The sequence below is a fragment of the Lontra canadensis genome, unplaced genomic scaffold, assembly GCF_010015895.1.
Source record: "Lontra canadensis isolate GAN:19392208 unplaced genomic scaffold, GSC_riverotter_1.0 scaffold100, whole genome shotgun sequence".
NCBI classification, from domain to species: domain Eukaryota; kingdom Metazoa; phylum Chordata; class Mammalia; order Carnivora; family Mustelidae; genus Lontra; species Lontra canadensis.
In genome coordinates this window covers 2,989,647-3,056,431 of record NW_022631094.1, presented here as the reverse complement: position 1 = coordinate 3,056,431, position 66,785 = coordinate 2,989,647, and the positions used below count along the sequence as shown (strand labels likewise).

At 37.0% G+C, this 66,785-nt stretch overlaps 1 protein-coding gene across 2 annotated transcripts; it reads left to right on the top strand.

Moving 5' to 3' along the window:
- Positions 1–7,796: 7,796 nt before the first annotated feature.
- Positions 7,797–51,787, top strand: KIF5B (kinesin family member 5B). 2 transcript variants are annotated; one of them, XM_032837906.1, is made up of 26 exons: positions 7,797–8,342; positions 16,481–16,568; positions 25,048–25,121; positions 26,032–26,136; positions 26,801–26,849; positions 27,421–27,476; positions 27,569–27,656; positions 27,821–27,945; positions 29,021–29,125; positions 29,409–29,554; positions 30,302–30,450; positions 30,891–31,084; positions 32,421–32,489; positions 34,187–34,393; positions 36,624–36,767; positions 40,582–40,770; positions 41,553–41,670; positions 42,202–42,263; positions 42,365–42,474; positions 43,362–43,463; positions 44,473–44,533; positions 44,646–44,717; positions 44,890–44,994; positions 45,889–46,105; positions 46,625–46,774; positions 50,733–51,787. In XM_032837906.1, the coding sequence occupies exons 1-25, from the start codon at positions 8,217–8,219 to the stop codon at positions 46,753–46,755; spliced, it is 2,892 nt and encodes a 963-aa protein (XP_032693797.1). In that variant the 5' UTR covers positions 7,797–8,216; the 3' UTR covers positions 46,756–46,774; positions 50,733–51,787. The 2 variants fall into 2 exon arrangements, with proteins under 2 accessions (XP_032693797.1, XP_032693798.1); XM_032837907.1 differs by lacking the exon at positions 50,733–51,787 and having other exon boundaries at positions 46,625–46,778.
- Positions 51,788–66,785: the final 14,998 nt, after the last annotated feature.

The window sequence follows — 66,785 nt, the reverse complement described above, 5'->3', positions numbered from 1 at the left end:
AAGAAGTCTGTAACATACAATGGTAAAAATATTAGATTGGCAGCAGACTTATCCACAGAGACCTGGCAGGCCAGAAAGAGCTGGCATGATATATTCAGAGTACTAAACGAGAAAAACATGCAGCCAAGAATACTATATCCAGCTAGGCTATCATTGAAAATAGAAGGAGAGATTAAAAGCTTCCAGGACAAACAAAAACTGAAAGAATTTGCAAACACCAAGCCAGCTCTACAGGAAATATTGAAAGGGGTCCTCTAAGCAAAGAGAGACCCTAAAAGTAGTAGATCAGAAAGGAACAGAAACAATATACAATAGCAGTCACCTTACAGGCAATACAATGGCACTAAATTCATATCTCTCAATAGTTACCCTGAATGTTAATGGGCTAAATGCCCCAATCAAAAGACACAGGGTATCAGAATGGATAAAAAAACAAAACCCATCTATATGTTGCCTACAAGAAACTCATTTTAAACCCGAAGACACTTTCAGATTTAAAGTGAGGGGGTGGAAAAGAATTTACCATGCTAATGGACATCAGAAGAAAGCAGGAGTGGCAATCCTTATATCAGATCACTTAGATTTTAAACCAAAGACTATAATAAGAGATGAAGATGGACACTATATCATACTCAAAGGATCTGTCCAACAAGAAGATCTAACAATTGTAAATATCTATGCCCCTAACGTGGGAGCAGCCAACTATATAAACCAATTAATAACAAAATCAAAGAAACACATCGACAATCATACAATAATAGTAGGGGACTTTAACACTCCCCTCACTGAAATGGACAGATCATCCAAGCAAAAGATCAACAAGGAAATAAAGGCCTTAAATGACACACTGGACCAGATGGACATCACAGATATATTCAGAACATTTCATCCCAAAGCAACAGAATACACATTCTTCTCTAGTGCACATGGAACATTCTCCAGAATAGATCACATCCTTGGTTCTAAATCAGGTCTTAACTGTTATCAAAAAATTGGGATCATTCCCTGCATATTTTCAGACCACAATGCTCTGAAGCTAGAACTCAATCGCAAGAGGAAATTTGGAAAGAACCCAAATATATGGCGACTAAACAGCATCCTTCTAAAGAATGAATGGGTCAACCAGGAAATTAAAGAAGAATTGAAAAAATTCATGGAAACAAATGATAATGAAAATACAACAGTTCAAAATCTGTGGGACACAACAAAGGCAGTCCTGAGAGGAAAATATATAGCGGTACAAGCCTTTCTCAAGAAACAAGAAAGGTCTCAGGTACACAACCTAACCCTACACCTAAAGGAGCTGGAGAAAGAACAAGAAAGAAACCCTAAACCCAGCAGGAGAAGAGAAATCATAAAGATCAGAGCAGAAATCAATGAAATAGAAACCAAAAAAACAATAGAACAAATCAACGAAACTAGGAGCTGGTTCTTTGAAAGAATTAATAAGATTGATAAGCCCCTGGCCAGACTTATCAAAAAGAGAAGAGAAAGGACCCAAATAAATAAAATCATGAATGAAAGAGGAGAGATCACAACTAACACCAAAGAAATACAGACAATTATAAGAACATATTATGAGCAACTCTATGCCAACAAATTTGACAATCTGGAAGAAATGGATGCATTCCTAGAGACATATAAACTACCACAACTGAACCTGGAAGAAATAGAAAGCCTGAACAGACCCATAACCAGTAAGGAGATTGAAACAGTCATCAAAAATCTCCAAACAAACAAAAGCCCAGGGCCAGACGGCTTCCCGGGGGAATTCTACCAAACATTTAAAGAAGAACTAATTCCTATTCTCCTGAGACTGTTCCAAAAAATAGAAATGGAAGGAAAACTTCCAAACTCATTTTATGAGGCCAGCCTCACCTTGATCCCCAAACCAGACAAGGATCCCATCAAAAAAGAGAACTACAGACCAATATCCTTGATGAACACAGATGCAAAAATTCTCACCAAAATACTAGCCAATAGGATTCAACAGTACATTAAAAGGATTATTCACCACGACCAAGTGGGATTTATTCCAGGGCTGCAAGGTTGGTTCAACATCCGCAAATCAATCAATGTGATACAACACATTAATAAAAGAAAAAACAGGAACCATATGATACTCTCCATAGATGCTGAAAAAGCATTTGACAAAGTACAGCATCCCTTCCTGATCAAAACTCTTCAAAGTGTAGGGATAGAGGGCACATACCTCAATATTATCAAAGCCATCTATGAAAAACCCATCACAAATATCATTCTCAATGGAGAAAAACTGAAAGCTTTTCCGCTAAGGTCAGGAACACGGCAGGGATGTCCGTTATCACCACTGCTATTCAACATAGTACTAGAAGTCCTAGCCTCAGCAATCAGACAACAAAAAGAAATTAAAGGCATCCAAATCGGCAAAGAAGAAGTCAAACTATCACTCTTCGCAGATGATATGATACTATATGTGGAAAACCCAAAAGACTCCACTCCAAAACTGCTAGAACTTGTACAGGAATTCAGTAATGTGTCAGGATATAAAATCAATGCACAGAAATCAGTCGCATTTCTCTACACCAACAATAAGACAGAAGAAAGAGAAATTAAGGAGTCCATCCCATTTACAATTGCACCCAAAACTATAAGATACCTAGGAATAAACCTAACCAAAGAGACTAAGAATCTATACACAGAAAACTATAAAGTACTCATGAAAGAAATTGAGGAAGACACAAAGAAATGGAAAAATGTTCCATGCTCCTGGATTGGAAGAATAAATATTGTGAAAATGTCTATGCTACCTAAAGCAATCTACACATTTAATGCAATTCCTATCAAAGTACCATCCATTTTTTTCAAAGAAATGGAACAAATAATCCTAAAATTTATATGGAACCAGAAAAGACCGCGAATAGCCAAAGGAATATTGAAAAAGAAAGCCAGAGTTGGTGGCATCACAATTCCGGACTTCAAGCTCTACTACAAAGCTGTCATCATCAAGACAGCATGATACTGGCACAAAAACAGACACATAGATCAATGGAACAGAATAGAGAGCCCAGAAATAGACCCTCAACTCTATGGTCAACTAATCTTCGACAAAGCAGGAAAGAATGTCCAATGGAAAAAAGACAGCCTCTTCAATAAATGGTGTTGGGAAAATTGGACAGCCACATGCAGAAAAATGAAATTGGACCATTTCCTTACACCACACACGAAAATAGACTCAAAATGGATGAAGGACCTCAATGTGAGAAAGGAATCCATCAACATCCTTGAGGAGAACACAGGCAGCAACCTCTTCGACCTCAGCCGCAGCAACATCTTCCTAGGAACATCGCCAAAGGCAAGGGAAGCAAGGGCAAAAATGAACTATTGGGATTTTATCAAGATCAAAAGCTTTTGCACAGCAAAGGAAACAGTTAACAAAACCAAAAGACAACTGACAGAATGGGAGAAGATATTTGCAAACGACATATCAGATAAAGGGCTAGTGTCCAGAATCTATAAAGAACTTAGCAAACTCAACACCCAAAGAACAAATAATCCCATCAAGAAATGGGCAGAAGACATGAACAGACATTTCTGCAAAGAAGACATCCAGATGGCCAACAGACACATGAAAAAGTGCTCCATATCACTCGGCATCAGGGAAATACAAATCAAAACCACAATGAGATACCACCTCACATCAGTCAGAATGGCTAAAATTAACAAGTCCAGAAATGACAGATGCTGGCGAGGATGCGGAGAGAGGGGAACCCTCCTACACTGTTGGTGGGAATGCAAGCTGGTGCAACCACTCTGGAAAACAGCATGGAGGTTCCTCAAAATGTTGAAAATAGAACTACCCTATGACCCAGCAATTGCCATTTGCGACAACATGGATGGAACTAGAGGGTATCATGCTTAGCGAAATAAGTCAATCGGAGAAAGACAACTATCATATGATCTCCCTGATATGAGGGAGAGGAGATGCAACATGGGGGGTTAACGTGGTAGGAGAAGAGTAAATGAAACAAGTTGGGATTGGGAGGGAGACAAACCATAAGTGACTCTTAATCTCACAAAACAAACTGAGGGTTGCTGGGCAGAGGGGGGTTGGGGGGGGTTATGGACATTGGGTAGGGTATGTGCTATGGTGAGTGCTGTGAAGTTTGTAAACGTGGAGATTCACAGACCTGTACCCCTGGGGGGGGGGGAAAATATATATATATATATATATATGTTTATAAAAAATAAAATTAAAAAAAAAAAAAGATTAGGCTGGATACTTACTTTCACCATATAAAAATAAACTCAAAATGGACTAAGGACCTAAATGTGACACATGTAACCATAAAAATCAGAGAGATTGGCCATACTAAAATTTTTCTAGATATGTCTCCTGAGGCAAAGGAAATAAAAGCAAAAATAAACTATTATCACTACATCAAAATAAAAAGTTTCTGCACAGTGAAGGAACCAATCAACAAAACTAAAAGGCAACCTACTGAATGGGAGAAGATATTTGCAAATGACATGACAAATGCAAATGATTAAGGGTTAGTATCCAAAATATTTAGAGAACTTATACAACTCAACACCCAAAATACAAACAAGCCAATTTAAAAATGGGCCAAAGACAAGAACAGACATTTCTTCAAAGAAGACATACAGATGGCCAACAGACACATAAAATGATGTTCAATATCACTTATCATCAGGGAAATGCAAATCAAAACTATAATGAGATATCATCTCATAACTGTCAGAATGACTAAAATCAAATATTCAAGAAATATTGGTGAGGATGTAGAGAAAAAGGAACACTTGTGCTCTGTTGGTGGAAATGCAAACTGGTACAGCCACTGTGGAAAACAGCATGGAGTTTCCTCAAAAAGCTGGGATCATACAAATGTAGTGATCCGAAGGGGCACGTGCACCTGAATGTTTATAGCAGCAATGTCCACAATAGCCAAACTATGGAAAGAACCTAGATGTCCATCAACAGATGAATGGATAAAGAAGACGTTGTGTGTATACACACACACACACACACACACACACACACACACACACACACAATGGAATACTATGCAGCCATCAAAAGAAATGAAATCTTGCCATTTGCAACTACATGGCTGGAAATAGAGGGTATTATGCTGAGCAAAATAAGTCAATCAGAGAAAGATAATTATATAATCTCCCTGATATGAGGAATTTTAGAGGTAGAGTGTTGGGGTAGAGTGTTGGTAGGGTTTGGGAGATAGGGAAGAAAAAAATGAAATAAGATGGGATTGGGAGGGAGACAAACCGTAAGAGACTCTTAATCTCACGAAACAAACTGAGGGTTGCTGGGGGAGGGAGGTGTGGAGAGGGTGGTTGGGTTATGGACATTGGGGATAGTATGGGATATGGTGAGTGCTGTGAAATGTGTAAGCCTGACAATTCACAGACCTGTACCCCTGGGGCAAATAATACATTATATGCTGATAAAAATATTTTTTAAAAAGAGAAAAAAAAAAAAGCTTGGGTAATGGCCTGAGCTGATGGCAGCCACTTAACTGACTAAGCCACCCAGGTGACCCCATGAAAATAATTCTTAAAGCCCATTGCTTAAAACCACTATTCCTCACTAATGTGACAGGACAACTTTTAGAAATATTTTGTTTTTCACATAGTATTTTTTTCCTTCTTGGTCCTGTGCAGGGTCAGGCTCTTTATGCTTCCTTGCCCAGAAGAAGTTATGTATGTCATATCTGAAAGCAAAAGGCTCTTGCAAGACACTTCCCTTTCTGGATTTTGTTTTCATAAAGTCTGAGCTTCCATATCTGCTGTGCAGAAGGAAGGAAGAGGCAAGAGTTGCAACTGAAGTGCCTTGAACAGCAGATGTTTCCAGAGCCTAATTCCTTGGCCCTTCCATCAATCTCTTTTCCTTCCCAATATCATGAAATCCCAAGTCACCTTTTTGGAACCCCTACACCATGGAGAATTTGAAAATCACTGCTCTGGACCAATAATTCCCCAGATCTTCTGAGCTGAAGACACATGGACATGCTGGAATAGAAGCTGAAGGACTTTAGAGACAGACTACCATATTTCTATTCTTCATGTATAGAAGATGAAGTAATAGTGGAGTGATAGGTGACTGGAACTGCTTTAACCTGGGAGTGCAGAACAATGCTGAGGCTGGTAATCAAACTGGAAAGTTGAACTGAGTATTGGCAAGAAGAAGAGGATAATTAATTTCGTCTCTGGAATGTCAAATTTGACATAAAGGTAATGCATCCTAAACAAGGTAGCCTGTAAGCAGCTAGAGAGATGGGAATGTCTGGTCTGTAGATAAGAAGATAAGAGAGTCAAGCAATTGTTGAAGAAATGGGCTCAGAGAAAAGAGCAGAAGGAAGAGGAGAGGGTGTTCAAAAAATCCTGCAGCAAAGGTAGAAAACTAGTGGCCCATGTGCCACGACCTCCTTCTTTGAGTGACTGCTATTCTCTTGTTCACTGAAAACTTTGTTCTCTAAAAATATAGACTATTAGAATCACTGTTTGAAACTTTATCAGTATAAACAAAACATCCTACTCTTGCTTGGAGGATCTAAGACCTAGAGAAGCAGCCTCGATTGACTCTCAAGCCAGGTGCAGAGCTTTGGGACAGGGGTTTCTGAAGACATTATTCCACATCTGCCTTAATTTTGTATAGTTCCCAGGGAAACAGGACCTAAGGTCCACTTGTAGTCTAGACGTGATGTCAACGCTCTGCTTTATTTAGAACCTACTGAAACACAACTTCATCAAAATTTTGCCCTAACTCCACACTTCCTCCAGAGCTGTGTAACTCCATCTTTTCCTTTGGTGAGCTGCCCCCCAGTTCCTCAGTTGTGAGCTCTCTATTGCTGTGGATCAACAAACCTCTATCTGTTGAGCTATGGGTTAACTTCTGGAGGTATGTCTTGGGCGAAGACTGAAAGCCCTGAAGGTTTTTATAATGCAATCATTCTTTTTACAAACTATAACTGAGACCCAGACGAAGGGTTCCTGATTGTCTTTGCAGTTCTTTCACAGTACCTCAGAACGACTTCCAGTTGAGAGCCATTATGGTATCCACCTTTCTAAAAAACCATTTCAGCGGCTGAGCGGTTTCCCTTATACATGTAATCCACAAATTTATCCAAGCCTTTTATCCAGGAATGACTCAGGTCAGTCATTCCTCCGGGGTTGAGTTCCATATATTTATTACCAGAGAAGTGGGACCTCTGACTGAGGGCCTTTCCCAGCTCACCCTACTTTTCACCTTTGTTAAGTGATCTTCATTCCTTAGGATAAATTTCCTTTTTCTTTCTTGACTCGCCAGCCCACTCTGTCAGGAAATAGTAACCGCTTCAACTGGAGAGCCATGCGTCACCCTTCATTCATATCTTTTCTCTGGCAAGGCGCTCTAATAAGATGGACTAGGAACCAATTTTATCTCCAGACCAAAAAGAAAGCAAACACTTCCTTATTAGGAATATAGTACTGTATTTAAATAAACTACAACGTAAGTTTTAACAAGTCCCTTGACCCCTGAAGAAAAGAAACCTAAGCGCGTCTGCCTTCGCTCTGGGAAATTCTGCGCTCAGATCAGGCAGCGCGGTAACCGAAGGCACCTCTGCCAGTGAGCGTCCGGTAAAACTTGAATCCGCGACCCCTGGGCGAAGAGTGGCCGCAGGGCGGCGGCGCGGTCGGGCGCGGACGCGGATTGGTTGTCAGGGAGCCGGGACCCGCCGCGCTTGCGCCGTGCTCCTCGCGCACCGCCCATCCCGACGCCCAGTCGCCGGTCTGCGGCCTCGGGAGAGATCGGGTGGCTGCCGGCGAGCCGGCGAGCGGGCAGCCGGGTGGGCAAAAGGTGTGCCCGGCCTGCTGTCTCCGAAGAAGTAGGGGGAGACTTTCCCGGGGTCTGGAATCCTCTCGAGCCCCTGAAGTTTGCCCAGGCCGAGGAGAGAGAAGCTGAGGAGCCGCGGACTCTCCAACCCGTGCCGCCGCCGCCATGGCTGCCATGATGGATCGGAAGTGAGCCTCAGGGCGACGGCTACCGGCGCCGGTGCTTCGAGTCCGGGTTTCCCGGCCACTCCCGCCGGGGGAAGCGCGGCGCTGCAGACTGCTGACTCTCTCGGCCTTCGCGACCCTTACTTTCAACTCGGGCCCGCTTCCTTCCAGACTGAGCGGCGGGGAGTGGCTCCCGGCCTCCGGCCCCGGCAGCGAGGAAGATGGCGGACCCGGCCGAGTGCAACATCAAAGTGATGTGTCGCTTCAGACCTCTCAACGAGTCTGAGGTGAACCGCGGCGATAAGTACATCGCCAAGTTTCAGGGAGAAGACACGGTCATGATTGCGGTGAGTGACCCCGGTCCCCACCCTCTGTCCCGCTTCTTTGCGCCTGGCTGGCCCGGAGTTCTGGGAAGTGGCGGGGTGCAGGATTGAGAACGAGCAGTGGTGTCCCCAACCCCGCCCCCCGGTAGAGTTTGCCGGTTCAGATAACCCTGGGGAGGGAGACTGCGCAGCTCCACGGGTGTTCCTGGATCGCCCTCACCCGGTCTTAAGTGCCGAGAGAAGGGAGGCGCCTGGTCTCGGTCTGGGACACTCCCCCACCTGGGGCGCTGGAGGAACTGTCCGGAGAGAGTTTAGTGCATATTTGCGTATGTTTCTGCTTGTATGTGCGCACTTGCTATTGGTGTTTTGGACTACCCCCCGAGTTTACCATTTGTAACACGTGCAGGATTAAAGTTCAGCTAGGAATGTTGAGGTTCAAGACCAGCCCTACTGTACCTTAAGTAGTAAACATACCTAGTTGTATAGAAACAGAAGACACAGCTACGTGATGAATAATATTTCTCTCTCGGGAGGAGGAAAAATTATCGAACGACTACAAATATACCTGTATCTCTTACGTTCACCCACCCGTCCTTTGAGTGATGAATGAATGTTCATGTTAACTATTAAAAATTGCGAATCGACGACTGTAAAAAGACTGAGTTCTCTTTTGAAATAGGAGTGATCAATTTTCTTCAGTTTTCTAGCTGATCTGGCTAACCCAGACTGGGTCAAATAGGTGCCCAGAATGACCTATATACTCTTACTGGGTTTTATGGGGTAGCAGTATAGCAGAGTGTTAACTTTGTATCAGGGTATTACAGACGCAAGCTTTAAAAAGAAAATAAATTTGATCAGTAAGTTGGATTTCTTGTTAGTACTGGATCCCTACTTCTACCTTGAAGAAAAATTGATTTTGATAAATCTCAAGGATGGAGAAATAGTGTCCTTTGTGGTATAAAACATGACCAGAGTTGGTTGATTATTGTCAGGGAAACCAGAATGTAAGGTTGATTTTTTTTTTTTTAACTTATTTTATTTTAGGTCTGATCTCTGGTATTGAAAGGTGTCTGCAAATGTTTTACAACCCCAGTTCAGGAAGATTAAAATGGGTAGTACGACACTGCTTACAGAACAGTGAATTGTGATTAAAATAATTAAATCTATCTTCTTTGGTAATGCCATTGTGGCAGAATTTTTTCTACGTTGCTATCATGGTACAAAATCTGAATGTTAGGTTTTTTTTTCTCTGATGGCATTCCATATTTAGCATATTGTTTGCACAGTTTAGTTTGGAAAAACGACAAAGGGGGTCATAGGAGATGGGACATTGATGGTGAAGAGCATTGACATACAAGACAGGATTGAAGTTCTTTTAAGAAATTTTATGTGAAAGTTTGCAAAGTTCAGCTTTAGAAATTGAATGTCATAGCTCTTTGTTGCTCTGTAGGCCTTTGGCAAAGAAGTCATTAGATTACCAACAACTGCCAGCTACTACTGTGTGAAGACTGGGCTGGTTTTTTTGTTAACAAGTTCATGAGAAAAACGATAAATGACATTGGTAACACTACAAAGTTAAGCACAGTAGTCATCCTTTTCCTTTAGGATATCTCTGACATGGAATCAGAGGAAGCTTGCAAGGCCTGGGTTAGTTGGCAAACTGGCTACTAATTTCTCATAGTTTTTGTGATTATTCAGCTGCTCAACAGTGATTGATACATCAAAACGATTTTCCTTTTAGACTTGTATAAAGAATATCTTATTTTTGCAGATTTTTGTGTGTGTTTAAGCAAATCTATAAGTACTACCAAGATTCATTTGTTGGAATGATAAGGATTCCCAAAATACATTGAGAAGGCAGCTTTCTGCCCAAATAAGACATAGGAGGAAAGAGTTAAAGAAAACAGTTACCACAGTAAGCACACTTGTATTTTAGGTTGTTTACTTTGAATAAAGTTCTTATAAGTTCTTATTTAAGTTTCCTGAACAATGTAAATAAATGTAAATGGTAATAGAAATAATGGATAAGTGATTGAGTTGTGAATTTGTAATAAACAGTTGGCCTTTAGGTAAACTGGTAAGCATTTTTAGTCTTTTTTTTTTTTTTTTAAGTTTAAGCAGAAATACAGCAGTCACCTAGCCTTAAGAAATGTAAGGCAGCATGTTTACTTCATTATTTTCAAAAGCTAATCTTTTGCACATACTAAGTTATTGGTTACAAGACGTCTCAATTTTTTTAATGAATTTTTTCAAAGTCTGTTGAAAATTTATGAGGGATAGCTGGGAGAGTGAAATTTTAAAATTTTAAAAATCTCTAGATTTGTTTTGTTCATTTTACTGGATCCTGATTCCAAATGAACAGTTTTAAGAAAGAATTGCTGCAGTGTGGCATTTAAAACTAAATTATTTTAAATGTGATCTTAAAACATTTTGTATAAAATCTTCTGGTTAAATCAAAATGTAAAACGGTAAATATTTTAGTTTATATATGTGCTGCCGAAGCGAGCACAATATTTTAGTTTATAATGTGATCGAATTATAGATATAGTCTGTGCTCCTGTAGAAAATAATTTCTAAGGATTCTCATTTTCATCTAAGTTCACTTTTGTCCAAAGTTTTTATTCCTGTTACATCAGTGGCTTTAATATAATATGATCCTGTGGCAGGCAAATCTTGTAATCAGGTATTGTTTCTCCATGTTTTACAGTCTTTATACAGCTTTTTTGGGTAATTAAGTGCTTGTTGAAGAGGTATAAATACCACATCACAAAAATGAAATGTGAATTATTTAAGGAAAACCTTTACTTGATAAAAATAGAATTTGCTTTAAATAAGAGAACTTGTTATCCACAAAAGAGGACAAGGGTAACACCTTATGTAGTTGAAATAAGCCTGCTGAAAACTCCAGGGGAAAAAAAAATCAATAAAAAAATTACTCTTTTATGCATTGTAAAAGTGGAGCGTGCATATTTGTATTGTTAAGTATCTTGACCAATCACGGTTCCTTATATGGTATACCGAAGAGACTGTCAGAACCAACAACAGGCTGTTGCAGTTCATTGAAATTAAAGGAAAGTAAAACCTAATTAGATCATCTTGTCTAGTTCCTTGTCTATAGCTCAACAGGATTTCTCTTTTCAAATGAACGATGTTATGGTATTTGATCCTCATTACCTTAAGAGTGAAAATTAAAAGAGAAGAAGCCACCCTAGCTGGCTCTTGTTTTCAGCTCAGGTCATGATCTCCTGGGTCCCAAGATTGAGCTCTGCCTCAGGCTCCACAAGGTTCTCTGCCCCAGCTCCTCCCCCGGGTTGCCTGAGCATTCGCACATGTGCATGCATGCACAGGCGGGCTCTCTGTCTCTCAAATAAATCTTAGAGAGAGAAGAAGCCCTCATCACATACCTGTACAATTGTGGCATGTTAACTAACAGTCATTGTCAGACTAAGCAAAGTCTGGTAAGATACAATCCCATGTGATCTGAGGGTCATTATTCAGAATTCCAGAGAAAGGTATATTCCTGCTAGAAGGGTGACCTTTATAAACAGATTTGGTGTTCAGCCTGGTCTCTCCAGATATAGACAGGAACCACTTCACTTAAGAAATCTAAGATATAGGGGCGCCTGGGTGGCTCAGTGGGTTAAGCCTCTGCCTTGGGCTCAGGTCATGATCTCAGGGTCCTGGGATCGAGCCCCGCATCCAGCTCTCTGCTCATCGGGGAGCCTGCTTCCCCCTGTCTCTCTCTGCCTGCCTCTCTGCCTATTTGTGATCTCTCTCTGTCAAATAAATAAAAATCTCTTAAAAAAAAAAAATTAAAAAAAGAAAAAAAAGAAATCTAAGATGTAGGGTCCCTGGCCGGCTCAGTTAGTGAATCTTGTGACTCTTAACCTCAAGGTTGTGAGTTCAAGCCCTATGTTGGGCATAGAGACTACTTTAAAATAAAATCTTAAAAAGAAAAGAAAAAAATCTAAGTTATGGTTGCAGTTCAAATAAGCTTATTCCTATTTGGTTTTGTCCCTTTGAAGCCTGTCAGATGTGAATGTATTTTATGAGTTGAAGTATCTTTGAAGGTTCATAGAAATAAGACTATATAATATACATTTCAAGGCCGAGAACCAGGTTTTTAAGATACAGATGTCCAGATCATGAGTTTTCCTTTCTTTAATTTATTTGAAAAGTTTTGGTTAAGAGATGTCCCTTAATTGTAGACTATTAGAAGTAATTTTTATATTTCATAAGTCTTGTTTTTCATTCCAGGAAGCTGTTATCAGTTAGTAATTTCATGACTAGATCTCTAATTAAACATTTACCTTACCTTACATACCAAAATTATAGTTTAGTTTTGGAATTAAAAGATTTTTGTCAACTTAATGCTTAGCACTTAATTTTTGATTCAACAGTGATATAACATAACACTTAATCCCAGCTTAGTTATTTTTTAGTTTGCATATTTGCCATAAGGAATGCCATAGTAAACACCTGCATAAAGTACTTTTTAGGCAAGTTTTACTGTTACCCTCTTTTTTTTCTTTTTTTTTTTTTTAATTTTATTTATTTGTCAGAGAATGTGCACAAGCAGGGAGTGCCTCAGGCTGAGGGAGAAGCAGGCTCCCCGCTGAGCAAGGAGCCAGATGTGGGACTCACTCGATTCCAGGATCCTGGGATCATGACTTCAACTGAAGGCAGATGCTTAATTGACTGAGCTACCTGGGTGTCTCTGTTACCCATTATTTTTGGTATATTTCTTTCTAAATGGTTTATGACCACTCTTTTTACTGATGTAATAATGGGATAACTTCAAGCTCAGTAGTGTTTGTTCTTTATATTTATCAAATGTTTATTTAAGTATGTTATTACTTTTGGAAGGATGCAGTTGTCTTCATGCTATTGCCTATATTGCCTATTTTCTAGTGACTAATTTGGTTCTTGCAAGCACAGTTTGAGTTAATCATTTTTAAATTTTTCATAGTATAGTATATTTTCATAGTATATTTTTATGCATTTTTATTAAATGTGTATTTTGGCTAGTTGCAGTCTGTTCTTGACTCTGCCAGTTCACATAGAAAAAATTAGTGTGGTTTATCTCTGGCTGCTGATTGTTATTTTGAATGTACTTGTGTTTTAAAAATTGTTTATCACAGGGCACCTGGGTGGCTCAGTGGGTTAAGCCGCTGCCTTCGGCTCAGGTCATGATCTCAGGGTCCTGGGATCGAGTCCCGCATCGGGCTCTCTGCTCAGCAGGGAGCCTGCTTCCCTCTCTCTCTCTCTGCCTGCCTCTCTGTCTACTTGTGATCTCTGTCAAATAAATAAATAAAATCTTTAAAAAAAAAAATTGTTTATCACAAATACGTCTTGTATAATCACTAAAAGAATAGATTATCTCTTTTTTAGTTGCACCTGTAAAATTGAAGGTTAATGTCTTTGTAGAATTTTAGCAAAAGGACACTTTTAGGGGTGCCTGAGTGGTTCAGTCGTTAAGTGGCTGCCTTTGGCTCGGGTCATGATCCCAGGGTTCTGGGATCGAGTCTCACATCGGGCTCCCCGCTCAGTGGGGAGTCTGCTTCTCCTCTCTGGCTCCTCCTGCTTGTGTGTCTGTCTGTCTGCCTGTCTGTCTCTCTCTGCCACATAAATCAGTCAATCTATCTTTTTTTTTTAAAGGACACTTTTGTGTTTGTCTTACAGGCAAAGAATAGTCAGACATTAAGATGCCAACTTTTAGTTGATGCCAAAGTTAAGTCATCATAGTATATCCTTTAACAATGCTTTCTGCTGCAGAGGGCAAACAAACAACAAATAGTGGTTTAAATAAGAGATTATTATTCTCACATGTTAAAAGTCTGGAGATAGGCCCCTAGTGCTGCTGCTTACTGACTCTGTTATCTATTGTCATCCTTAAGCTATTGATTTTTCTTCATGTTTTTAAGATGGATGCTACAGCTCCATCATTCCAGAAAGGAGAAAGGGCAGCTACAGCTGAGATGGTCCTTTTTATCAAAAAAACAAAACCCTTTCCCAAGAACCCTCAGCGGACCATCACTTTGTAGTATCCAGAAATGGGTCATATGGCCACTGGTTGCAAGGAGACTAGGCTATTAGGTAGTTAGCTTCCCAGCCTATGTAATGGGAAGCTGCAAAGGGAAGGAGAATTATTAATGATTTTGGATAGCCATTTAGGAGTATCTCTTTCATTGTACTTTTCATTTTAACTGTTATTCCAAGTTTTGGGGAAGGAGATTGTGAAGCATAATTCCTAAAAAGTAAGGTCTTTTTTATCAGAGGCCTAGGAAGTATTCTATAAAGTTAAGGATTTTTTGGATGGTCATGATTGTTTTGTATTTAAGGTCTAGCTTCCTTCCTTTCCTTTAAGAAAGGGTAGAGAGCAAGCATATACTTTTAAATACTAGACCTCCTTGCTCTCCTCTTACATGTATATATGTTTTTTTTTTTCTTTTAGTTTACTAGATTGTTCCGGCCAACATTTAAAGTTGCTCAGATCTTGTCCTTTAAAAAAAAAAAAAAAAAAAAGTCTTTAGACCCACAGCCAGATTTCTCTGCTTACTTACTTCCCATTCTTTTTTTTTTAGGATTTTATTTATTTATTTGTCAGAGAGAGAGACACAGCAAGAGAGGAAACACAAGCAGGGGGACTGGGAGAGGGAGAAGGAGGCTTCCCTCTGAGCAGGGAGCCCAATGGGGCTTGATCCCAGGACTCTGGGAACATGACCTGAGGTGAAGGCAGATGCTTAAGAACTGAGCCACCCACGTGCCCCTACTTCCCATTCTTTTTTAATCTCTTTCCACTCTAACCTTTTTAAATGGATATTTTTCAATTTTCCCTTGACCTCACAGCTGTATTTGACACAATCACTCCCTCAGTAATTTTTCCTTGACTTGCATGGATGCTGTACTCTAATTTTTTTCATTCCATCCCTCTGGCTCAACTTCAGACTGTGTCAGTTCTTTAAATGAGTCCTCAGGATCCTTTCAGGGGACCCACAAGGTCAGAACTTTTCAAAATAATATTAAGATGTTATTTTGCCTTTTCACTGTGTTGTCACATTGGAGCTTTGCTCCATAACTTCCAACTTAACTTTTGGTTTGTTGCATTCTGCAGCCTCATTTCTGCCTTAGGATTTTTTTTTTTTTAAGGTTTTATTTATATTATTTGACAGTGCACAAGTAGGGGGAGCAGCAGGGAGAGGGAGAAGCCGGCTCCCCGCTGAGCAGGGATCCCGATCCTGGGCTCCATCCCTGGACCCTAGGATCATGACCTGAGCAGAAGCAGCCGCTTAACCAACTGAGCCACCCAGGCGCCCTCTGCCTTAGGATTTATGTGTCCAATACCTAGGGTACTTCTGCACTCACCCTCCCATGACTAGTATTGAAGAGGCAAGCAATGAGCTAGGTGCTACTGTTTTTTTCAGTTCTTAAATATCCCTTCTCCAGAGTGGTTTCCTGGCATTCTTCTGCCTTCTCCCAGATTCAGGTTCTTCTCTTATGCTCTCATAGCATTCTGTTGCATGAGTCAGAATTCTAGTCACTTAATTATTTGTCTTAATGTCTGTCCCACTATTACTTAACCTCCACTAAAGCATGTCTCTGTCTTGGTCATCATTCTAACGAGATGTATGTCTAGTATATCAGGCATCCCATAAAAATTTTTAAATGAATGAAATGATTGAAAAGCTATTGCAGTAAAATGAAAAGCCTAATGGGAGTAGTGGAGGGAGCTCTGAATTGGTGGGAGATTTGAATTTAAATTTTAATTTTGTCATTAACACCTTTTTTACATTTCAGGATTCTAGTTTCTTTATCAGCAAAATGATACTATTATTGAAGGTATAGTCTTAGTACTTGCCAGAGTAGACAGTCATTAAATAAAATTCACTCAGCAATATATGAGTGCCTGTTATAGTAGTGGTAAGCCCTGGAAATAGAACAAAGACAAAAATAGACATTTTTGGTTTTGTGGAGTTCATTCTAGTGGATTTGTACTTTGTGATCCTTAAGGTCCTTTCCACAAGATTCGAAGACACGAAGTTATATATATAGTAGGTACCCTATTTAGAAGGTTAAAATATATGATGACATCTTTAAAGGAACTTAGAAGTGTCCATTCACCTTTACTTTGTGTAGTTGAAATCTTTGTTTCTGTTTTTCAGTCCAAGCCGTATGCATTTGACCGAGTGTTTCAGTCAAACACCTCTCAAGAGCAAGTGTATAATGACTGTGCAAAGAAGATTGTTAAAGGTAAATCTATTTAACATGCTGTTGTCTCAACAATAAGTAAAATTTTGTGATCTTGCGCATTATCCAATTTTTTCATTTTTCCTTTTTTTAGTTAATTGTAGAAGACAGTTGTTTAAATAATGAAAAGATCAGATACAATTAGTAAACACATTATTGCTCAAATTCCATGATCTAATTTTTTTTTTTTTTTTTAAGATTTTATTTATTTGACAGAGAGAGCACAAAGTAGGCAGAGCTGCAGACAGAGGGAGAGGGAGAAGCAGGCTCCACTGGGCAGGGAGCCCGATGTGGGGCTTCATCCCAGGACCCTGGGATCATGACCTGAGCTGAAGGCAGCTGATTAACTGACTGAGCCACCCAGGCACCCCTCCACGATATAATTTATATACAATACTTAGTGAAAGGTAGTATAAGAATATTAGCATTACACACTTGTTCTTGGAAGATGCAGTTCTATTAGATATTCCTAAGAGAGTTTTTAAGGTAACAGTTCTGGAAATGCAGCAGTTTGAGAATGATTACAAAATGGTTAAATGGGTTTCTAAAAAGTAGTAGAAAATGGTAGTAGTTGGTCATTCTTCCATTCCATTGTTCTTTCTTCCCCAAAGACTCCTCTTGTGTTCAACAGAAAAACACTTGAAGAATTTAACAGAGGTTACCAAGGGTGAGAAAAGTGCGTACGTTCCAGTTAATACTATTAATTTATACTAAGCTTTTTCAAGTTTATACTTTTTAAAACCATAGAACCCTGGAGCCGAGAGGGTGTGAGTGATTATCTGGACTTCCAATTACTACATAAATCCCTTTTGTCAAAGGGATCTTAGAGTTAAATAGCCATTACTTTGTGATATAACGTATTCTACTTTTTGTTGGCTCTAATTGTTAGAAAGTACTTCTTAGATTGTGGCAAAAACCTGTCTTGTAGCATTCCCTAGAGTGGAGGGGATGGAATTCAGTATAAGGGTGAATAGGTTAGGGTTAAGTAGGAGCACAAACAGTTCATCCAGTAAGAGGAGAAAAGGTAGAGTTTTTGGGTAGAACTAAGTCTGTAGGTATGATGGAAGAAAATACAGATATTCTCTTCATATTCCATTTTGTCTGTGATCATGGGTACAAAGTTAGCCCAGAATGAAGATGGGGTAGGCAGTTCTAGGAGGAGTGAAGTTGTCTGGCAGTAGGAGGGAATGGTTTAAAGAAATGTGGCAGTATTGCCAGGCAGCATTGCCAAGGGCCCACTTGAGGTTAGCTTCCAGAAGAGCTGAATTTACTTAGTTGGGGTTTTGCCAGGCGATTATAAAAGAGGGGGAGAAGGGCAAGAGAATTGAGGATGAATCAAGAGAATGATAATAGTGAACCATGGAATCTAAGGTGAATGAGAGGAAGGAGAATACAGATGGAGGGAATGGGTTTGAGGGACAGTGAGAGGAAGTGGTAAGATTACTTTGTTACAGTCTTTGTGGGCTCGAATGTTTTTTGAAATCAGGGTACTAGAAGGAATAATAGGAGGTAGGTACTTAATTAACATTAGGAAGGCAGTGTAGGTAGTAATGAAAAGGTCTAGAGGTTAGTTGGCATCTGGAGAAAACTAGGTATTTTAGTAGAATCATCTGCTACATGGACACCGGAACCATCAAGAATTAGAACAAGAATGGTATTAGTGAGAGACAGTGGACTGGGTGCTGAAAAACTCATAGAAGCTGTTGGAGAATTAACTTGATTCTATAAATGATTGCAACAAAGAAGAACAGGCAGTGTCATCTTTTGTTTGTAGACATCAAATAGTTTTCCAAGTGGATCTGTTATAGAACATAATTGTATTACATTCTTCGTATTTTGATGTACTTTTTTCATCAGTACAGGCTAAGATTTTACATTACTTTTTAAAAAATACTAAGGTATTTATTCATGAGCTCAGGAGCAATTTAAGTGTTTAAGGTCTTTTTCACATCTGCTGGAGCCAACATTAAACCCCGTTCTATACTTGAATATTGGAGTTTTTTAAATTTGACTGTAAGCTTTTATTTTTTTTTAATTTTATTTATTTATTTGACAGCGAGAGAGGGAAACAGGCAGGGGGAGTGGGAGAGGGAGAAGCAGGCTTCCCACAGAGCAGGGAGCCCAATGTGGGCTCAGTCCCAGGAACCCAGGATCATGATCTGAGCTGAAAGCAGGCGCTTAACAGCTGCCACCCAGGGGCCCTTGACTTTAAGCTTTTAAAGTGTGGATTCCCTTTTGTTCATTTTAGCTCTTGATTATATTTTGAGTTTTGTTTTTATGGTTATCTTATTAGGGATATGTGTTGGCTCTCAGCATATTTGGATTATTGAAATTAATCCAAATCCAGCAGGATTTTGAAATTCTGCTAAACTCCTTATTTACAGACATTGTTGTTTGAAAAATATTACTCTAAATCATTTATAAGATGCTTGATGGGCTGTGGTCCTTAACCTAGTCTTCTAAAAGTTGTACTGGGTAGTCAGCCAATTTCAGATTCTCTTGTACAGTTCGCTGGTTTTTAGTTTTGTCAACATGTCAACAAGAATATGATGAAAAACTTGGGTCCTTTTATGAAGTCATGGTACAGGAAATGAGTTTAGTTCAACTGTAGGTTTTCCTCAGTGAAATTTTGGTGTACCAAAAATAATTACCATTTTTCCTTTTTGAAAATGAGTATAACATTTACAAGTTAGTCATTTTCTGTTGCTTTTGTTCTCCGTGGCTTTTAAAAATCAGCTATGGTAGCTGGGAAATTTTTATCTATGAAATAATCTCTTATAACTAGAAACTTGGGCTCACTTAAAACCGTTCTTTTCATTGTCTTACCCACCTCAGCCTTGAAGTCTCTCTTGACAGTGTTTATTCTGTTGTTTCATTTTCAGGATAATATTGAAGAAGGTGTTAATAAAATGGGAATACCCTCTGTCTTATATTGTCTGTTAACATTTTATTTTCTGGGCAGTAGAGGTCTACTCAGACATTAGTCTTTTTCTGAATATTTTAAAAAGCTCATGCCCCATAGTCTCTTAATAATGGTCTCATATCGGGGCGCCCGGGTGGCTCAGTTGGTTAAGCGGCTGCCTTCAGCTCGGGTCATGATTCCAGGGTCCTGGGATCAAGCTCTGCATCGGGCTCCCTCCTCAGCGAAGAGCCTGCTTCTCTCTCTCCCCCTCTCCCTGCCGCTCTGCTTACTTGTGCTCTCTCTCTAGCTCTCTGTCAAATAAACAAATAAAATATTTAAAAAAATAATAATAATGGTCTCATATCTTACCTTTCTTAGAACTCTTTGAAATCTGTTGTCCTAAAGTCCTAAGGTACATGTTTCTATTACCTTCTGTTCTATTTCTTTACTGTTTACAATTTTTAAGATGACGTCATTCATTTAGTGAAATTTCCCTCCTCAAAATTCAGGTCCTTTTACTTCATAGCAAATTCCTGCTTTACTGTTTGGAACTGAATTCTGAAGAGCAGTTCCCTTTTTAAAAATTTTTTAAATTTATTTATTTGACAGACAGAGATCACAAGTAGGCAGAGAGGCAGGCTGAGCAGAGAGCCTGATGCAGGGCTCCATCCCAGGACCCTGGGATTATGACCTGAGCCGAAGGCAGAGGCTTAACCCACTGAGCCACCCAGGAGCCCCAATGAATAGCAGTTCTTTTATTTGCTGGTGGATAAGAACACAGGCTTTGGATCAGATAAACCTAGATTGGAATTTAGGTTCTGCCACTTCTTAGCTCTGTGACATTTGGGAAGTTACTTAACCTTTCTATGTCTTTGTTCTTGGTTTGCAAAATAAGGGTCTGTGAAGACTTAAAAAGAGGATTCATGAAAAAGAACTTTATCCAGGGCCTGGTATGAAGAAGCAAGCACAACAGATACCAATTGCTGCTTGTTTCTTCTCTTCTGGGAGAAGAAATTACTTTCGTGATTTAATCAACAATAATTGTACTTGGGATAATTCATAGCCTACAGTGTTTTCACTCTACAAAAACTATTGTAGTAGAAAGCTCTGTCACTGTCTCCAGCTTCTGTGGCAGCTTTGCAATTTATATTAGAAAAGTATCACCTGACTTACTCCTTTTGTCTCCATCCAAATGCTCTCTACCACTTTGGAGGAGACTGGATGTAGTAGGTAGTGGGACTTGTCCAGGACAAGATTATGAATGTGGAGGAGTTACCAGTAAATAAACATAGATTTAAGGAAAGAAATGAGGTAAGTGGTGGGTTCCTGGTGAGGTCTGAGGATGGGAAACCAATTAAAAACATGGCAGGGTGGAGTTGGGACAGTCATTGGCAAACAAACCTGTTGGAAGACCGAGGTTAGAAACTTCTGGTAGGCAGCAATCAGCAAAATGATGGGTGAGTAGGTATTTCTTCTGAGATGTAGATTTGATGAGCAAGCTGCCAAGGGTGACCTGAAGCAACTGGTACTATCTGGGCTCCTCTGTCAGTTGGCTGAAGCACTGTTTCATAAATTTCTGTAAAAGTTTGTGTGTGTGTGAATATATATATGTTCACACACGCATATAACTTTATTATGTACAAAGCTATTCCTTTTTCCTTTCTGTAGCTTCATTAGATAAGTTTTCTTTATTTTGAATGAGGCTAACCCACTGGTATTCTCTAGTGAATTCCAAATCTGAGTGATATCTTTTTACTTCCATGTATGAAGTAGTTGTCGCTTATTCAGTACTTGCTGTATGCTACCCATCATACCAGGCCTTCATAGATTCCTCATCATACCAGGTCTTCATAGATTTCCTACCCTAGCTTCCTGACCTGAACTGGCTGCCACAGCATTTACTTTTAATTTTTACAGATGTGGCCTGCCATATATTTATTTTAGTTCCTGTGTTCCTTGATATTACAGTGCAGTGGTTACGAGTATGTCCTTAAAACCAAGATTGTCTAGGTCTGCATCCCACCTCCACCTTGCTAGCTGTGGAAGTAGAGCAAATTAATATCTCTTTTCTCAGTTTCATCATCTATAAAATGGGACTACAAATAATACCTTTCATAGAGTCTGGTGAGGATTTAATACATTAATATATGAAAAATTATAAGAGCCTGGCACATTGTATGCTCTCAAATGTTAGCAGTAATAATTTTATATGAGGACTTCTAATTTTCGTAGCCTTCTCCTAATTAAGCCTTCCCCTTTGCTGATGAGGACTTTTCCTCATGAGGAAGTTCAGAGAGAGAGGTGACTTTTCTAAGGTGTTATGCTTTTGTCTTGCTTACTAAATGTTTTGTTTTTGTTTTTTTTTTTTACAAAGTATGAGAGAAGTTATACATACCCATAGTTGTCCATCTCTGTTTCTCACAAGAACAGCAAAAGTAGATTTTAAAGAGGGAGGGAGGCTTTAGAAAGATGCTCTGTATTAGTAATGGCAATAATCATTCAGCAAACATTTGAGTTCCTGCTAAGTGCCAGGCACTGTACTAGGAGTTAAGCACAGTCCTGGCCTCAAGGAGTTTAAAAGCTGGTGAAGAAGGCAGATAAGTAAATTGAAAGTTGCAGTATGCAGCTATAAGTATAATGTTTAAATGTAGATTCTGTAAGAACACATAGAATGAAATGACTTGTTTGTATAGTTGGGTTGGAGGAAAAAGCCAAGTCTAAGCTAGTCTTAAAGGATGCACAGAGTAGGAAGGAAAGGAGGTTGCCTTCCAGATAGAGATGATACATGGACCAAGGCATACCCATGAGAAGAGTATCACAATGTGGGGAACAGCATACATTATGGTGTAACTGAAGTTGAATGTGAAATCGTCAGATTTGATCATTTTAACCAACACAAAACAGCAGCGTAAGAGGAAGGATGGTGGAGGTGGCAAACAAGAGGCAGGACAAAAAGTGTCTAATTTTACCTGATTACAGATGTATGCTCTAGGATTTTCAAATAGATGAATATAATTTTTTTTAAAGATCCATGCTTAAGATATGTACATTTCATTGTATATAAATTTTACCTCAGGAATAAAACTGGAAAATGAATCCTAGTTAAAGATACTTGCATGGTGAAGTGTTTAGGTGAAAGTGTACTGAAGTCTAGTTTACTTTGAAATACATTAAAACATGAGATGAATGAATAGATACATGATTAAACAGTAAAATTATAAAATGTTACTGGTAGAGTCTTGGTGGAGGTTATAGGAATGTACACTGTAAAATGTATTCCCTTTATCTGTATGTTTAGATTTGTTAGGGATAAGTCAGTGTAGAAAGTAAAGTCAGGGATGGATTTGAAGGTAGGCAAAAATAATTTTCCAAATTGATAAAAGTGTTTGTCAGACTACTTAGTGATAATGTGGCATTAGGAAATCACCTAATCTGTTGTTGTTAATATCTTTTGCACCAAGAGCGGAGTGTAGATCATGGCAGGTGTTCAGTAAGTATTTGAATGTTGAATATTCCATAATCTCTGTAATCACGTGAAATTTTTAAGGTTATGCTTGAAGTCCCCAAAACAAATGTATGCATTTGCTGTCCTTGGTGCCCTCATATAATATAGTTTCACATAACCACAGGTATACTGTAATATCCTAACTGTAATATACTGTAGTATACTGTAATGCCCTCATATAATATAGTTTCACATAACCACAGGTATATTGTAATATCCTATACTATAATATAGGTATATGCTACTAAATGTTGATCTTGAGAGAGTCACTTGTTAATTCACCCACCAGTATTTTATGGATATAACAAAAATTTGGATTTTTTTCTTAGGTTTTATTTGATTGATAAAAACATCCTTAAGCAGAAGGTATGACATTGATATACTGAGAACAATTATGTGTAAAGGGAGTGAATTGGAAAGGGTCTATACTTCGTTCTCCAGATAATTTCTTGTTCAGAAATACTGCAGTGCCATCTTTTTTGTTTTTTTTTTAAGATTTTATTTATTTATTTGGGAGAGAGAGAGAGAAAGCACGAGTGGAGAAAGGTCAGTGGGAGAAGGAGACTCCCTGCCGAGTAGGGAGCCCTATGTGGGACTCGATCCCAGGACTCAAAGATTGCGACCTGAGCTGAAGGCAGTCGCCCAACCAACTGAGCCACCCAGGAGCCCTATTTTTTTCAAGGTGGGTTGGGGGAGGGGTTAGAGGTGGAGAGAAGAGTCTTAAGCTGACGCGGGGCTCAATCTCAAAACCCTGAGATCATGACCTGAGCCTAGTCGAGTCGGATGCTTAACCTATTGAGCCACCCATGTACCCCCAATGCCTCCTATTTTAAATGTGATTTGAGTTCTCTTAAAATTTTCCCAAGGAAATAAGTACCTTCTTTTTCTCATTAATAAATGTGCCTATAGGAAATTTGTTAATATCTAGTTAGTTGTGCCCAGTGTTGAGATCCTTCTTTTTCTTTTTTAAATAATAAGTTTTAAAAAAGAATTGGCTTGCTTACTAATTTACTTAGCATGTGCTATTTCCAACAGAGGCTTCTCTTTTTACTTTGGCTTCCTCTGGAATACAGTGTAACTTCATAGTACCTTTTTGTCAACAAAACCAAAACAGAACAAACCAAATCCCTGAAAACTGAAAATCAAAAGGTCACCTTGTCACATATTTTTTTTTTCCCCTTCAGCCTAGTAAAGGAAGATACTTAGATATTAAAGACAGATCTTGGAGTACATACAGGGCTAGAACAGTTTCATTTTTAATTTCACAGGTATTCTGAAAATTTATTTTTGAGGTACACCTGGGCTTGGTGCTTGTATAAGGAGGACTATTGTATGGGTTTGTGAGCTTTACCAGTTAACCACTAATCAGCAATCCTATTTGTAAAGATGAATTCATATCTGTATGTAAATTTGCAGAAAATTTTTCCTTTGGGATCACATAAAGCTTTGGAATACAACGTAAAGACATTTGAGATGTGCACTTATGTAAGAGATGATCATAAACAATGGAATTTAAAATTTGTGTTTCATTGACCACAGAAAGTAATCTGGGCTCGAGAGAAAGTAATTGCTTAGGTGGATCATCACTAAGAAAATTACTATTAACATATTCTTATTTCTCTTCAGTCTTTATAAATCGTTCGTGAACTAAACTTCAACTTTTATGGTGTCTTTCATATTCATGTAAAGAAAATCTGAATCTTCTTCATCATTCTTCCCACAGCTATTTTCTTTCTTTCTTTTTTTTTTTTTTAAGATTTTATTTATTTATTTGACAGACAGAGATCACAAGTAGGCAGAGAGGCAGGCAGAGAGCCGGATGTGGGGCTCAATCCCAGGACCCTGGGATCATGACCTGAGCCGAAGGCAGAGGCTTTATTTAACCCACTGAGCCACCCAGATGCCCCCCCACAGATATTTTCTTGTGCAGATTTTATTATGCATGGATGAGAAACAGAGTTAATATCTATGTGAATTTTTTCAGTGTTTTCTAAGACTCTTAAGTAGTTTCTTATGAGTCTTTTTTAGAGGACAAAAAATTCCCCTGAGGTATAAAATCTCTTATTTTCTCATAGATGTACTTGAAGGATACAATGGAACAATATTTGCATATGGACAGACATCCTCTGGGAAGACACACACAATGGAGGTAACATTTTATAATCTGTACTTGCCATGTAGTTTGCGGAATAGAGTGTGTATTCATTCATTATTTGTGAAATTATTTTATCATGCTTAAACATATTTACTCTTTATTGGATTCTCTGGTACATATAATATACAGATAACCTCATTGTTGTAATCTAATCAGTCCCAGAGTTCAAATAATGACATTATACACTTGAAATCCTATCTTAACTTTGTTTTGTTAGCATAACCACAAAAGAGCACTTTAGAATTAATGGAAATTTCCTGTTACTTTATAATGGAAATTTGAAATTTTAAATGTTTCATATGTTTTCATTTCTATTCAGAGCTATTAATTCTCTCCGAATATCTGCAACTCTTTAATAAGAATGTCTCCACAGTTTTTGGTGCTGTTATTAGTAAGATGTGGTCCTGCCTAAACTTTCATATAGAAAACAGCCTATTCGTTATCTTATGCTGCTGCTACAAAGCATCTGCTTTTATCATTTATCTGAGCATTCTGTCTAAAGTGACTGCTTATTTTAGTGTAATTCATATTACTTATTCCATAAAGTTACAGAGAACAAAGACATTTCTAGCATTTATGTTGATTTGACTTGAAGGAACAATAAAGACGTGGGAAGAAACGGACTAAAACCTCTTTCGAAAATAAGTTTATTGCACAAGCATAGAAAATCTAAATCCAAAAGAAAAGGCTTAGAACCATTGGTAACCCTTATTGTTGACATGCAGTATTTAAATTACCAATGTGTAATACTTGAATTGGATTTTTTGGGGGGTATTTGTAGAGCTGTTTTCACCAAAAAATGGCCACAATTACAATTACTGTCCCTTGTTTACTGCAAATTGTAGATTGAAAATTTTTACTTTTAATTCATATTTCTTTGAGTCTCATTTCATTTTCTGTTTAGGGTAAACTTCATGATCCAGAAGGCATGGGGATTATTCCAAGAATAGTGCAAGATATTTTTAATTACATTTACTCCATGGACGAAAATTTGGAATTTCATATTAAGGTATAAGACTTGGGGAAAGATTGTGTTCTGTTTTACACCTAGAATAATTTTACTCCAAGAAATAATAAATGTTCTTTCTTTTTAAAAAAGACAGTTTTGGACAGTTACAGTGGAAAGATCATTAGGGTTAGTAAACTGGGGTTCTTCATACCATTAGATGACCTTAAACAGGGTCACAAAATCTCTTTTTTGTCTTCACCTCCTTCTCTATAAAAGTGAAGGAGTTTGTTACTAAACTCAAAGGTGTTTGTTGTTGTTGTTGTTGTTGTTCTAGTAAAGGTTTTATTTTTAAGAGAGAGAGACTGCAAGTGGAAGTGGGGGCAGGGAGGCAGAGGTAGAAGTAGACACCCTGCTGAGGCCCTGGGATCTTGCATGACCTGAGCCAAAGGCAGCTGCTTAACTGACTGAGCCACCCAGGTGCCCTGAACTCAAAGGTTCTTACTGTTCTCATGAGTCTAATTCATTTTAGATGAAGATACATAATGGAAATTGCTATTTAGTTACATGAGCAGTTTAGAGAGTTCATACCTTCCGGGTAGAACATGAGCTGTGGCTGAGTTGTTGATAACTCTGTCCCCTAGTCTGGACCCCATTAACTTTAATGAACAAGTGAATAAATTATTTTAAAATTTTAATCTTTTTTCCTTCATTTCTTTACCTTCAGGTTTCATATTTTGAAATTTATTTGGATAAGATAAGGGACCTGTTAGATGGTAAGTTACAGTTTTGCTCTTAGCATTTTAAAATAGCATGTTACCTTTTTTTAATAGTCGATATGAAATCATTTCTAAGAGACCTATATGAAATTGACTTAAATTGTAGGAAACAGGTATATTTTAAAGTTCCTTTAAAGTTAGTTGAATGCTTTTGACTTGTTGAATAACTTATTTAAAGCACATATTTATGCGTGTTTGTGTTTCTTAGGTAGTAATTAGAGAATTGAATTGAATTACAGTTAGAGGTCGTGAGTCCTTGTCTTCTGTCAGCTGTCAGTTAGATTCACTGCCCTCAGACAGACTATTAAACCACTCTGGGTTATTGTTATTTTCAAATGTGTGTGGTAGAGGTTGCATTGGACCTAAAATTCTATATTGCTCAATTAGTTTCTATTTAAATCTCCTACTGTTTCTGGAGTCTTTTTTTAATAGCGATATGTTGTATTTTTAAAATTTATCTATTATTAGGTCACTTGGGAAAGGAAACAATCAATTGAATAAGCTATTTCATAGCTAGTTTTTGAGTTGAGGAGAATGTTGCTAATACTCTTCATTTTTCTTTTTTCAGTTTCAAAGACCAACCTTTCAGTTCATGAAGATAAAAATCGAGTTCCCTATGTAAAGGTACTTATAAAATAATACAGAATGCTTGTTTAGAAAAGCCCTGTGATAAACAATTTTAAGACTATTGACATACTTCAAAAAATATTTTATAGGGGTGCACAGAGCGTTTTGTATGTAGTCCAGATGAAGTTATGGATACCATTGACGAAGGAAAGTCCAACAGACATGTAGCAGTTACAAGTAAGTAGGATGTTTATTAACACTAGTTAAGGTACAAAGCTGCCTTAAAATGTCTTTATGAAGTTGATTAACTGTATTAGATTTCTATGTAAAGTAATGCTTTAGAAATTATTAGTAAGGGAAAGCCATGTTTGTTTATAGTTGTTTGTGTTATTTCATTGCAGATATGAATGAACATAGCTCTAGGAGTCACAGTATATTTCTTATTAATGTAAAACAAGAGAACACGCAAACAGAACAAAAGCTGAGTGGAAAACTTTATCTGGTTGATTTAGCTGGTAGTGAAAAGGTAAAATCTTTATATTCTGGTAGATACTTAAGCATTTTTAAAAACTTCTGCTTGAATTTGGACTTGGACATTATTCATTGTTAACATCTTAAAAACTATATAAAATTGGATTTGCTAATATTTCTGAGAGTTAAAAGCTTTGATGACAATGCTTAACCAGTTCCAAATTACTATCATTTGTGCCATAGTCCAGTTCAGTCAATAGGTGTTACCTTTGACTTAAGGTGTATGATTTTATTGAGAATTTTGTTTAGCATATATTGTTATAAATTTTATTAGGTATCCTTTTCCTTAATTTTGATACCTGTTACCATACTGGCTGTGGGCTCCTTGTGAAAACTGGTAACTATCTATTAGTCTTCTCTGGTTTGGTTGTACCCCTTTCTTTCCCTTGGTTGATTATTTAATAATTACAGACTATACCATATACCAGTCTGATTCTAGTTTATGCGAAAATTAAAATAAGTTCAAATATTTTAATAATTGATCTCTGTAATGATTTTGGCCGTTTTGCTAATTTTTCTTCTGATTAAAATGACATGCCTGTTCCCTTTTACTTAAGTCTTAAACACATCCTTCAAAGCCTGTCTTTGATTTTTATGAATTCTGGGAGGTGTTTCTTTGGCCAATATTGCTAACATACTATTTTATTCTATCTTTAACATATGTATCTCACATCTTTTTAAAAGACGTTTGCTTTTATATTTAAATTCAGTCTGTAATAGTTACAATATCAACATTATACTTTAGCAAATGTTAAAAGCTTCCCCTTTTTTAATGAAGCAGAGGGGGTTAATAAATAGTAAATGGCAAATGTACATGTAAATTTGTTATTTTCAAGAGCACAGACTTGAAATAAAATTTGTTATCTCTTTATTGACTTTCTTGTCATGCACCTAGTTACTTGACCAAGTTCTCAGAAGTCTAATGCTCAAGAAATAGTGATAGCTTAGAATAAATACTTGGCAAATAAAATCATGAAGGTTTTCGTGTTGTTGTTTGTTGGCTATTGATGACCTGAACTTTTTGAAGAAGCTTAAAATTTTGTTTCATTCTTTTGAAATCGTATGTGTAGGTTAGTAAAACTGGAGCTGAAGGCGCTGTGCTGGATGAAGCAAAGAACATCAACAAGTCCCTTTCTGCTCTTGGCAATGTCATTTCTGCTCTGGCTGAGGGGAGTGTGAGTGCACATCTTCTCTTTTCTTGTTGTTGTCTTCTGGGATCCATATGTGTAGATGCACGGATGTTTGAGTGAAAGATTCGGTGTGTTTGAATCAGTGTGTGTGAATTAGTTGTCTTACAGGAATTTATAGTATTAGTATGTAGCTCTTAGTTCTCCTCTTAATATTAATCTGTTAAAATAACCAAAATCCCTTTGTAACTTACTTAAAGTGTAACATATTTCTGTAACAAATTTTATTTCTTAGAAACCCATTGGTCTTCTATGTTTTTTATGTTCATAGACATATGTTCCATATCGAGATAGTAAAATGACAAGAATCCTTCAAGACTCATTAGGTGGCAACTGTAGAACCACTATTGTAATTTGCTGCTCTCCATCATCGTACAATGAATCTGAAACAAAATCTACACTCCTGTTTGGTCAAAGGTTAGTTGTTAAAATACAAAGTGTAAATGACAGGTCTTTTGTTTATTAAGTCTAGGAAAATGCAGGTAGGTATTATTCAAATCAGTGCATTTTGTAATATGCTAGGCAACTTTTTAATTGGGAGATAATGTAACAAGGTCCATTTTTAAAGCTGCTTGGATTTGAATTAAGTTTTAGTACATATGAAAGTCAAATTTATATGAGAACTTTAATTAAGCATTAAAGAAAATAAGCATTTAAATCAGATAATAAAGAAAAGCTTGACAAATATAATCCTGTATTAGCCTGTTGACATATGTGATAGGTTTGCATAATGGGAGAGCCAAATATGAATTGCTTAACCTGGGAAAGTCAGTAGTGGGGATTTATCTTTGACCTTCAACAGTAATTCTTTTTTTAAATAATTTATCCTTGCAAATGAATTGGGAAAATAGGGGCCCTTGTTTTTTTTATCCTCATCAGGTTTTTTTGTTTTTGTTTGTTGTTTTTTTTAAGCTATTCACAAATTTGAGAACTGACACAAATTTATTTAGCTTGTGAATAAGCACTATAGTAATTACGGTTCTTTGTGTTTAGTTATAAAGATAATTAACAAGAATAGTCAAATTGCATAACCAAAAATACATATATATATATATACACACACACACACACACACACCCCTTTATATATATGTAACACCTATGGATATCAGTTGAAAATATTTAATTCTAATTACATTTTTTTCCCTGCAATTACTTCTCTTAGGGCCAAAACAATTAAGAACACAGTTTGTGTAAATGTAGAATTAACTGCAGAACAGTGGAAAAAGAAATATGAAAGAGAAAAGGAAAAAAATAAGACCCTGCGGAATACCATTCAATGGCTTGAAAATGAACTCAACCGATGGCGTAATGGTAATAATTTATGAATATGTCATTTAGAGTATGTTGAATATGAATGTAAAGCTATTTTATAAATTTGAGACTAATAACAAATTTAAGTAAAAATAACAAACATATCCATTTTTACTTTTTAAGAATTAGGAATCATCAATTACAAATTAATAAAATCTTTTAAGTCCTAATTTTATCTGTAATGATAAATAGAGGCACAGAGGCCATCTTGGAAGCTATAGTAGTCACAGATGGCAAGGTTCCTACAGTAGGGTGGAAGCAATAAAATTTGTAAGATTTGGCGACTGGATTTAGAAGATGGAGGTGAGTCAAAAGTAATTGCAACTTCTCAAATCTCAGACTGAGCTGATAAAGTTGGTGAGAGCTGTTGAAATTGAATAAAATTTAATTCATTTTAGACAGGTGGATAGTTTTATTAACTATGCTTTCTCTTATTTTAGGAGAGACAGTGCCTATTGATGAGCAGTTTGACAAAGAGAAAGCCAACTTGGAAGCTTTTGCAGTAGATAAGGATATTACTGTTACCAATGATAAACCAGCAGCTACAATTGGAGTTACCGGAAACTTTACTGATGCTGAAAGAAGAAAGTGTGAAGAAGAAATTGCTAAATTGTACAAACAGCTTGATGACAAGGTAGGTATTGTTCATGTTCTAGTTTGTTTTAGAATGTTATGGCATAGGTATTTTTATTTTTAATTTTAATTTTTATGTATATAGGTCCCTTGGACCTATATACATCTTCTTTGGTTTCTGTTAACCTTATGAAAATCATTGTAAAGTTGACCCTCAGATAACACTGGTTTGAAATGCATGGATCCACTTAGATATGGATTTTTACAATAAATGCAGGTAGGTATTATTCAAATCAGTGCATTTTGTAATATGCTAGGCAACTTTTTAATTGAGAGATAATGTAACAAGGTCCATTTTTAAAGTAAATACAGTAATATAAATATATTTTTCTTATGATTTTAATAACATTTCTTTTCTTATGATTTTAATAACATTTCTTTTCTCTAGCTTGCTATATTAAAATATGAATTATATTTAAATATAAAAAAATTTATATAAAATATATAATTACAAATATAAAATATAAATGTAAAATTAAAAAATTTAAATATAAATATATATAATACATTAACAAAAAATATGTATTAGTTGTTCATTGGTAAGCTTTCCATTCAACAGCAAGCTAGTAAGAGTTAAGTTTTTGGTAAGTCAGAAGTTATATGTGAATCTTTAACTCTGTTGTGGTGGGGGATGGTCAGCGTCACTAACCCTCTCATTGTTCAAGGGTCATCTGTATTAATAAAAATACAAAATCACAGTTTCTGTTTTAGTGCAGAAACTGAGACATAATTATTTTTTTCCCTTTAAAAGAATTTTCAAAAGGAAATTTGGCATTGGGTCATTGGAGAGCCTTAATGAAACAATTTCTTAGAATCAGGGATCTAAGGACTCAAAGGTGATGCAGGAGATTAGAGAGGGAACAAAATAAAGTGGAAATAGTGTTTTCCTGTTTTGATTATGTCCGTTAGTAGTGTGAAAAATAAATTATGAACCAGAAAAAGAAGGGGAAAATAAGAGCAGTGGAGAGACTAGAAGTAAATAGTTCTGGTTTTGGTTTTAGGTGATATTTTATATGTATTTTAAATAGATACAGCAGTTTTGGAATAACTGCCTGGCCATAATTTTCAGTAATAGATTAAAATGTTTATTGTTTTTGCATTTAAACTATTTTTTTTTTTATAAACAAGCCTTTTTAAATTGGGTGATGTTACAATTATTATTTGAAAGAAATTCCATCTATTTCAACTTTTTTCTAGGAGATTGAAATAAGCTATGCTGAATTTAGAGAAACAGTTTTGAAATATTTTGGTTGGGGGAATAGTAATCTTACTATTTGTATTAGAAAATAGAATTTGGTTGTGAGCTACTTCGTTAACTTCCTACTTTAAAATTCTAGGATGAAGAAATTAATCAACAGAGCCAATTGGTAGAGAAACTGAAGACACAAATGTTGGATCAAGAAGAAGTAAGTTGAATACCTTACATACTGCTTTCAGAAGAGCTTTATAGTTTGACACTATTATTTAAACATAAAAGAACCTACAGAGCTTAGAATATACTGGAGTACATCAACAAGTTTTTTTAATATTCCTGTGCTTCACTGTGCATATGATACATCATTGGATTAAAGCAAAGATTCACTTCCTCTTAAGGTTTTTCTGTTTTTTTCAGTTTGAGTTCTAACTGGAGGGGAGAGAGGAAACTTTTTTCAGTATTCTTTTCATATAGTTCTACTGGAGTTTTTAACTCTGTCTTCTACTTTCCTTTCTTGACATACAGTGCTGTTTTACGTCCTTACTCTCCCCCAAAACATGTCTTATTAATTCTTGAGAAAGACTTACCACACTGGGCTGGGATAACTGTAGACTGTTCCTCCCTTTATGGAGAGTATTTCCACATGTAAATGAAGGAAGAAATATTAAAAACACAATGTTGTATTGTTGTTCCTCACTTTAAACACACATATAGGTTTAAAGGGATATTAAAGAAAGAAAATAACTTATCTCTGAATTGCTTGGACCTCTCTTTAATAATTGTATAATATAAGGTATGATTGAGAATGTCATTGAATGAAACATTTTTTACTCCTCTCTCACCATGTCTTCCTTCATCAAACCTCTTCATTTTTGCCTTCTTTACTTTGATAATAGTTCTTTCAAGTTCCTCTTCTCTAGTTTGTCACCTAGTTTAGACCCTCAGTTTATCTTATCTGGCAGAGCAGGGGGATAATTTAAAAATGGTACTTCATTCAAGGTTTGTTTTGGAGATGGAGGCAAAGATTATATAGCTTCAATAAAGAAGAGATAGCCACCATCAGTCAACTTAGTCCTGGTCACATCATCTTTGTACTTCAGTTATGGCATGTTTTCTCAGAAAGGTCACTAGTAAACATCTACACAATTCTTCATTATAATATTCTGTGCTGTGTGTTATAAGACATTTAACATGCATGACCCCACTTCTAAGTGCCATTAGCATTCTGCACCATTAGAGATACTCCTACAAATTTCCAGATGCCTCTCCCACTTAAAAGCCACTGACCATAGACGTTTGCAGTATTCTGCTAACTAGCCTCTTGGCTTCTCTGCAGTTCAAATTTTGTATGTTGATGCTAAGTTTTCCTGAGGCATAGCTCAGGTGCCACCCCTTTTTGACCAAAGAAAATCTAAACTTTAAAGCATGCCTTCTAAACATCTACTAATTTCTTTTTCTATGCTCATTATTCATGAACCTAGTATGCCTTTTCCTTTCCATTAAATTAATTTGCATATGACTAAAGTTGGCCAATTCTTGCCACCTTCTTCATGAATAACCTACAGAAATACTCTCTGTTTTAAATACTACCAAGCATACATAAATACATACATACGTATTGCCAAGCACTTTGTCACGTCCTCTCCCTCCTTTATGGCTCTTAGTTAACATTCCGTCATGTATTGCATCTATTTTATGTCCCTTTTTTTCTTCTACTAGATTCTTCAAAGACAAAATCTTTTTAATTTTCTTGCTGTCTCCCACAGTGTCTATCACAGTGCCTGCATAGAGTAGTCAGTAAATCTGTTGAATGAATAAGTGCTCACACAGTTAATAGCATCCACATTTTATTCTTTGTTAAACTCGTATACCTTTTTAAAACCTGTATACTTTTACTCTTTCATGTAGCTTTTGGCATCTACGAGAAGGGATCAAGATAACATGCAAGCTGAACTGAATCGTCTGCAAGCAGAAAATGATGCCTCTAAAGAAGAAGTAAAAGAAGTTTTGCAAGCCTTAGAGGAGCTTGCTGTCAATTATGATCAGAAATCTCAGGAAGTTGAAGATAAAACTAAGGAATATGAATTGCTTAGTGATGAACTAAATCAGAAATCGGTAGGTTATAATTCTGTTTTCTTCATATTTTAGTAAAAGTATTCTTAATTGAAATTAACTAGCTTCTTTCTAGTAAGCTTAATACTGATAGTATCGGTTCTTAAGGCATTCTAGCCTCAACTTCAGTTCCTCCTTTATATAAAACCTTAGAGGTGAAGGAAGAGCGTTATCTTTGAGTTCCTGAAGATCTGTTAAAAGGTAATTAAAATGCATTTGAAGACTTGTTGGCTATTCCCAATAGTCTAATGTTAAAGGAAAAATAAGTTTAACTTCTCATTGTTCAATAATGTTATTAGATGACTGTTAAGAAATGTGCACATAAAAATAAGAGAAGGAGATACAACTTTCTATAAGTTGTATTACATTCCCAGCCCCTGGCACAGAGCCTACCTAGCACAGTGAAGGCTCTTCCTAGCGATTCTGCAATAAATTAGGATCTTTGTTATTGCTATAAGACAGGATTTGCCACCCTCCTAGAGTGATGCCAAAGGTAGTATATAACTGTGATTGTGACTACTATACTTGAAGTAGCATCATGGAAGAACTCTCTTACTAACATTTTATTACTGTCAATACCAACTTCTTGTCCAGAAACCACATCTAGAGTTGAACTCAGTGTCAGTGTTCACTACTTATTTCCCTATCCATGTTCACCTATTTAAAGAAAAGCAGTCAATACTATTTTTAAAGGTTTCATACCCCTGATGAGAAATTCATTTTTCCCTATTAATCTCCAAAGTTACAATTTAATAGCATGGAGGTCAAGGTGCCCTTATAACTCTTACTGAGTTTGCATTATTAGCACATCTAATTACTGTTTGGAAGAACAACAGGAATTTCTTACAACTCTAAGCTGTAACTTGGTCTTCGGTCACCAGTTTCAGTCTTTATGACCGTTCTTTCTGTGTCTCAGTTACAAAGCTAAATCTGTCAGCACTACATTGGTAGTAGAAGTTAGAAACCTTACAGTGTTCTGTATCTTTTTATATGTGTACAGCATTGCTACTCAGTTGTTAGAGAAAATACCTGGTGATTTAGATATTAATGCACACTACCTTATGAGACTTGAAAGGTATGCCTGGTATTTTAGATTAAACTGGGTGGACACACTACTGGTACTCAGAAACTTAGGGAAATGTCCAGAAGAAACAACAAACTGAAATAATGGCATCTTTATTAAAAGCAACTGCATTTTTTTTTCAAGATTTTATTTATTTTTTTTTCACAGATAGAGATCACAAGTAGGCAGAGAGGCAGGCGGTGGGGAAGCAGGCTCCCCACTGAGTAGAGAACCCAATGCAGGCTCCATCCCAGGACCCTGGGATCATGACCTGAGCCAAAAGCAGAGGCTTTAACCCACTGAGCCACCCAGGCTCCCCAAGCAGCTGCAATTTTTAGTGCAACTTACTGATTTTTAATATCTGACCTGTGGTATAATGATTAGTTTTAATATGGTCAAATTGGGTTGGACTTTTCAAAATTATGGTGACTTTGTTGCTGGTAAAGCAGCTATTATTTTAAACTTAATTAAACTCAGTAATGCTACTTCATCACTATCTCCTAGATAATTGCTTATGTCATAATATCAAAGAAGCAGTAATTATCAAGTGGACTTTTCCAATGACTGTGTATATAGAAAATAGATAAAACACACAAACCATCTAGAAAGTTCAGTTCTATTCTAACATTATTTTGCTCAGACTCTGTTTCCAAAGATAAGACATATACTATGGTAATAAAAGAAAATTCAATCTAATTATTTTGGAAGTTCCTCACCTCTAGGTAGAAAACATAACCCAGTCTCAAAAATTAGTGAAATGGGGTGATGCTTGGGTGGCTCGGTTGGTTGGGCAACTGCCTTCAGCTTTGGGATGGAGCCCCATGTTTGGTTCCTCCCTCTGCTTCTGCCGCTCCCCCTGCCTGTGTTCTCTTGCTCTTTCATTCTCAACTAAATAAATAAAATCTTTTTAAAAATATATAGTGAAATGGTACAGACTCTCTGGTTTTCAAAGAGCATAATCGGGCTACTTTACAGAGTCTGCTAGGTCTAAAATATTTTCTAAGTTTAAACTGCTAGCTATCCCAGAACTCAGTAGATCAGTTAGTTCAAAAAACTGAAAGTAGAAAATAATGCGTTTGTGAGCCCTGGGTGAACTGAAATACCTGTCAATATTTGAAGTAATCTTTCACTGACTAGCTTTAACTGTGCCTTTGTTTGGGGTTCTGTAAGGCAACCTTAGCAAGTATAGATGCTGAACTTCAGAAACTTAAGGAAATGACTAACCACCAGAAGAAACGAGCTGCTGAGATGATGGCATCTTTATTAAAAGACCTTGCAGAAATCGGAATTGCTGTAGGAAATAATGACGTAAAGGTAAGTTTACTAACCAAATACTAAGTATGATTATCAGTAGAGAACTCATACTTCTGTTTACTACTTAACTTTTACAAAGTTCTTTTCATACCCATTATCTCATTCAAAACAACAATGTGTAGTAGATGTAGGTATTAATTTCATTTTAAATAGGTGAGGAAAGAGGAAGAGAATATGAGATGCTCAAAAGCAGTATCATTTATTTGGATCCCTGTTTGGTTTTTTCTCTGCCATGTAAAGATTTTTCATTTAGAGATCATGTTAATAAATTACTGTACATGAAAGTATGTAACTGGGGCAACAGTGAAGATTAGCTCAGGGAGTTAACTCATAAATGAATTGGCCTGTGGTTGCTTTTAAATGTTTGAAAAGATAAAAAAGATGAGGACTACTAATTTTAAAGTTCTACTGTGAAAAATTTCAGACATGTAACAGTAGAGAGAATAATACCTTGAACTTCAGAGTTACTAGTAATCAAAATGTTGCAGTACCTATATGCCTTTTATTCTTTCTTATCTTTTTTTAGGATACTAACATTAGTTATGTTAGCACTGGGCATGTGATAAGAAGAAAAGATTAGTGACCTGGTAAATTTTAAAACTTAGACCAAAAAAAGCAAACTAAAACTCTTAACTGCAAACACATGTATATAATATGAAAGATTTGTATGTTGCAGTAGGTATTTGTTTGGACTTTTTCTTCTTGATTAAAGCTTAATTATGTAACAAAGAACAAACTTACACTAAGGTTTATTGCGACAGCCTACTAAGAATAAGATGCCCAGTTTAACAAGATTTGAAAATGAAATAAAAGTTTCCAATATGGAGTACACATTCCTTCTGTTAATTGTTATTCAAAGCTGCTGTGTTTTGATGGAGACAAGGATTCGTCTCCTAGTACATCATTTTTTAATGTTGGCTCATGCCATTGAGACAAAAGAAAAATGTTAAATACTGGGTGACTTACTCTTTCTTCTCTCCAGAATGTTCCATCTGAACATTGAGGGTGAACTAATGTGATAGAGCTATGTGGGACTCTTCGGGGATGGAAAAGTAAATTTACTTCATATCATTAAACACGAGATAGGTGTTCAAAAGTTGTTTATAGATTTGTGTCTTCTTATTTATTTATTTATTTATTTATTAAGATTTTATTTCATTTGAGGGACAGAGAGAATGAGCAGGGTGAAAGGGAGAAGCAGGCTCCCCACTGAGCCAGGAGCCTGACATGGGGTTCGGTCCCGGAACCCAGGGATATGACCTCAACCAAATGCAGATGTTTAGCTTTCTGAACCACTGATGCGCCCCGCAGCTTCTTTTTAGAAAAGTCTTTCCATTTTATGTTCAACTAAGTCTTAATTTAAGTGAAAAAATGGTAAATAGAAAAAGAGAAGTAATTGTTTCTTTTCGGTGGCAGCGCCATTGATAAAATACAGGTTCCTTGACTCCTGGACTGTTTTTTTCACTATACCATTATAGCATTTTGATCCAAGTCAGCCTTGCAAATAGGTTCTTTAAAAAAAAAAAAAAATGGGATTCTCAGTATTTTTGTCATTTGTATATAATTCTTTTCCTCTTAACATCATCATTAAGCATTGCTTTTGCTTTATTAATTTTGTGGTTTTTACATTATGATTCACTTTGTGTCGTATGGTTAATGGATTTTGACAGATGCAGGATACAAAACCACCATTACAGTATAGTTATATATAGAGAACAGTTTCACCTCCTTTACAAATTCCTTGTGCTTTTTGCCCTATTAACCCCTCTCCCCTGAACAACAGCCAGTGTGATCTTTTCTGGTATAGTTTTGCCTTTTTCAAAATACCATATAGTTGGAATCATACAGTATTTTTCATTTTCAACTGGCTTTTCTTAGCAACCTGCAGTTAAGTTATTTCATGGCTTGATAGCTCATTTCTTTTATCACCAGATACTCCACTGTGTGGATATACCAGTTTATCCATTCCTCTATCAAGGGCCATCTTGGTTACTTGAGGTCTTTGGCAATTACACATAAAGCTGCTATAAACATTTGTATGCAAATTTTCCTGTAGACATAACTTTTCAATTCAGTTGGGTAAAAATACCTAGGAGCATAATTGCTAGAACATATGTTAAGAGTTGGCTTTATAAGAAACCCCAAAGTGGCTGTAGCATTTTGTATTCCTGTCAGCAGCGAATGAGCGCTCTTGTTACTTCACATGCTGACAAGTATTTGATGTCATCAGTTTTTTGGTTTGAGAAGTATATGTATAGTGTTATCTTATTGTTTTAATTTGCAGTGGGATTGTTTGTTTTCTTATCTTGAGTTTTAAAGAGATCTCTGTATGTTTTGGGTAGCAGTCCTTTGCAGTAAGTGTTTTGCACATATTCCTCCCAGTCTATGGCTTATCTTTTCATTCTCTTAACAGCGTCTTTTACAGAGCAGAAGTTTTTAATTTTAATAAAGTTTAGCTTACAAATTTTTTCTTTCAGGATTGAGTTTTTGGTATTGTATCTAAAACTCATGTCCAAACCCAAGGTCACCTAGATTTTCTCCTGTTCTGGAGATTTTTGGTTTTATATAATTTACATTTAGGTCTATGATCCATTTGGAGTTTTCTTTTTTCTGTAAGGTATAAGGTCTGTCAGGCTTTGTTATTTTACGGCTGGATTGATAGTTTCTCTGTGACAGCTCATTGAAAAAACTGTCCTTTGTCCACTGAATTGCCTTTGCCCCTTTGTCAGAGATCAAATGACTGTATTTGTGGGTGTCTGTTCCTGGGGTCTATTCTGTTCCAATTACTATCTGTTCTTTTGCCAGTCCCACACCATCTTGATTACTCTAGCTTTATAATAAGTCTTGAAGTTGAGTAGTATCAATCCTCTGACTTTGTTCTTTAGTAGTGTTTGGCTATTCAGGTTTTTTGCCTTTCCGTTTAAACTTTAGTGTCTGTTGATAAACTTGCAGGGATTGTTATTAAGATTATGCGAAATCCGTAGATCAAGTTGGGAAGAACTGACATCTTAGTATTGAGTCTTTCTATCCATGAATATGGAATATTTCCCATTTTGTTTAGTTCTTTATTGATTTGTCATAATGATTTTATACTTGCTATATTACATTTATGCCCAAGTATTACTTTTTCTTTTCATTCTAATGTCTGTGCCACTGTTTTTTTTAATTTCACATTCCCTTCTTCATTGCTGGTATAAGAATGTGACTTTCTTCATTGCTGGTATAAGAATGTGACTTTCGTAAGTTAATCTTGTATTCTGCAGTATTAAATATAATGGCTTACTGTTTCTAGATGTTGTTTTTTAAACGATCCTATCCACTACAAACAAAGGCAGTCTTATTTCTTCTCAAGCTCCACTTAATTTTAACATTGAATACTGTACTGGAATTTTTAATGAAACACATGAAACTTAGGGAATATACAGTCACCACGGTTCTTCTTTATTGAACTTAAAAGTCATCCTGTCTCTGCCCCTAAACATCATTACTAAGTTTTATACTGGGCTTACATATGATTATCAGTGAAGAGGAAATCTAAAAATTGAAAGAGGCAGTGTCTTCAGTTTGTTTTTAGGTTGCATTTGTTGTTTTCCCTTGTAAGCATGTATTAACATTAAGTTTTAGAAAACAGGGAAGGTAAAAATTAAAGCTAAGTTTACTTGCCCTTTATTAAGAACACTATTTAATGAAAGAAAAACTCCATACTTTTTATGAATACTGGGTAATACTTCTTTTGTTAAAAGATTTTAGAGTCTGGGTAACCACAAACTGGACATTTTTGGTTTTAATTTTTTATTTTATTTTTTTCTTACAGCAGCCTGAAGGAACTGGCATGATAGATGAAGAGTTCACTGTTGCAAGGCTCTACATTAGCAAAATGAAGTCAGAAGTAAAAACAATGGTAAAACGCTGCAAACAGTTAGAAAGCACACAAACTGAGAGCAACAAAAAAATGGAAGAAAATGAAAAGGAATTAGCAGCATGCCAGCTTCGTATCTCTCAAGTATGTATAACAGAACAAAGTTTCTTTACTTTGAACAGCCATGTATACATTTTATTGATTATAAAAATTTTAATGGGTGTCTGGGTGGCTCAGTGGGTTAAGCCTCTGCCTTCAGCTCAGATCATGGTCTCAGGGTTCTGGGATCAAGTCCCACATCGGGCTCTCTGCTCGGCAGGGATCCTGCTTCCTCCTCTCTCTCTTTCTGCCTGCCTCTCTGCCTACTTGTGATCTCTCTGTCAAATAAATAAAATCTTAAAAAAAAAAAAATTAAGGAAAATGACCTTCTGTGGGTTATTTTGGGTAACAGTATAAAGGTCAATTAGTTCTTCCTACGTTCACTGCAGTGTATGAGTAAATTTAACTGGGTTATATTTAGTGACATGTATATGTTATATATAGAAATTTGCTAGAAAATGTGACTGATTTGGCTTTTGAAAAATCTAGAAGAATTCTGGGGTAGACAACTACAGAACCAGTTTTCTGGCTTTGGCAACTGAATGGATGAGGCCATTCACCAAGATAGGAGTTGTAGAAGTAGGGAAAAAGAGTAATGTTAGACGGAGATACTAGTAAGGATATCGCATATTTCTGCCTTCAGTACCATAGTTTGCAAGTGTTGTAAGCTATACAGGGGACCATTTCCTTAATTAAATTATCATTGTAATATTACATGTTTAGATATACAGAGAAAACCTGCTAACTTTCAGATTATCCCTAAGAACAAAATGTGTGCATGAGATTTTATTTTTTGGCACTTCATATCAGTATATTTTTCCCAAAAGCATGAAGCCAAAATCAAATCATTGACTGAATACCTTCAAAATGTGGAGCAAAAGAAAAGGCAGCTAGAAGAATCAGTTGATTCCCTCAGTGAAGAACTAGTCCAGCTTCGAGCACAAGGTATTAACTTTTGATTTTTTTATGAGTTCTACGTATATTAATTCTTTCTTTAGTATAATTGTAGTAAATTAAATTTACACTGAAAATAGTGGGCATATGGATAACTTAGAACAGAAATAATATATTTTAAAATGATTTTGAGACCTATTTTTAAAATTGTTTTTGAATATGGAAGTGGCCAATCTAGGAATTTCCAACAAAGTTATGTGGGGTGTGTGTGGCGGGGGGTGGGGGCAGTGTATAAATCTTAACATAGGGGGATAGAGAAAGCTTCTTAGCCCCTACCATGCCCTAACCCATCTGTTACAGGATTAGGCAAAGAAAATAAACTATAATATCAACATAAAGGATATAACTATATTATTAGTAAATATGTTCTGAGGCCAGAGAGCAAGATTTACTATGTGGCATTTAGATAATTTAAAGTCAAGTACTGCCAAGCAACAGATCCTTCATAAAGCCTTTGGCTCGTTGGTTTATAGGAAGAACTTTAAGGCTTATTTCTTCCCTATTTTCTCTCTACCCAAACAGAGAAAGTACATGAGATGGAAAAGGAGCACTTAAATAAGGTTCAGACTGCAAATGAAGTTAAGGCAAGTTTGCTGTAATGTTGGATTCTAATGACTTTAATCCATTGTTTTTATTCTTAATCTTGATTAATCTGATTTAAATCCCTTTCTCCCAATAACTTCAGCAAGCAGTTGAACAGCAGATCCAAAGCCACAGAGAAACTCATCAAAAACAGATTAGTAGTTTGAGAGATGAAGTTGAGGCAAAAGAAAAACTCATCACTGATCTTCAAGAGTAAGTATACTTTTCTTCCCTCTGAGATACTAGAAGCTAACTCAGAAAGATTGACTGTTTAGCAAGAGGAAATAATATCTTTTCAGAAGTCTCCATTTTTCATTGAAAATTTTTATTTTGCCTTGCGCGTAAAGAATCTTTTTAGTTAAGAGCATAACTTCTAAGTTCCAGGTGAAATTTTTAAAAATTGGGTACCTGGGTGGCTCAGTTTGACTCAGGTCATGATCTCAGGGTTGTGGGATTGAGCCCCATGTCAAGGCTCCCTGCTCAGTGGGGAGTCTGTTTCTCCCTCTCATTCTCCCTCTCTCAAATAAATAAAATCTTAAAAAAGAAAAAAGGTTTTTAAAAATTAACTTCCTTTTTAAAAATTCCTTAACAGAGAAAAACTTTTGGAAATGTGGGTTTTAGAAGGTTGGGGTTTTTTTTTTTTAAGTTTTTACTTTATTTTAATTCAAGAACTTTAAAAAAAATAATTGTATTCTTGGTTTTTCATTTGCTCTGTTTCCATAGCTGTATGTATACATAGCTTAGAATTTATAAAAATTGGAGGTCTGCAACTAAATCATGATTTGAGTAGGAACCAGAGGAGAGTAAGTAAGAAAAAATGATGACAAATTTTGATATGTGGGTCATTGCCTTAATGATAAATACAGAATGAGATTCATGGCTTCAGACCAAAATATGAGAAATATTTCATGACTGAAAATAGCCAGGTCCTCTTCATTCCCCTGTGGGGAAGGTGGTCTTGAGTATAACAGGTGGTCTTGAGTATTTCAGTAGCGAAATGATGGAATTTAAGAATTTGAAAGAATTTCAATGATGCCATTCAGAAAATGGATACTGTTTTTTTGATACTGATACTGTGTTACGTTTTTTTCTTTTGTCAGCCAAAACCAGAAAATGATGTTAGAGCAGGAACGTCTAAGAGTAGAGCATGAGAAGTTGAAAGCTACAGATCAGGAAAAGAGCAGAAAACTACATGAACTTACGTGAGTAAATGTTTTAATTCAAATTTAAAAACTAACAACTGGGGGCATGTGATTGGTTCAGTTAGTTAAGTGTCTGCCTTCATCTTAGGTCGTGACTGTGCTTGAGCCCTGTGTCAGGCTCCCTCTGCTCAGCCAGGAGTCCGCTACTTGCTCTCACGTGTTTTCTCTCTCTCAAATAAGTAAATAAATAAAATCTTAAAAAAAAAAAAAATCAAAAGTAAATTAGAGGACCACAGGCATTGCTCTTGGATGTACCCAGTGGACACATTTTTAAGTTTTTAACGGCTATAGGATATTTTTCTTAAACCTTCTGAGTTTTAATATATACCTTAAAATTTGCAAGGTCTTATATTCTTCACTGAAGGCAGGTTCAGACTTCTGTCAGGATTTCATTATAAAAATATACTTTGAATATCATTAAGTCATTTAGAAGCCTTCTGCCACAAAAGCCTTCTGTGAAATTTAAAAAGAAGTGTTCCTCCTTTACTTTACCTGGTGTACTGAGAGTATACTCAGTACTCAGTTTTCTAGAATCTCAGCAGGTAGAAAACTCATGACTATAACTCCTCACTTCTTGAATTTATGACAGATGATTTACAAATGGAACTGCTCTTATTAGTACGGTCACATGTCAGGACCAACTTTCAGAGTTGGTGTTACACAAACTGCCGAATCTCAACCATAGTTCTGTTTAGAATAACTTTAATATGAAATACATAAAATGTTTTAGTCTTCAATAATTTATAATTCCCAGTTTAAGCAGAATTATTTTGGATAAATAGTAGTTAGTGTGTTCTATGTGGTATATTCTAAAATATAAGAACCATTCCTTCCTAATTCTTTGAATTCTGCTACATTTTATTTTCATCCCTACACGCTGTAGTAGTAGTTTTTTTTTTCTAATAAACTATAGATTTAGAAGGAGATTGTAAGGCATGTAAAATTTATTTGAAAATAAAACTAACTTCATGGAATTCAGAGTTGAAAATATGTATATTCTGCTGTTTAGAGTCATGCAAGATAGACGAGAACAAGCAAGACAAGATTTGAAGGGTTTGGAAGAGACAGTGGTAAGAAAAGCTCGAAAATAAATAAGATGGTGGGATGTTTAATGGGTTTCCCCTTGGTTATACTAAATATTTAAAGACCAAATTCCAAAAACATTGCTGTTCTTAATTCAAGGCAAAAGAACTTCAGACTTTACACAACCTGCGGAAACTCTTTGTTCAGGACCTCGCCACCAGAGTTAAAAAGGTAATAAGATAATACTGAGGTGGGTATTTATAGAAATGGTGCTTACTATGTCTAATTATTTATATCTGTAACTGAGGTAATTTTACGTTGTCATAACAATTTTTGTATAGTTAAGGTTAGAACTTTTTAACTTTTAATGTTTTCATAGTATTCATTGACCTTCTTTTCTTAGAGTGCCGAGATCGATTCTGATGACACTGGAGGCAGTGCTGCTCAAAAGCAAAAGATCTCCTTTCTTGAAAATAACCTTGAACAACTCACTAAAGTGCACAAACAGGTAACAAAGAATCTATTTTATAGGTAACTGCAAAATTATAAGAAAAAAATTGAGGAATGGCAAGTGTTTGAGTATTTCCGAGGTCTAAGGAATTTTCATGCCCTGAGCTGTTCTATTGCTTTATTTAGCAATTATATAAATAAATCACTAGCAATTTTTAAGGATGTTAATGTTTTTAACAACCCTATTATCAAGAGGCCAATGAAAATGGGTATTTATTTTCTAGGATTTCAGGCATGTCAGTTTTTCGCACTTACTCATGATAATTTTTAAATCTTTAGTAGATAGGACTTTGCAGTTAAAATACAGTATTTTTTTGTCTGTCATTTAATGCCCCAGAGTGTGAACTATATGAAATAATGAGAAAGTTCATTTTTTTTTTAAATTGTACTTATTGTGTGGGTCTTTGTTTTTGTTGTTTTGCTTTTTTGTGGCTTAATATGTGATTTAATTATTTTTAAAGTTTCTTAGCATATGGAATTGCACATCTTTATTCATATAAGTGTGATGTTTGTACCTAGAGTAAAGGGAATTTTAGCCGTTTTGCTTTCCACACTTATTTTAACACTTAAAATGGTATTTACCAGATTAGTACCTTATTGAAGAGACCTAACACCTTACACCTTACTGTCATTGCCTAGTGAGGAGACAGAATAATTTCCCCTTGCCCCCCAAAATTGAGTGAAATTGTATCTGTGAGAAATACATATATAGATGATATGCATGGATGTATGTATTCTTTGTGTGTTGCTGCCTAAGTTAAGTTAACTAAATGGAAAATGTTAATATAAAATGTAGTTTTACTTTTTTTCTAAAGAGAAATTATGAAATGTTTGTAGTTTCTCAAATCATCTTGTTAAAGCTAAACTACTTATTTTCTTTATGTACTTGTAGTTGGTACGTGATAATGCAGATCTTCGCTGTGAACTTCCTAAGTTGGAAAAGCGACTTAGAGCTACAGCCGAAAGAGTGAAAGCTTTGGAGTCCGCACTGAAAGAAGCCAAAGAAAACGCATCTCGTGATCGCAAACGCTATCAGCAAGAAGTAGATCGTATAAAGGAAGCAGTCAGATCAAAGAATATGGCCAGAAGAGGACATTCTGCACAAATTGGTTAGTAGAACACATTAAAACCTTTTAAACTTTGCTTGGTTTGAATGTATTTATTTACTTGAAAACATAATCTGATTGATTGATTATGTGTTGTCATGGAGGTATTTGTATTTCTAATTTACCAGAGTGGCATTGTTGGGCATGAAGAGCAGATTGAGGGATAGCTACATTCACAGGACAAGAAAATAAATAAGAACTAGATGGGCATGCAAGAGTGGTCAGAAGTGAAACTATATAGAGAGCATTCCTAAAGCAAAGAGAGACTTGCAAGAAAATAAGTTGTCAGTAATAATACTACATGCTTTAGAGTACTATTCATACAGGAATAAGGTTTTTAAGAGGCTGGGGATTATATAGGTCCTGGTGTAAAGGTTATAACCAAAAGGAAAATTTTCTGAGAAACAGAATGGCAAAGAAAAACCACATTTGGGAATTGTGAATGAAAAGAAGAGACCTAAACTGTCACTACAGTCATGTGTTAAGATTTATTCTAAAGTCAGTTCTTCTTTTTCATATTAGCTAAGCCTATTCGTCCCGGGCAACATCCAGCAGCTTCTCCAACTCATCCAAGTGCAATTCGTGGAGGAGGTGCATTTGTTCAGAACAGCCAGCCAGTAGCAGTTCGAGGTGGAGGAGGCAAGCAAGTGTAATCTTTACACATTACTACAGGTGTGTATTTTAAATCTGGCTTTTAAATTATAGCTCTAAATGGAAATGTTCAGCCATTGATTATTAAATACTACTTTTTTTTGGATTTTCGTATTAGTTGGTTTTTGTTTTTTTCTAATGTGTAAGATACTAAGATACTGGATTGTTTTTAAAAGCTCTTATATTCTTTCTAATGGATATACCATGGTTTATAACTATTCCCTTTTATTGGACATTTAATTAAGTTGATTTTTTTCTATATTATCAAATGTCTCACATTTCAAATTTCATATATGGAAATTTCTATTTGGAAAATTTCAAGTGTGAAATACCTTTTTGTGTCCCCTCACCTTTTAAATTATTTTCAGAAGATTCCCAGAAGTGGAATTACAAGAAAGTGTGAACTTTTTTTTTTTTAAAGATTTTATTTATTTGACAGCAAGAGAGATCACAAGTAGAGAGGCAGGCAGAGAGAGAGGGAGAAGCAGGCTCCCTGCTGAGCAGAGAGCCCAATGGAGGGCTTGATCCCAGGACCCTGAGATCAAGACCTGAGCTGAAGGCAGAGGCTTAACCCACTGAGCCACCCAGGCATCCCAAGAAAGTGTGAACCTTTTTAGGCTCTCGATACATTTTAATACATGGCTCGCCAGAAAGATTAGGTCAAACTGCATCTTGGCCAAGGATACTGTCCATTTTGTTGCATCTTCGCCAGCGTGGAATATTAATAGTTTTTTTAAAGATTTTATATATTTATTTAAGAGAGAAACGGGAGAGGGAGAGAGAGGGGTACACACATCAGTGGTGGGAAGGTGCAGAAGGAGAGGGAGAAGCAGATTCCCGCTGAACAAGGAGCCCGATGTGGGGCTCAATCCCAGAACCATGGGATCATGACTGGAACCGAAGGAGGCAGATGCTTAACCGACAGAGCCACCCAGGTGCCCCTGAATATTAATAGTTTTTAAGCTTCTGTTTTAATAGTCCAAAATAAACATCTTGTTGATTTATTAAGAACTTGGATTGTTTCGGGGGTGCCTGGGTGGCTCAGTGGGTTAAGCCTCTGCCTTTGGCTCAGGTCACCATCTCAGGGTCCTCTGCTCAGCAGGGAGCCTGCTTCCCCACTCTCTCTGCCTGCCTCTCTGCCTATTTGTGATCTATGTCTGTCAAATAAAATCTTTAAAAAAAAATAAGAATTTGGATTTTTTTAATATATTTATTGGTTCATTTATATTTTCTTTTCTTTTTTAAGTTATTTCTTTGTCCTTTCCATTTATCTGTTGCAAATGATTTTCCTAACAGATTTGTCTTAATCTGTTTCTGATCACATGAGTGATTGTTCCTTATAGGAGGATAAAGACTTACCGCAAAGTAGGATATATATATATATATATATATATCATCCAGAGATACTGTCCAATACATTGTATCTTTCTGGTGCTTTCTTTGCATATTAGGATATTTAAATTAATTTTAAGGGACACCTGGGTGCCTCGGGTGGGGAGTCTGCTTCTCCCTGTCCCTCTGCCTGCTGCTCCCCCTGCTTGTGCTCTCTCTTTCACAAATAAATAAGATCTTTTAAAAATTAATTTTAAACTGTTGATGAATGTTTCTTTGTAGCCTGCTCTTTTATTTATTTATTTTTTTAAGGATTTTATTTATTTGACAGAGAGATACACAATGAGAAAGGGAACACAAGCAGGGGGAGTGGGAGAGGGAAAAGCAGGCTCCTCACTGAGCAGGGAGCCTGATGTGGGGCTCGATCCCAGGACCCTGGGATCATGACCTGAGCTGAAGGCAGACGCTTAACGACTGAGCCACCCAGACGCCCTTGTAACCTGCTTTTTTAACTTAGTAATATGTTCTGAACATTTTCTTGTACAACACAACTAGGTAGTAAGCTGCTAGGATTCCATCATATAGCAGAAACTCCAATTTTTTGTTTAGAAAAGTCACAGTTTGAATCCCAACTTTCCTATTTTTATGAACTTCAGCATATTACTTTTTATAGTATTTAATTTCTTTATTTTTATTTTACTCCTTTAAATTTCTTTTTTTTTTTTTAATTTATTTATTTGACAGAGATCGCAAGTAGGCAGAGAGGCAGGCAGAGAGAGGAGGAAGCAGGCTCCCCGCTGAGCAGAGAGCCCGATGCGGGACTCGATCCCAGGATGCTGGGATCATGACCTGAGCCGAAGGCAGAGGCTTTAACCCACCGAGCCACCCAGGCGCCCCTCCTTTAAATTTCTTAAGCATGAAAATAAATTATGTATTTATGGTCTAAAACTAATGTACCTATAAAACATTTTTTCCATAACCACAATAACATTGCATGCAACAAAATATTTTTAATATTATCTAATGCCAGTCCATATTCAGATTTCTCTAATTATTTTTCCCCCCTAAGTCCTTTATAGCTGGTTTATCTAAACCACGGTATAATCCATGACCACTGTTTACATTCAGTTAGACCTCTGAAGTCTCTTTTAATCTAGAAAAATCCCCCCTTTTTAATGACATTGGTTTACTGAGGAGATTAGGCCAGTTATCTTGAGCATATGCCTCCTCTGGGTGTGTTTCTATGTGTGATAGCCTTATTTCTCTATTCCCTATATAATGAAAGCATTTATGAGGTGGGGCATAAGCATCTTTAACAAGACTACCAAATAAAGTAGTATGTGTTTAATATTGTGTCACATCCGTAGATATACAGTAGATTGCTTTCCTGCCAATTGGAGACAGCCTCTGTTTTTCCCTGTTTGGAGTAATCACTTGCTGAGCCCCTTTGTTAGTGAAATGTAAGTCACTTTTGAGAATTACGCAAGTTAAAATGTTGTTACCTAGTACAGAGCAGCTGTTCAGTAATAGGCAGGCTGCCTTTTCTGGAAGTGTAGGTGGGCAAAGGGATTTTCACAGCATAAATAGAGATACAGATAAAAGTTTATTCCTTTTGGGTATTGTCCTCACATTAGAATTCACGGGTAAACTTTGAACTCCTATCTTACTTGCAGAGAGGATAGACCAGGGCCTTTGTTACATATAACTTAAGTTTTAGCTAGAAAGTAGAATGCTGATCCCAGTGTAATGACAGCAGTTTAGCACATGAGGGAGATAGCTAACCTAGCCAGACTAGGTTTTGAAGACTTGGAGTAGTAATGATAGAAGTATAGTTGATTACAGGATTGTTTCATTGCTGGTCCAAAAGGATAGTGGTTTTTATTTTTTAAAGCCTTGGATCATTCAGTCTTAAACCATGATTGTGGAGTATATGAGCTCCATAAGTGATAAATTGTTGAAAAGTTGAATAATATGTAGAGAAATTTTAAAATTATTTTTACTTATTAAGGAAAACATTTCAAAACACTGGGTTTATTTCTGGGGAAGACAACAATGTGTTAATAATACCGATTCTGTTGGAACCCAGTTTTTCATGTCTGGTTGTCTTTCTTGCATAATACTGTCAACAAGTTGAGTTTTCCTAAACACACAGGTAAGTAGGTGGCTTAATACCAGAATGCCTCCAGGTGACAACAGCTGGAATTGTTTATTTCACTGTTTCTTTTCCTACTCTATCTTGTTTTTACCTATCCCTCTCTCCAACCCACACTTCTTGTTGGTTTTTTGTTTTTTTTTACAGCTACCATGAATATAACATCATGGTCTTTGGCTTAAGAATGTCACTGACACTGTCCACTGACTTCCATTTTATTAACCATCTTTTTTTTTTTTTTTAATGTAATTCCTACATATGCTCACTCATAACTCTCTTGGGGAGATAAAAACAAAGAGCTTCTTCGAAGCAGAAGCTAAATAAAAAGAAAAGCGATCAAATCATTTAATTATTGCCATCTTTTTAATTGGGGGCAAGTGGTCTAAGCTATTGGCTAAAATGTTTTTAAATATATTGGTATGTTTTATTTACTTGTTTCATTCTTTTCATGATTTTTTTAAACTAATTTATATAAATTTTTGCATCTATTTTCAGGTGTTGAAAATAATTGAAGAATGAAGAGGACATAATATCAAGCAGAGTCATTCAGTGACTATAACCTCTACCCCCTGGGAATTGTAGAATTATAACCCTTTTTTAATGTATAAATTATACCTGGCCTGTACAGCCGTTTCCTACCCACTCTTCTTGTAAACTCTGCTGCTTCCCAACACAACTAGAGTGCAATTTTGGCGTCTTAGGAGGGGAAAAGATGACAGTTTACAACTGTGGTTCTATTTATTACACAGTTTGTCTTTTGTGTCTTAAATTTAGTCTTCACTGTGCCAAGCTAATTGTACCATATAGGATTGTGCTTTTTGTACTTGTCTTTTGTTTGTTTGTTTGTGTTTGTTTTTTAATCTCAGTTTAAGTTACCTAGCTGCTACTGCTTCTTACTTTTCTTAATAAAGTGTCTTCCTTACTTTAGGGAAAATGGAACAATTAGATTAAATGTCTTTAATTTCACCACCTAAAACACTACATACCCACAAAATATATCAGGTCAGTACTGTACTTTAAAATCCCTTGAAATGATTTCAGAGTTAAAATTATTTGTACTGTGTCTGAAGTTTGCTTCTGAAAACTACTGTTTGAGCACTGAAACCTTAAAACTGCCTAACAAGGCATTTGAGACTGAGCACGGCTAATTAATTATCTTCATGAAATGCCTGTTACTGAATTATCTTTAATAGAAATATTTTATAATATCAAAAGCAAATCTCCATTTAAGAAAGAGGATTTGGAGAAGGAATTCTATTTCTCTTCCCAGTTCTATAATCAACATGGCGTGATGGAATGAAAACACTCTGCTTCATTCTGGTGAGCCTGTTAATTAATATAAGAATTAGACAGATACTGATTTGTCATCTTCATATAGTGAAATGAAGTAAGATACTACAGGATTAAACAGCATTTATATTCTTAACTACTGTATTGGTTGATCTAAATTTATAGCCAATGGAAATTGAGAAAAATTGTGGAGAACTTAATGGTGAGCTTATAAATCTATAGGTGAATTTTGGTCTGAAATCCCTGAGGTATTTTTAACCTGCTACCTAGAAATAGCAAAGTGCAAGTCACTAATAATCCTCAAAGAAATTTTGTTGGCTATAGCCCATAATTTGGTAATTTGTACTAAGTGTATCCGTTTTTGCCACTTCTTCCTCAGCTTATCAAACAACGTCAAAAGTTTTATTTTCAGAAGTTCAAAATGTAGTAGGGAGGGAGATTTAAATATTTGCCTCATCTGTGTGTGGGGTGACTATACCTATATTAGCAGAAATTTGCAGATAATGATGATTTTAAGGTGATTCAGTCAATAGAGAAAGTTGGAAAATTCTGTGTTAGGATCTGGCTGGCAGAATTAACTTTTTGAAAAAGTTTTATACACAGATATTTGTATTAAATTTGGAGCCATAGTCAGAAGACTCAGATCATAATTGGCTTATTTTTCTATTTAACTATTGTAATTTCCACTTTTATAATAGTTTTGATTTAAAAGATAAATTTATTTATTTATTTTTTTAACAGTCAAAAGTCCTTGCTGTTGTAGTCTGCAACCTTCAAAATGATGGTGTTGCTTTTCAGACTGGTCAAAAGAAACACTCCAGAAATTGAGATGAAAACTTGGTGTGCAGCAAGATTGAAGTAATACAGTTAACTTTAAAAAAAAAAAAAAAAAAAGAAGTGCTATAGCCTATTTATGGTGATAGTTTTCTAAATGGAAAACTGTTGGGCTGCATTTACATAGACATTTGTATTTTGTTTCAAAAGAAAGCTTGCTTCTTTGGCAGTATTTTTAAATGAAGCAGAATTTTTTTTCTCTTTTATCTGAACATTATGGTAGTTTCATTCTTGTAAGATGTATCACGGGTATTGGTGCTGTGTAACAAACAATTGTAATTAGCATGTGGTTCAGAATTCACAATGTTAGGGTTTTTTAAAATATTGAAATGGTTCTTTTCTATTTATAATTTCAGACTTTCACAAAGTGTACAAAGAATTTCATAAATTAGTTTTCAGTGAACTGCTCTTTTTGCTATGGTAGGTCATTAAACACAACATTTACTCTTATAAAATTTCTGATCATCTAGAACATTGACACGTTTCAATTTGCGGTGTCTTTTTTTTTCTTTTTTTCTTTTTTTTTGACTGACTATTAACGTTCCTCTGAATGGTATTGATAAATGGTTCAGAAGAGAAACTCAATGAAATAAAAGTAATATTTATTCATGGTGATCAATTAAATTATTTGTCTAATTTAAGCAAGCTACTGTTCATAACTTTCAATTTGATATAAGGTGACAGAAAAGAATCTGAATATACCTGTGGAATATGTTGGTTTATTTTCAGTGCTTGAAGATACACTCAAAAGATAATTGGTTTGGGAAGACGCCATATAATCTTTAAGTTTTAAGTTAACCTGCATGCTGTAAATGTGTTTTATGTTTAAATAAAGAGGAAAAATTTTTTGAAATGTAGTAACTTTCTTAAAACTTACTTAGTGAAGTATTAGGTTGATTTCATATGACTGAGTGGCCTTTGTCTTGTAGGTGGTGACTATTCATTTATATTTTGTTTCCTAATGTATTGCATACTCTTTGGACACTGGGTATTAAGGATGTAGGCTAAAAAATTAAGAACCAGAAGTGAATCCACAATCTCACCTGTTACTTTAGTGTAGCCTTCCTGCGTGGTTCTGCTCATCTGAGCCTGATTGTTTTATTAACATCTCTAAGAAGTGTTTGTTTTTCAATACTTACTCAGTGGTCCTTAATGGTCATTCAGGCCTAGCTGGAGAAAACTAAAGAAAGACTATTCATGAATTCTAGTGGTTGATTTGGCTTTTTGTTGGGGATGGGGAAGAGGGATAATAATCTTAAATTCTTTGTTATAGAAATGTTTAATCACATAAAAGCATGTAGTAAATGATGAAGATCCAAGTACCTATCACTCCATTTCAATAGTTAATTGGCTCGTGGCTAATCTTGTTCCATCCATAACCACACTTGTGTGTCCCCTCCCCCCTATTATTTTGACGCAATCCCAAATGTCATATGCATTTATTCGTAAGTATTTCAGCATATATATTAAAATACATACTCTTTAAAACACAAAAAAATTTCCTAAACAAAATTTCAATGTTTATAAACTCTTTGAATCAAGACCCAATTATAATCCATATACTAGAGTAGTGTCCCCTCCATTTCTCTTTCTCATTTTTTTCTCCTTGTAATTAGTTTATGAGGAAAACGGGTTATTTGTCCTGTAGAAATTCCCATATTTTGATGATTGCATTCCTTTGATACTAACGCCTCCGTCCTTTGTATTTCCTTGGAAAGTAAATTTATCCTGGATCTAGAGACTTCAGATTCAGATTGTTGTTTTTGTTGGCGTAGGGGGCAGCATTATTTCATAGGTGCTGGTATTCCATCAGGTGGCACATAATGTCTAGTCTCTTGCTGGATTATTAACTGCCATTGATGATCAGTCCCTTTATCAATTTATTAGGGGTTACAGAATGGCAGTATTCTAATTTGATAATTATTTGTTAGCTGTCATAGAGAACTTTGCCTTCATCTACTATTTGTTTAACCAGTGGTATAGTTTGTATAGGAAAAACGGGGTAAATGATTCTTTTCCTTTACTTGAAAGTTTCAGAATTATCATTTCATTATCATCTGATAGTGATGACGAGTTGTGCCTTTTTTCCTTATTTTTTGTATGTTATTTGGTTATTATCTTTTAAGAGTGCTCTATGAGCCTCAAGTCATTTTTCCCTTTCATGGAGAGATTTAAATGGAAACAGATTCTTAATAAGGTTTATCTCCTACACTGGGTGCTAATGCAGTCTGTCTTATCAGGGTCTCAGTGTGCTAGCCACTTCTGTCTCATCCAGTTCAATAAGCTTAACAGTGTCGATGTGACCTTCTGTGGAATGACCAGGTACTCAGATTGCTTCAAACTTAGAATAGAGGGTAGGAGAGTTAACACGGGCCTGGAGCAAAATTGTACATGTATGTTGTCTGCTACATGTGAATGTAAACTGCTTTTTGGTCCTCTTGTAATCTGAAAGGAGCACATCGCATACTGATTTGGCTGGTAGGTGTGGGAAGGGAGGGCACCACAGATTCAGAGGCTTCTGTTTGGCTTCTGGCATAGCCAGTGTCCTGCAGGCCAAAGGTGCATGTGGGGAGTCCTGCCACTTACGGAGTATGTCAGTTCTGGTTACACTTGCAGAAACAGGGAAATGACCGAAGGGTCAAGTCTGCAGAGCATATGCATTTTTTTTTTTTTAAGCTATTCTATATATTACTCTTCCTCTTGGTAAGTGTACTCTTTAATCCCCATCACCCCTCCTTAACCTCCCCTCTGGTAACCATCAATTTGTTCTCTGTAGTTAAGAGTCTGTTACTTGGTTTGTCCACTCTAATATTTCCTTGTTTCATTAGTTTTCTTAAGTTCCACATATAAGTGAAATTGTATTTGTCTTTCTCTGATTTTGTTTAGCATTATACTCTCTAGGTCCATCCATGTTGCAAATGACATTTCATTCTTTTTTTATGGATTGGTAATATTCTTATATACGTACACACACACGCGGTATCTTTATCCATTCATCTGTCATTGGACACAGGCTGTTTCCATTCTTTGGCCATTGTACATAGTGCTGCAATACATAATAGGGGAGCATGTAGCCCTTTGTTTTTTGTTTTTTGTTTTGTTTTGTTTTGTAATTTGGGGATAAAAACCAATAGTACAGTTACTGGATGATAGCACCGTACTATTTTTAACATTTTGAGGAACCTCCATACTGTGTTCTACCATGGCTGCACCAATCTGCATTCCTACCTACAGTGCAAGAGCATTCCCTTTTCTCCACATCCTTACCAATACCTGTTTTCTTCTGTCTTTGAATTTAGCCATTCTGATCGTTGTGAGGTGATCCCTCATTGTGCTTTTGCTTTGTATTTCCCTGATGATGAGGGATTTGAGCATCTTTTCATGGGTCTGTTGGCCATATGGATGTCGTTTTTAGAGAAATGTCTTCTGTGTGTTTTTAAGTTGGATTATTTAAGTGTTATATAGGGTTGTTGTTGTTTTTTTTTTAAGATTTATTTTTAGAACAAGCAAGTGGGAGGAAAGGGGCAGAGGGAAAGAATCTCAAGCAGACTCTCCACTGAGCACGGAGCCCAGTGCAGTGTGCGATCTCAAGATCCTGATATGACATGAGCCGAAATCAAGAGTCAGACACTTAACTAACTGAGCCAGCCAGGTGCCCTGTATCGATTCTTTATATATTTTGGATGCTAACCCTTTATCAGATATATAATTAGCAAATACCTTCTCCCATTCGGTGAACTTTTAGTTTTGTTGACTGTTTTCCTGTGCAGAAGCTTATTTTGATGTAGTGCTAAAAAGGTTTTTATTTCCCTTGCTTAGGAAGGGAGATTTAACTCCCTTGGGAGACTTGACTAGAAAGATTGTTGTTATGGCCAATGTCAAATTATTGACTGTGCTCTCTTTTAGGATTTTTATGGTTTCATGTCTCACATTGAGGCTCTTAATCCATTTTTTTTATTAACATATAATGTATTATTTGTTTCAGGGGTACAGGTCTGTGTATCATCAGTCCTCCACAATTCACAGCACTCACCATAGCACATACCCTCTCCATTGTCCATCACCGAGCTGCCTTATCCTTCCCACCTGCCTCCTCTCCAGCAGCCCTCAGTTTGTTTCCTGAGATTAAGAGTCTCTAATGGTTTGTCTCCCTCCCTGGTCCCATCTTGTTTCATTTTTCCCTCCCTTCCCCCACCCAGGACCCCCTGCCCTGCCTCTTAAATTCCTCATACCAGAGAGAGCATATAATCGTTCTCTTTCTCTGATTGACTAAATTCACTTAGCGTAATACCCTCTAGTCCTAGCCATGTCATTGCAAATAGCAAGATTTCGGGGGTTTTGATGACTGCATAGTATTCCATTGTGTGTGTGTGTATACACCACATCTTTTTCCATTCATCTGTTGATGACCATCTAGGCTCTTTCCATAGTTTGGCTATTGTGGACATTGCTGCTATAAACCTTGGGGTGCATGTGCCTCTTCTGATCACTACATTTGTATCTTTAGGGTAAATACCCAGTAGTACAATTGCTCAGTCGTAGGGTAGCTCTATTTTCAACTTTTAGAAGAACCTCCATACTGTTTTTCAAAGTGGCTGCACCAGCTTGCGTTTCCACCAACAGTGTATGAGGGTTCCCCTTTTTCTGCATCCTTTCCAACACCTATCATTTTCTTACTGGTTAATTTTAGCCATTCTGACTAGTGTGAAGTGGTTTCTCACTGTGGTCTTGATTTGTATTTCTGTGATGGCAAATGATGTTGAGCACTTTTTCATGTGTCTATTGGCTATTTGGATGTTTTTGCAGAAATGTCTGTTCATGTCTTCTGCCTATTTCTTGGATAATTTGTTCTTTGGGTGTTGAGTTTGGTAAGTTATTTCTAGATTTTGGATACTATCCCTTTATCTGATGTCATTTGCAAAAAATCATCTCCCATTCTGTCAGTTGTCTTTTGGTTTTGCTGACTGTTTGCTGTGCAGAAGCTTTTTATTTTGATGAAGTCCCAAGAGTTCATTTTTGCCCTTGCTTCTCTCGTGTTGGCGATGTTTCTAGGAAGAAGTTGCGGTAGCTGAGGTCGAAAAGGTTGCTGCCTATGTTCTCCTCAAGGATTTTGATGGATTCCTGTCTCACATTGAGATCTTTCATCCAGTTTGAGTCTGTTTTTGGGTGTGGTGTAAGGAAATGGTCTAGTTTCATTCGGCCTGTGGCTGTCCAATTTTCCCAACACCATTTGTTGAGGATGCTGTCTTTTTTCCTTTCAACATTCTTTCCTGCTCTGTCGAAGATTAGTTGACCATAGAGTTGAGGTTCTATTTCTGGGCTCTCTATTCTGTTCCATTGATCTATGTGTCTGTTTTTGTGCCAGTACCATACTGTCTTGATGATTACAGCTTTGCCCTAGAGCTTTAAGTCTGAAATGGTGATGCCACCAACTTTGGTTTTCTTTTTCAACCTTCCTCTAGCTATTCGGGGTCTTTTCTTATTCCATATAAGTTAAAGCATTATTTGTTCTGTTTTTTAAAAGTTGACGGTATTTTGATAGGTATTGCTTTAAATGTGTAGGTTGCTCTAGGTAGCGTAGTTTCACAATATTTGTCCTTCTAATCCATGAGCATGGAAAGTTTTTCCATTTCTTTGTGTCTTCCTCAATTTCTTTCATGAGCACTTTATAGTTTTCTGAGTACAGATTCTTTGCCTCTTTGGTTAGATTGATTCCTAGATATCTTATGGTTTGGGGTACAATTGTAAATGGGATTGACTCCTTAATTTCTCTTTTTTCTGTTTTATTGGTGGTGTATAGAAATGCAACTGGTTCTGTGCATTGATTTTATATCCTGACACTTTACTGAATTTCTGTATGAGTTCCAGCAGTTTTGGAGTGGAGTCTTTTGGGTTTTCCACATAAAGTATCCTATCATCTGCAAAGACTGAGAGTTTGACTTCTTCATTGCCAATTTGGATGCCTTTTATTTCTTTTTGTTGTCTAATTGCTGAGGCTAGGACTTCTACTACTATGTTGAATAGCACTGGGGATAGTGGACAGCCCTGCTGTGTTCCTGACCTTAGGGGAAAAGCTCTCAGTTTTTCCCCATTGAGCATGATATTGGCTGCTGGTTTTTCATAGATGGCTTTTATGATATTGAGGTATGTACCCTCTATCCCTACGCTGTGAAGAGTATTGATCAAGAAGGGATGCTGTACTTTGTCAAACCCTTTTTTCAGCATCTTCTGGGAGTATCATATGGTTCTTGTTCTTTCTTTTATTAATGTATTGATTCACACTAATTTGTGGGTGTTGAACCAACCTTGCAGCCCAGGAATAAATCCCACTTGGTCCTGGTGAATAATCCTTTTAATACACTGTTGTATCCTATTGGCTAGTATTTTGGTGAGAATTTTTGCATCCATGTTCTTCAGGGATATTGGTCTGTAATCCTTTTTGATGGGGTCTGGTTTTGGGATCAAGGTGATGCTGGCCTCATAAAATGAGTTGGGAAGTTTTCCTTCCATTTCTATTTTTTGAAACAGTTTCAGGAGCATAGGTATAAATTCTTCTTTAAATGTTTGGTAGAATTCCCCTGTGAAGCCATCTGGCCCTTGGGCTCTTGTTTGCTGGGAAATTTTTGAGGACTGGTTCAATCTCCTTACTGGTTATGGGTCAGTTCAGATTTTCTATTTCTTCCTGGTTCAGTTCTGGTAGCTTATACGTCTCTAGGAATGCATCCATTTCTTCCAGATTGTCAAATTTGCTGGCCTATTGTTGCTCATAATATGTTCTTATATTTGTATTTCTTTGGTGTTGGTGTTGAGCTCTCTCTCCTCTTTAATTCATGATTTTATTAATTTGGGTCTTTTTTCGTTTTGATAATCTGGTCGGGGGGTTATCAGTCTTAGTAATTTCTTTCAAAGAACCAACTCCTAGTTTCGTTGATCTGTTCTAGTGTTCTTTTGGTTTCTATTTCATTGATTTCTGATCTTTATTTTTTTTTCTTTTAAGAGTTTACTCATTCATTTGATAGAGCCACAGATAGAGAGGGGGGAGTGGGAGAGAGAAGCAGGTTTCCCACAGAACAGGGAACCCGATGTGGGGCTCGATCCTAGGACCCCGAGATCATAACCCAAGCTGAAGGCATACACCTAACGACTGAGCCACCCAGGCATCCCTGCTCTGATCTTTTCATTTCTCTTCTGCTGGGTTTAGGCTTTATTTGCTGTTTGTTCTCCAGCTCCTTTAGGTTGTGTGTTTGAGACCTTTCTTGTTTCTTGAGAAAGGCTTGTATTGCTATATACTTTCATCTCAGGACTGCCTTTGCTGTATCCCAAAGATTTTGAACAGTTGTGTTTTCATTTTCATTTGTTTCCATGAATTGATTCTTAATTCTTTAATTTCCTGGTTGAACCACTGATTCTTTAGTAGTAGGATGGTCTTTAGTCTCCATATATTTGAGTTCTTTCCAACTTTCCTCTTGTGGTTGAGTTCTAGTTCCAAAGCACTGTAGTCTGAAAATATTCAGGGGATGATTCCAGTCTTTTGGTACTGGTTAAGACTTGATTTGTGACCCAGGATGTGATCTATTCTGGAAAATGTTCTATGTACACTAAGAAGAATGTATATTCTGTTGTGTTAGATGGAATGTTCTGAATATATCTGTAATGTCCATCTGGTCCAGTGTGTCATTTAAAGGCTTTATTTCCTTATGGATCTTTTGCTCAGATGATCTGTCTATTTCAATGAGGAGGGTGTTAAAGTCTCCTGCTATTATTGTCGATGTGTTTCTTTGATTTTGTTATTAATTGGTTTATATAATTGGCTGCTCCCATGTTAGGGGCAGAGATATTTAAAATTGTTAGATCTTCTTACTGGACAGAACCTTTAAGTATAATATGGTGTCCTTCTTCATCTCATAGTCTTTGGCTTAAAATCTAATTTATCTGATACAAGGATTGCTACCCCAGCTTTCGTTCAATGTCCATTAGCATGGTAAATTGTTTTCCACCCCCTTACTTTAAATCTGGAGGTGTCTTTGGGTCTAAAATGAGTTTCTTGTAGACAGCATATTGATGGGTCTTGTTTTTTATCCATTCTGATATCCTGTGTCTTTTGATTGGGGCATTTAGCACATTTACATTCGGAGTACTATTGAAAGGTATGAATTTAGTGCCATTGTATTGCCTGCCAGGTGCCTGTTACTGTCTATTGTCTCTATTCCTTTCTGGTCCGTTACTTTTAGTCTCTCTCTTTGCTTAGAGGACCCCTTTCAATATTTCCTGTAGGGATGGTTTGGTGTTTGCAAATTCCTTTAGTTTTTGTTTGTCCTGGAAGCTTTATATCTCTCCTTCTATTTTCAATGACAGCCTAGCTGGGTATAGTATTCTTGGCTGCATATTTTTCTCATTTAGTGCTCTGAATATTTCACACCAGTCTAATATTCCTACTGTTGTATGTTCGAGACTCTTGTCCCGAGCTGCTTTCAGGATTTTCTGTTTGTCACTGAGACTTTTAAGTTTTACTACTAGATGATGGGGTGTGGACCTATTTTTACTGATTTTGGGGGGGGGGGTTCTCTGTGCCTCCTGGATTTTGATGCTTGTTTCCTTGCCAGCTTAGGGAAATTCTCTGCTATAATTTGCTCCAATATGCCTTCTGCCCCCCTCTCTCTCTTTTCTTCTTCTGGGATCCCAATTATTCTAGTATTGTTTTGTCTTATGGTTTCTCTTATCTCTCGAATTCCCTCATGGTCCAGTAGTTGTTTGTCTCTCTCTCTCTTTTTTTTTTTTTTTTTTTCCTGCTGCTGTGTTCTCCATCTTTGGTCTTCTATATCACTAATTATCTCTTCTGCCTCATTTATCCTAGCAGTAAGAGCCTCCCATTTTTAGTTGCACTTCATTAATAGCTTTTTTTATTTCAATTTGGTTATATTGTAGTTCTTTTATTTCTTCAGAAAGGGATTTTATTTTTCCAGAAAGGGATTCTCTAGTATCTTCTATGGTTTTTTCAAGCCCAGCTAGCATCTTTATAATTACTATTCTGAACTCTAGTTCTGACATCTTACTAATGTCTGTATTGATTAGGTCCCTAGCCATTGGTACTGCCTCTTGTTCTTTTTTTTTTTTTTTTTTTGAGGTGAGTTTTTCCACCTTATCATTTTAGCCAGAGAAGAACAGATGAATGAGAACAAAATACTAAAAAGGTAGTAACAACCCCTGAAAAATATCCCTTAACCAAATCAGAAGAGACCCGAAACCAGGTGGAGAAGAAAGGGGGAGGGGAATATAAATATACACACATATGGTATATATATGTATATATATATGTATGTATATATATGTATATATATATATGTGTGTATATTTATATTCCCCACATATATATATATGTGTGTGTGTGTATATATACATATATATGTGTGTGTATATATACACACACACACACACACACACACACAAATAAGGGTAAACATGATGGAGGGATGTAATATGACTGTAAAGAGGAAAATTAAAAAGACTTTAAAAAAGGAATTGATAAGTTGTTTGAAAAAAAGAAAAAAAAAAAAGATCAGGCTAGAGACTGGAACAAAGCCATACACTAGATTTAGGGTATATTTTGATCTGTTAGAAGAAACTATATCCCAAAATTTTAAAGAAAGAAAAACTTAAATGTATATAAAAAATAAGATTAAATACAATGAAGGGATAGAATATGATTACAACAATGAAAATTTTAAAAGATTTTTTAAAAGGTATTCATAAGATAAAATAGTTTAAAAAGGTTAAAATAGGAAAGAAGAAAAACTAAAAAATAGAATAAGAAAATTTTTTTTAAAAATTTAACTTTGAAAAACTGAAAAATCATGGGGAAAAAAGCCATGAATTCTATGTGCTGTATTCCCCTTGCTCTGAAGTTTTGCAATTCTCATTGATCAGTGAACTTGGTCTTGGCTGGATGTTCTTGTTGACTTCTGAGCGGTGGGCCTGTTACAGTGATTCTCAACATGTCTTTGCCCAAGGCTGAATTGCACCGCCCTTGCCAGGGGCCAGGCTAAGTAATCTGCTCAGTTTTGCTCTTGGTAGCTTTTGTTCCCTGATCACTTTCCGTACAGCTTTGGAGGATGAGAATGAAGATGGTAGCCTCCCATCTCTGGCCATAGAGGACCTGAGAGCTCAGGGTCCCAACACTTCAGTGAGTCCTCAGAGAAAGCAGTCAATCCTTCCCATCTCCCTGGTCTCTGGCTGCACTCTGCTCATCCAGCCTGTGATTGAGCGTTTCTATCTCTGGTGCACAGCCTTGTTTGGAGTCTTCAAACCCATCCAATTTCTGCAGCGTGCTCCTGTGCTGCTACTCCCGGGGAAGGAAGGTGAGCTTCCCTATATCTGCCAGTTGTGGGGTCCCTGCTTGAAGAGTAGTGGCATGACAGTGCCAGGGATCACAGTTTATGGCAACCCCGAGCTAAGAGCTCACTCCTCAGCTCCATCTCTGCAGCCAGCTTCCCCTCTCTGATACCTGGGAGCTCTGTCACACTCAGGCATCCCCAATCTTCCTGTGACCCTTAGAGTCCTGAACCACAACTGTCCCTGTGAGGGCTTCCCTCCCCCCACCCCACTCCTGCTTAGCCTCTGGAGTGAAGTCCCTTAGTGGAGCAGATTTCTAAAAGCTCCGAATTTGTGACTCTGCTGCTCTGCCACTTGCTGGGAGCCAGCCCCTATCCCCGCAGTCTCTCTCCCTGTATATGGCCTCGGATTCACTTCTCTGCGTGTCCTACCTTCCAGAAACTGGTCGATTTTCTGTTCCTAGAATTGCTGCTCTTCTCTTTGATCTCCTGTTGAGTTTGTAGGTGTTCAGAATGGTTTGATAACTATCGAGCTGAATTCCTGGGACCCCATGAAATTTAGGTCTCCTACTCCTCTGCCATTGCTCCTTCCTTAATCCATTTTTTGGTCTATTTTTGTGTGTGGTGAAAAAAAGTGTCCAGTTTTCCTAACACTGTTAAAGAGACAGTCTTTTTCCAATTGCATATTCTTTCCTCCTTTTTGAAGATTAACTGACCACATAATTATGGATTTATTTCTGGGTTTTCTGTTCTGTTCCATTGATCTGTATGTCTATGCTAGTGCCATACTGTTTTGATCATTACAGCTTTGTAATATAATTTGAGGTCTGGAATTGTGGTATCTCCAGTTTTGTTTTTCTTTTTCAAGATTGCTTTGGCTATTCTAGGTCTTTTGTGGATCCATTCAAATTATAGAATTGTTTCTAACTCTGAAAAATGCTGTTAGTATTTTGATAGGGATCACATTACATTTGTAGATTGCTTTCGGTAGCTAGACATTTTAACAATATTCTTCCAATCCATGAGCTTATGCTGTTATAATATGAGCACTTATATATACATTTATAACTTGGCCAGTACTTACTATTTTTAAGTTATTATTACTGTGCCTATTACTTATTATTTTTAAGTTATTACTGTGCCTATATATGAACCCCTCCCTCCCACCATGATGATGCTTCAGATTTCTGGGTGTCAATATCCACTCCTACCTGTGTCTGATAGCCCTCCCTCAAAATATGTGGGTATTCCCCTTTCTCCATTGTACAGTTCTGAATAAATGGCCTTAATTCCTTTTGGCGCCAGATAGGCAAGTGTTTTAGTCTGTGCATGCTATGTTGTTGCCAGGTCCTTCTTGCTGGGTTCTCAACCTTTTATTTGTGTGTTCTGAGTTATAAAACTAGCTTGGCTAACTGGGGAAGGGATTGTGACTTTATGAGGGCAACTACCCTCGGCTTCCCTGTCATCTTCCATCATTAATATTCTGATGGTAAAAACTGACCATATATGTTGCCCTACACATACTGTATTCTATTAGTCATATCTATAATTCTCTGTGAGTCCATCTCCTTGGCTGCCAGGCCAGCCCCCTGTTGCACAGTATGATAATTATATCCATCTGTCTTATGGTAGGCACCACCACCTGGCATTTATATTGGAGAAGGTGGGGAGAATTTCATCCCCTCCATTGCTACCAGTGAATCTAGTTCTATGACAGGTATCAGTCCTACCCTATAGAAGAGAGCCACTGTTGAACTTTTTACCTTAACCAAGTGATTGCCAGTGATACATGTGGGTATCTTGTACTCCTCATATGTGAGGAGGGCACTTCACCAGTGTTATTGTCCCCCAAAACTCCTAACCCCAGTCTAATTGTGAAAAGAACACCACACAAACCAGTTAGAGGATCATTCTACAAAATGCTAACCAGTACTCTTCCAAAGTGCCATGGTCATGAAAAGCAAGGAAAGACAAACTGTCACAAATGACAGGAGACTAAGGAGACTTGACAACTAAAAGCAGTGTGGTATCCTAAGACTAGATCCTGGAACAAAAAGACATCAATGGAAAACCTGGTGAATAAGTAACATACCAGTTAATTTCTTAGTTCTGATGCACTGCTGATGTAAGATGTTAACATTAGGAGAAACTGGGTAAAGGGTATAAGGGAATCCCCTCTATTACCCTTACAACTTCATAAATCTAAAATTATTCTGATATAAAAGCCTTATTTAGGGCACCTGGGTGGCTCAGTGGGTTAAAGCCTCTGCCTTCGGCTCAGGTCATGATCCCAGGGTCCTGGGATCGAGCCCCACATCGGGCTCTCTGCTCTGCAGGGAGCCTGCTTCCTCCTCTCTCTCTCTCTCTCTCTCTCTCTCTGCCTGCCTCTCTGCCTACTTGTGATCTCTGTCTGTCAAATAAATAAATAAAAATCTTAAAAAAAAAAGCCTTATTTAATAATTTATAAAGCCACAAGGTATGGAGATGACAGCAATAACATTCTAGAAGCTGGAAAGCAAAACTTAGCAGACCCCAAAAACCTGACTCCTAAGCCAACAGTGGGGAATGCCAAGAAGCAGCCCAATATCCCCCCATGGAACTCCCAAATGTTCATGAATATGATACCAGGTACCAGCAGAAGGAGCCTGAATATAGCATTAGTTGAAAGTATTTAGGACTTTCAGTTTGATCCCCAGATGGGGCCTTCAGTACTACACAGTTTGGCAACTGCCTCTCCAACATCCCTACACAAGCCTGTGTGTTCATTTAGAAGGGGTGAAATGGAGGGTCTCTATACTAGGAAACACCCGGAAGAGTTGAGGGTAAAGTGACCCGCTGAGAAGGAGTAAGAAGCATGCCAGGTATTAAATTATTGCCTCTAATCCCCATATTCACCCTTAATTCACCCAATTCCTATGTTAAAGGCCCAACCCGTAGTACCTTAGAATGTGACCTTACTTGGATGATGGGGTCTTTTCAGAGGTAATCAAGTTAAAGGTCACCAGAGTGTCTCTAATCCGATATGTCTGGGGTCCTTGTAAAAGACTAATCTGACACAGAGGGAAGATGGTGTGAAGAGACACAGGAAGAACACAGTCATTTACAACCCAAGGAGAGGCCTGGCACAGAACCTTCCCTCGGCCCTCAGATGGAATCGACTCTGTCAACACCCTGATTTTGAACTTCCAGACTCCTCAGTTGTGAGACCATAAATTTCTATGAAGTCAGGCTGTGGGACCTTAATTATGGCAGCCGTAGCAAACTAATACAACTGGCTACACTACAATATTGAGCTGTACCCTGCCCCCGTTTCTCCTTTTCTCCTTTCTTAGCTGGCATGCCTTAGCTTGCTTTTCCTTGTTAATACCACCCAGTTGTTAGTGGTGTGTTTGTTGTGGTTTTGGGTAGAGACATCCAGTGGCTCGTAGCCGCAGGGTGCACAGTCTCTTAAGAGAGCTTGCAGCCCTGACCACATGACTGCCTCTGGCCGCTGGATGGGCTTCCAAAGCCCTGACTCCCTCTGTGAACCTACCCTTCAGCCTCATGGAGAGGCATCTCCTACTCGCCTAGCCTCCCGAGTAGGATTGTTCTAGGCTCACCCCTTTTATATCCCAGTGATACATGGTTCTTCTCAATCCCAGTCATGGTTCCCTGCTTGCCAGCCCTGTCCTGACTGCAGTCCAGAGGGATGGTTCCTGCTCGCCTGGGAAGCCTAGCAAACTTCACCATCCAGTGGGCTGCAATCACACCACCAATGAGATCTGAATCCCAGACATGGGGGTGCAGGGAGGCCTTCTAAGTGTGTTTCTTTTTTGGGTACTCTCAGCCCTAGAGTGTTCTTTAAAGTTGTATGTACCCGTTTATACTTAATCCCTTTGGACCATGACTGATACAGAAAGTAATATGAAAGTTTATAATCAGAATATTTAGAACTGGGCAACTGAATGGCTCAGTCCTTAAGCGTCTGCCACCGGCTCAGGTCATGATCCCAGGGTCCCGGGATCGAGCCCCGCATTGGGCTCCTTGCTCAGAGATGCTTCTCCCTCTCTGCCTGCTGCTCCCACCCCCCTGCTGTGCTCTCTCTCCTCTCTGTCAG

Bases quoted from the DNA above. Each gene is read 5' to 3' on its own strand.
- KIF5B (XM_032837906.1), top strand. From the start codon at position 8,217: ATGGCGGACCCGGCCGAGTGCAACATCAAAGTGATGTGTCGCTTCAGA. The intron at 25,122-26,031 runs GTAACATTTTAT...TTTTCTGTTTAG, and splicing joins GGAAGACACACACAATGGAG to GGTAAACTTCATGATCCAGA. The intron at 44,995-45,888 runs GTAACAAAGAAT...ATGTACTTGTAG, and splicing joins TCACTAAAGTGCACAAACAG to TTGGTACGTGATAATGCAGA.